Here is a 69,386-nt window from a genome sequence, read left to right as displayed (position 1 = left end):
AGAGAATTGGGGTGCTCTCACATCATATATATACTATATTGACCTCTGTCAGGGGTTAAGGAGCTTACTACTAGGCTTAGCGGGGCTCTCTTTTGTCACACAATTGGTATTCAATTTTTAGTAAACACAAGTAGTAACCAACGGACCTTATCAAGGTTGATGCACTTTTACAAGTAGATGGGCTATTATTTCATCTACTACTTGTTAGCACATCCATCTTACCGAGAGAGGGCTAGAAGAATGTAGAACCAAAGCACTGAGCCCATGGGGTATGGGGTTCACAACTTCATCATCCCCACGCCCTAAACCGCGTTAGGCAATCTCCGCAACGTAGTGACTTAAAACTTGTGGAGGCCATCGCCATTTTCCTGTTCAAGATTAAACCGATGGAGACAACGTTAGGTCTTTGTATGGGGGGCATGACGATCTTCTTGATTTTGATAGCAGTGCGTTGGTGCATTTATAACTGCTCTCCCCGGATTCGGCACCCCACAATCGGACTTCATCTGGTTATTCCCAACTTGTAGTGTTTTTAGCCAGTATTGCCTTAAGTTCTGAATCGTACAAAATGTTAAATTCTTTCAAATTTGATTGGAAATGCCATAAATGGGCTCTCTTCTATTGTTCAATCTCTGCAATCGGCGCACTCTGCTATGGCTACGATAATACCTATTACAATGGCGTCCTTGCCATGCAAGAGTTCAAGAATGACTACGGCAACCATGTCGAGAATGGAAAGAAGGCACTGGCTACATCCTTCCAAGCTCTGACAGCTTCATCAATTTATATTGGAGATCTTCTCGGTGCTATACTTGCGGCGCCGATTAATGACCGATGGGGACGCAAGGCTGTGTTCTGGGTCGCCTCTCTCTGCATTTTGGGAGGCGGCATTGCTCAGGTCGCTGACACGCACTATGAGGCGGTCATTGTTTTTGGGCGTATATTGATCGGTCTGGGTGTAGGCCAGTTCACTGTTACCTCTCTTCTATACATGGGAGAGGTGGCTCCTACATCCATTAGGGGACCAGCTCTGATGATGTTCCAATACCTCCAATCTTGGTCTCAGTTGATTGCATCGGGGCTCACACAAGGAACCGAAAGGATCAATAACTCTCTTTCATACAAGCTACCAATGGGCGGCCTCATCATCCTTCCGCTGATGATGTTCATCGGCTTACCCTTCATTCCGGAAAGTCCTGTTTGGTACATCCTCCATGGGAAGAGAGTCGAGGCCGAGAAGTCTTTGCGCAAGATTAACCGGAGTCAGTCAGCATATGATCCAGCCTCTGACATGGCAGTCCTTGAGGAAACAAAACAAGTCGAGGAGCAGCACGCCGAGTTTTCATCTTGGAAATCGTTGTATACCGACCCAGTTGAAAGAAGGAAGATTCTGTTTTCTGCTGGCGCCATGTTTGCACAACAAATTTGCGGTACACTGTTCTTCTACGTGTATGGGGTTGTGTTCGCTCAGGCCATTGGTATCGGGGACCCCTTTTTGATCCAGCTTATCACCAACATCCTACAAATCTTTGCAGTCGGTGCATCTGTAATAACCGGCAACAAAGTACGACGTCGAGTCAATCTCCTCATTACGAATTCTATGATGCTCTTTGCCTTTATCGTCATTGGTGGCATCGGTACACAAACAAGCCTGACGACAGCCTCCCAATACATCATTGTAGTCTTCTCATTCATCGTCATTATCGGCTTTAATTTTGGTCCTGGACCTTTAGCTTATACCATTGCTCGAGAAATGGCAGTCGGAACAAACCAGAACAAGATTATGTCCACCTCGATCGTCGTCTTCTATTTGACCACTTGGGTGGTCTCGTTCACCGCACCATACCTGTATCACGACGCAGGACTAGGCCCTATGCTTGGGTTCGTCTATGCAGGAACCACATGCATGGCTCTCACCTGGACCTGGTTTTGTGTCGGTGAAACTGCTGGCAGGAGCAACCTGGAAATTTCCTTGTTCTTCACGGAGCACATCCCAGCAAGAAAATGGAGAACACATAAATTCGCTCTGCAAACACCAGATAGTACCGACGAGAAGGACGGGTTTGCGATGGAAAGTCAATTGGACAAGCAAAGACCGAGCATAAAGAGGCGACAGAAGTGTAATTGCTGGATCATGGAACTTTCAAGATGTGTTGCATATGGTTAGTTAGTGGGTAGACAAACTATATTCATTCTTTTCCTATCCGTTATTCATGCAATCGCTCAATTAAATCAATTTTTGACGCCCACGAAATTTCCGATAAATGTTGACACAATTTAACGTAACATGAACTACACATGGTGGGCTCTTCTTCTTCTTCGAGAAGCTCGGGTAGGCCCGTTGTATTGCCTCCTTCTATCAGGTGTCGACCTTCCGTACAACGTATCGACAAGAGCGCCATGTTTGAATTCGATCGACTTTCGGATGTGGCGAGATGGTAAATTAAATCATGAGTACTCCCATAAAGTCCAGAGCAAACCCTGCAGAGGTCCGGATGCTCTGGGTTGTCTTGGTTTTCCTATTGTGTAAATGTGTACTCCTACTAATCCGTATTGGTCCAGTCTATTGGATGTCCTGGGCCGCCTAGACCTTGGGGCGCTTTCTGGACACGACGCCAAATGTACGCTACTGCTCGCCTTGCCCTGAGGTCAATTCAGCCTTCGCGCGCTACTGTGCGTACCTGCAGGGCCAGCGCCTCGTGGGCAGCCACATTATGTCTTTTTAGGACTGGTACTCGACGATAGCCGGCTGAGATTGCGCTCAAGAGCCCCATGAAGCCATGCGGCAGCGGCGCCACAAGCGAACATGAGACGACTTCCAGGAAGCTATTTTCGATAGTATCGTGGCTACTGTATCGGTACTTCTGAAGAAGCGGCCCAATTTCTTGTGTTCGTGTTGTTCACCCAAACGCGCTAGATATCACATAAGACTTAAAAATGTCATGGCCCAGTCGTTCTCCATGCTTTCCTGAGCTAGGAGAGTTTCTTCCGCAGGTGCTCGTCTTCACTGCACGGTTGCGGATCGCCGCAAGTCCATTCTTTTTGGCCTGAATTTGTGATTGCTGTTCAACGATAATGGCTATCTCGCAGGTGCGACTTTTCTGGGCCGTCGTTCTGGCTGTTCTGTGCCAGATCGGCTTGGCCGTTCCTTTCAATGGCCAAATCCGTGCTGTAACCGCGAATGCCATTGGTGATTATGTCTACCAGGGATGGTCAGTTGTGTTAGTGATACGAAATGAGCCCCTTGCTGATATTATCGCCTTAGCTACGTGGAACCCAGTGGGAGCCGAGCCCTTGAGACTGTCGCTACCAACGCTCAGATGACTCTCGAGATGTGCGCAACAATCTGCGCAGCGAGCACCAAGTCCAAGTACTTTGGAGTAGAATATGGGAAAGAGTGTTGGTGAGTCGAGGCTGTGACATCAGGTAAATCGGACATTTGCACTGACAGACGATTTTTCTTACAGGTGCGGAAGTGCTTTATCTGCACAAGCTACAGTCGCAAATGCCGAGTCCGAATGTTCATTCAAGTGTCCTGGTAACGCCACCGAGTACTGTGGAGCTGGTAATCGTCTGAGCCTTTTCAAGAACGCGAACGTTATTACAGCCTCTGGCCCGGCTGCCAAAGAGGTTGTCGGTGACTACACATACCAAGGATGCTACACCGATGCCGGTGCCAAGCGGGCTTTGTCAAAAGTCTACACAGACAGCGCCATGACCGTGGAGAAATGCGTTACTTATTGTGGAGGAAGTCCTTATTTGGGCGTAGAATATGGTTGGTGATAGTCTTCATCTGAGTTCAAGAACTCTACTAATGTCCTTGCAAAGCTGGAGAATGTTGGTGCGGGTCAAGTCTTGATGTTAGCAGTGTCCTTGCAACAGCTGAGACAGAGTGCAATATGGCTTGCAAGGGAGACTCGAGCACTCTTTGCGGAGGATCTAGCCGACTTAATCTCTACAAATCCAGCGTTTCGGCAACCTCGTCATCCAGTAGTGCAACAAGTAGTACCAGTGCTGCTACCCCGACAAATCGTGTAGGGGATTACCTCGCTCAAGGATGGTAAGTAACAGATATTCACCTGTGATTCCATGATCTGACAATACTTAGTTGGACGGATAACGACACCCATGGTCGAGCTTTACCAAGCCTCAATGCTTCAGATGCTATGACAATTGAGTATTGCGCTGCATATGCAAAGTCCAAAGGATACAAGTACTTCGGAGTTGAATACGGTAAGCTTCAAGTTGCTGAGAGCTGAAAGCTTAGCTCACACGATACAGGTCGGGAATGCTGGGCTGGAACCACCCTCAGTCAGTATTCTTCTGCTGCCACTGCGTCATCTTGCACGATGAAGTGCAAGGGTGACTCGAGCCAAATATGCGGCGGTAGTGGCCTCATGAACCTGTATATCTACAGCCCTGTCGCCTCAACTTCGTGAGTGCATATTTGTCCTTGGTAATAATATTGTCCTCCTAACCTCTGTGCAGGGGCTTTGTATCTACTTCTTTGTCGACAGTTAATCCAAGTTCGTCCGACTTGACGAGTTCACCATCTACGGTGTTCATCCAGACAAGCACCATATCGACCTCCAAGCCAGTCTTTACGGAACCAATCTCCGACGGAACTGGTATCGTGGACCTATCGGACGCCATCGTGACGAATGGTGAGATCGTACAAGAGGACGGTAGGACGGTCATGTAAGCATTGGGATTCTTGTCAGCCAATGAGATTAATTGACATTCTTGAACAGTATTTTGGAGCCGCCTGCTGATGGTGGCGAAGCCACGATTCAAGTTCCTGCAAGTCCTCCCGCAGATATCGAACCTGGAACTGAGATTGTTGTCCGCGCTGAAATCAAGGCTGCCGTTCTTCGAAAGCGAGCCGTATTGACTGAGTGCACGTTGACCATATATCTTGGTGGCGTAGTGATCTACAACAGCCAGATTTGGACCACAGATGGCAACTATACGACAGTCACAACGATGCCAACATCTTCTCAAGGACTGACAACGCTGATTATAGTTGAGTTTTGTTCAGGTGATACTACTTCTGTTACCGTTGGAGACGTCAGCGTCGGCTTGCCCTCGTCTGGATCAAGCACTTCAAGTCTATTGAGCACCACTGACCAATCGCTCTCCCCAACAACAATACCCTCGACCAGCAGTCTTTCACCCTCCACTTTCACGGGCGCTCCAGACATAACAAGCAGCAGCCCTCCACTCGAGCAGACAACGGCATACCCTCCTTCCACGGCTGCGCCTCCAACGGCGTCCATAACTCAGGCGCCTAGTAGCCAGTCTGCAGTTCCCAGTACAGTCACTCAGACACCTCTTCCAGTGCCGACATTCACCGTACCCAGCTATACCACAGATACCTGTAGGGTTCCCGACGACGACACAGAATGGTGGAACTACGGGTGTACATTCTCCGGTGCGGATCTAAAAACCACTGGTCTTTTAGCCATTGCCACAGGGGTACCGGTAGCTACTGCTGTTGTTCCCGGAAGCAAAAAGTACGAGGAACAGTATGAAATCTGTGCAGGCATGTGCGATCGGCAAATGGATTGCGAGACCTGGGCCCTCGACCGCAGTGGCTCTTCCGAGTGGGCTTGCTATCTCTATTCTGAAAACATTATGGATCTGATATACGCCCCAACATACGACACAGATGACATCGTCTATATGGCACGGCAATGTTTTGACTGTGCCACTCGCGAACCTACAGCTGTACCGTCTTCGACCAGCATCACCGGAGTCATTTCCACAAGCGTACCACTGACCACCACTACGGTACGACCGGGAATAACTGCTGCGCCGAGTGTGGTGACTTACTCGGCCCCATCCTACACGGAAGATGCCTGTAGTCAACCAACTTATGGTCCGGCAAGTTGTATCTTGTCAGGCGCTCCCGTAGCTACGTCAGGGTTGGTTGCTATCGCTACAGGTATACCGGTCCCCGATGGACCCCTGATCCAAGCTTTCCAACAATGCGCACGCGTCTGTGCCAGCATCGATACCTGCAACAGTTATGCGCTCGATCGTGGAAGCTGGCCTTCGGATATTACCTCAGACTGGACTTGTTACTTCTACTCGGGCTATGTTGATGAATATGCTGTTTCCTACGACTCTCTGTATTCCGCAGTGGTCTGGTTCGAAAGCGGGTGTTACGTTTGTGATGCTCTGGATGATAACGATAATGACTCGAGTTCTTCGACAAGTTTACAGCTCGAAACCTCCACAATAACATCAGCCTCGTCTATCGTTACAACAGTGCCGGCTGGTATCAACACTTATCTGGTTGCGCCCTATACTGCCAGCACATGCAGCAGACCCAATGGCTACTACTCGTGTACTCTCTCTGGTGCACCTGTCGCCACATCTGGGCTTGTAGGGGAAGCTACTGGAGTCCCTGTGGCAGCAGGAGGAAATATGGCACCAGCATATGAGCAGTGTGCTGGAATATGCGACAATCTACCAGACTGCAACGCGTGGGCTTTAGACCGTGGTGTTGGAGTTTATCCCAGCTCGCAACTTGATTCATGGACATGCTACTTCTATTCCGGTAGTGTATCGACATATGCCGTTTCATACATGAGTCAATATATGGCTGTGGTCTGGTTTGGTAATGGATGCTACGATTGCAACCCCCAAGATCTTGCAATTGCCGCGCCTTCTTCTAGCAGCCCTCCAACATCAAGCGTTCCTCAGTTTTCAAGTCTACAGACTTCGAGTATCCCGTCAACCTCATCAACTATGACGAGCAGCTCGCCAGTGATAACCAGCGCAGCAGTATTTACAACTTCGGCACCAGCTTACGCTCCTTTGTGTACGAACGCTGTTGGCGATGGCTGTGTCCTTTCTGGCGCCCCAGTCGCGACATCAGGTTTGCTGGCAGTAGCTACTGGCATCCCTGCAACACCCGTGGGGAGCAACGAAGGCTTCGAGAAACAATATACCATCTGCGCTCGAGTTTGCAATGAAGTGGAGGGATGTACGAGCTTTGCCTTGGACCGCGGCTCATGGCCGACAGTCCTGGATGACTGGAGCTGTTACTTCTACACAGGCGGTGTTCGGGAATATGCAGTGTCCTACAACTCCCAGTATGCGGCTGTAGTTTGGTTCGCCCATAACTGCTATCAATGTCTCCCGGAGTCCGTTTCGACCACATCTGCCGTTGTCGCTCCTGATTCCACGTCTACTGGAAGTATTACCAGTCTTCCTCAATCGAGTTCAAATTCAGTCCCCATAACTATCACCACGGCGCCAACGACAACCTCTGCACCAGCATATGCAATCTTATCGGCAGCTCCATACACTAGTGGCGTATGTACAACGAAGTCCGTCCCGGGTAATCAGGAGCCTTGTGCAATCTCGGGGTGGCCTACTCCAACGTCCGCGTCTGGTCTCCTGGCAATCGCCACAGGAATTGCTCCCGTGGCCTCCGGGGTGTACAACTTCGCCCAGCCATTTGAGGTCTGCGCTGGCATTTGCGCCGGTACAGTTAGATGCACGCTTTGGGCCGTTGACAGAGGCAACTGGCCGTCGGACATGTCAGATTGGTCTTGTCTTCTCTACGACTTTGACGGACGGAACTACCTTCTCAATACCTCACCTGGATCTGCTTATAGTAGATACGCCTGGTCAAGCGACATTTGCTACAACTGCACTTTTAGTGAGCCTGCAGCGTCTCCAAGCACCGCGGAAACAACGCCAGGGTCTACCACCGCTCCTTTGACGACATCAAGTCTTCCAATGACAACTCCGACACCAACCAGTACTGTTCCGACCATTTCAGCTCCACCTTTGGTAACAACTTGCAACAAGCCTACTACGGCCCAATGGTATACAAACAGTTGTACGATATCAGGAGTTCCAACAGCCACTTCCGGACTTGTCGCCGTGGCAACTGGAATTGTGCCTCCTGTAACCGGCAATTACAACTTTGAAGTGTGGTATCAACAATGCGCAAGCATTTGTGCAGGTATCGATGGATGTACAGGTTACGCGCTTGATCGCGGAAATTGGCCGACTGATACTTCGGACTGGACTTGTTATTTTTACGGCTTTGACATTGCCTCATACCTTCATGGGCAGACCTATTCGACTGATTACAGGAGCGTCGTCTGGATGAATGAGCTCTGTTTTGACTGCCCATTTCCAGGGCCTTGGTACCCTACTTCCTCTGTCACAGCCTCATCCGCAGGGCCACAGAGTACAAGCATTAGTCCCACGACAAGTACTCCTGCGACTTCGACCACCGCCGCAGCAGCAACATGCACTCGCGCTGCATCCCCTGATTCGTCCCTCTCTTGTGATATCAGGGGCTTCAAGGAACCAGACTCACCTGTTCAGTCTCTCTTCATCATTGCACAGGCAGATTGTGCGGCATATTGCTCTCAACTACGCGAGGCAGGCACAGAGAGCTGCGCCAGCTATATGTGGGATTCATCAACCTCGCTCTGTGCCGTGTGGGATGTAGATGCATGGACAGCAATTGGTGACGATGCAGTTGCTGGAAAGGCCTATAAGAACAATGTCATGGATGACTTCGGATGCTGGGAGTGTCCTATAGGAGCTCAGGTTCACGCGTATCCTGTCTAATCTTTATATGGATCTCTAATCACAGTGCATAATATGTAGATACCTTCAATTTAACATGTTAATATCTCATCCCGACAGTATATACGTGTAAACATTCGAGAACTGTGAGGCCTGTCTCATGCATAGAGTGTACTCTCAAGCCAGCATAGTAACGTTCATAGCTTTTATCCAAGGCTTCCAGTAATCATTAATTCCATCCTCATAGATCCAGCCGGACCAGTTGTAGTTTGTCAAACCCCATGTGTCTGTAAGACCCTGCACCCCTGAGCGAATTCGATAGCTACCCGCAAGACTCCACATTGCCCAAGAGACCCCATGCTTTGTCGTGTAATCTCTCAAGCAATTCTGCACTGTGTCATTGAGAAGTGTTGGATCTTGCGCATGTCCGAATTCAGAAAGAATCACGGGAGTCAGGCGCTGTGCGGGGGGACAGTCTCCTGTGATGTTACAAGCTTGTGGTGCAGCTATTCCAAGAGCATTGAACCCATTCTTGTATAGCCCGGCCTCAATGATGGGACACGTACCGGTGTCAACGTCCTCGCTCATCGGGTACAGATGGAGTTCCCAAACAACCTTGTCCGCCCAAGGGTGGCTGTCAAGATCGAAATAGACCGGCTCTCGCCTATACCTATCCTTGACAGCTGTACACTTATAACAGGGTGCCGTATTGAGGTTCATTTTCGCTGTCAAAGCAGAAAGATCTTCGTCGTATTGCATGCCAGACCAAGTAATGAGGATATCAGGGTTGACTTCATGTATAGCATCACAACCAGCGCTCATATTGCCGACGAGGGTCTGCCAGTTGTAATACAAGTTGGTGTTGTTCCATGATTCTCGGAGCTCGTTTCGAAGTGACATGGAAACCACGTTTGAGTGATTCTTGGCCCAATTGGCCACGAATGACAGCCCACGTCGCCAATTTGAAGCGTTGAAGCTGATATCATCAAACCAGGCATTGCCGTCAGTATGGGAGCAGCACCATTGCGCTTTACCTACGTGAACGTCTGGATGAACGAAGATGCCCTTCTTTGCAGCCGTATCAGCAATATCTGACCAGATTTCGAAGCGTGTGGTCTCCCGCGTCCACCCGGGGTTGTTGGTGATTATTTCGTTCGTCACTTTCGTGCCATTAACATAACCTAGTGCTTGAATCATAGCAATCTCGAGTGGTACGTCTACTCCTTCTCGATCATATATCTGATCAACCATTTCAATAGCGTATCCCCTTCGACAACCTTTAGCGAACACCAATCTGAGTATTTTTCCAGATAACTCACATCCTAACAAAATTCCACCCCACACTGGCAACATCATCTAGAATTTTGTCTACGGAGGCCCATTCTAGTCCCTCAGGGACCATTGTCTCCCCACTCATCGGCCAATTGACACCAGCCCATGTGATCACCTCGCCGTGAGTATTCACGATATCTCTGCCCTTTGTTTTGAAGGGTCCATAGGGCCACTCTACCGATTCATTCGCAGGCCGCTTAACATGCTGGTTGCTGGCAATCCAGCGGCGGTCTGATAGCAGCGTTGGCGTTTTGGAAAACTGAGCAAAGACAGAACCCGCAAGGTATGGGCAATTGCCAGAAGTAACTTCACCATCTCAGCAGGAATAGGAATTTCTTCGGCACGTAGTACGATGAACTCCCAGGAGAAATGGCACAAGATCATGAGCTGCCATGATTCGGGCCTTCATGTACGCGCAGCGGCTCCGTGAGCCCCGTACGCCTAACATCAATGAATGAGATTGGTGCGCAATATGCATGCTCTAGCCAAACCTAAGGCTCTCGGTGTCGGGGCAAGAAGCCCGAACAGGCTTCTGAGGCGGGGAACTTCCCCACAGGTGAAGGGGAGGGTCCTTGTCAGTGACGATCTTCTCTTAACAAAATTTTCACGGTCAAGTGACATCATTTTTGTTCGTGCAGATGGAAACTGTGCATCTTTCTATAACTCTATATCATCAGAAAGTAGCGCAGCCTATACAGGAAGCCATGCGCTATGTCTAACAGTATACAGGTCTGCAATATTGGCCCCGACTATCGCCTTGCGTTTTAAGAATTATTCTTTCAGAGTGGTCCTCCAATAGGTCGGGCCAAATTACAAAAATCATCACCTGAGGGATCGCCTCACTCGAAGACACATTGACTCTGGTCCCGGCGGTGGCCATCGAGCTTGACTTTAGGTTGTTGTAGGTCGGTTATCGTTGCTTTCGGAAGCATAATGCGCCTAGATGCCGAGATATAGATACCATCCATAACCTCCGATTACAGTCTCATTGCTCGCAGTAACCTTGCGCACCTTATGGTTTCTATCTTTCCTCCAACGAGTCAAGTAAACATTATACTTGATAAGCTGTGCGGAATGCTACCCGCTCGTTTTCTGATTCCGATGAGTAAAGCCGGCGATGCAGATCCTGGACTTGCATTCATTGGTTACGCATTTTCGGACGGCCATAAACAAGCTTGTATCTCGGCCGCGAAGGCGAAGAAGTCCATCCGTAAATACGAAATGCCGTCCAAGTTGCTGGCATTCACGGAAATAGTCCCGGGCTTGATCCAGGTGTCATGTTGGTGTTCATATTGCCCAAGTACGAGTCTCCATGCCAAGAAGCATATCGCTTATGCCCTCCCAGTGTAATTCATGCCAAGCTCGAGGGTCCGAAGAGTCTCCAGCAGTCTGTGGAAAATGTTGTTCATAGCTAGATTCTGGAGAAGTTAATAGGCCTGGCATGAACATATTCTGTCTGGAAGTAACCTCTCCTGCATCGAATGGTCTGATGCCCGTTATGAAGCCACTGTCTCTTTGATCCTCCAGACGCAGCGGCGGAGGGCCATCTAAGCGAGGATCTGGTCCCGCCGAAAGCAGGAATTGCATCGCTGCTCCCGCAAAGTCAGGAACGCAAGGTTCGACTACTTCAGTGACAGGAGACAGAGCTTGTTGCTCGGTGGGCTTGCCACCAGTGAACTCAATGATCATAGTGTTAAGCTCTCCCACCACCGTCAACCATCTATGCATGGTGCCCGGGACCATTGCATTACGTAAGTGCTTTGCAGCCAAGTTGGTGCATTGAATTAGAAGACTTCTTGCTTCGGCTGCAGATTCATGTTTGCTTTGTTTGATATCACATATTATACTCAAGACGAGGATCAATGTCGACGAATAAAGGTAATAGACATCTAACCAGGTAAGAGCGTTAAAATTGTTGGTAGAGTCTAATTTGAGGAGTAGTTGGCAAGAAAGTCGACCGGATTCGATGCAAATATCTGACATGGATATTAAAGGCTCTGGAAAGGCGTTGCTGCGGTCTGTCGACAATGTAGTGAATCTCGAGAGAAGGGCGTATCGCGATATGAGGGATACAATATAATGATGTTGAACATGTAATAAGATGAGTGGACGTTGAAATGATGGTGGCATGGCATCAATCGAATCCATAGAGAGGTGCTGTGGCAAGCCTGTTCGCCATTTGGTTAAATCTCTAACAAGACCAGCTGCAGGAGAGAGAGGACCCGAGTAGCCGTCTTTCGCGGCGTCTGGCAAGGCTCGACAGGCCGAACCTAGCATAACGACTAGTCGATTCGACCAGGTGATATATTCCGGTATGTTATGTGTGCCCATGCCCAGTATTGTTTCTCGTGGAGAGCCAGCTAGATGCTTTGCACTGTCAATAGCGCTAGGCCTGTCATGAGATGACACCTGAAGCTGCTCAAAGGAGTAAAGTGTCCACCAGATTCTCTTCCTCATTTCCCGAGCAAGTGGCGTGCCATTAGTCTCAAGACCATCACGATGTAAGCCGATCGCAAAACCTATTCGAACAGCAGCTCCGGTCAATGTCCAGCAAATATCTCGAGAGTTCGTGTTATGCAGGTGTAGTGCCGCTAGCATGAGAGCTTGGATCGATGTGAGGCTGGAGGTGAACATGACCTTGGACAGTAATGACTGGATTCGGCACCACCACTTCTCTTCCTGATAGTCTGAGATAGGCACATCACAAAGGCGACGGGCGAGTATCAGCACACAAAGGAAACTGCAGAGCCACACTTGGTCTGCATCCTTCGGGGCTCTGCACCACGCATCAAGAGCCTCCAGGAATGTAGCTTCGTGCAGAACAGGAAAGTCGACATTGATACGATCGAAAAAGATCCTAACAAGCATAAATACAATAGAATGATCTGCTTGAGTCGGTTCTGATGCTGGTGACGGTCCATTGCTTGGCGATGTTACGCTTGCAATAGAGTGAATGTCCAAAGTCTCCTCGGAGCCTGGCCCGTCAAGCGCTGACTCGGGATGTAGTCGGTTGCTTGCTGGATTTGGGCCGAATAGATACATCCGTCCCACAGTGCCCTTTTGGCTTCTGCCAACGAGGGCCCGGAGTTTCATCTGGAAAAAATACGAACTGGCTCGCCCAATATACTGTCCCTGGCCTTGAAGGTCATGAACCAGCTGCTCGTTTTCCTCTTCTTTTGAATCAGCGCCAGCACTGCTGCTTCGGGCGTCCGCTGTAGACGATGTATCAGGCATTGGAATGCCCAAAGCGTTTGCCATTTCTTGCATGCTCTCAAGATTAGAAAGATCTGCCTCCGGCATAAGGCCCTTAACGAGACTCTCCAGCATGGCCACCCGGGCACTGTGAGTTTCGATGCTTCCATATAGACGCTGCTTGCGTGGCTTAGTAATGACACAGTTGTATCCATATTTTAGGCAGTGATTGCACTTGTCCTGCCCTGGCCAGGTGCTACACTTCTGTTTCCTACTCTTGCAGCGGTCGCAGCTGTGCTCGGTCCGCTGCCGCAACTCCTGAGGAACTCGGCGGCTCTTAGGACCCATCTTCGGCAGACTGTAGACGAAACCCCAGCAGGAAGAATCGGATCAACCAGATACGACAAGGGAATCGAGTCGTTCATGCCAATCTCTTCATAGTGTTTGCGAAGGGACGTCGTCTGTAGCGTCCTCAAGAATCCGGGGGCGGCTTGCTTGCAGCCGCAAGGGTCTGGGCTGGGTGACTATAGATTATTATATTTCTCGGCGGCCAGACGCCACGCCTCGCCCCTCGATAAGCACTGGTTTTCAAGCGTCTTTTCAAACCTGGCGCCGTCTTGAAAGCTAGCGAGATGCGATCAGGACAAAGGCTGTGATGGGCTGGCGAGCATTTGTGCGGGGAATAGGAGGTGTAATAGCTCGGGGCTAAGCCAGACTGTTATAAGCGCAGCCTGAGCCGGTCCCAAATCTGTGGTATCTGCCCCGAGTCTTATCAGTGGGTCTGTCCCGGACATCGCGGCTTGCATACAAGCCGCATCTCCAACGGCAATGCAGCCGTAAAGCAGAGATTATCTCGAATTGTGATTGTTATGCAGCCCGGGCCAGGGTGGAGATGCACCTCCAAGGGTGGATGGCCGTGTGCAGGTGATAGCTCAGGTTGCCTTTCTCTCAATACGTGTTATCAGCATGGTTGCCGATGCTGCACCTGCGAGGGCGATGCAAGTATAAGACTCAATCCCCTCTTCGGATCGACAAGTCCACCTATATGACAGCCTTCAGACACTCTCAAAAACTCACAGGGCCTTAACTTTACCATTGTAATCACTGTTTCGTGTAGAACATCACAATGGTCTCAAAATCGAGAGAGGGCATAATCACAACTGTCGGTGACAACATGTCGGCCAATCTATCTGGTTCTGAGAAGAACGAGACCACTGTTTTGAAAACAACTAAGGACGGTATTCCTTTGGTCCCCCAGCCCAGTGATGACCCCGAAGATCCTCTGGTTGGTTCATACCGTCTCTCTTTGATCTCTTTCATGAACTGATCAAGCACTTTAGAATTGGAGTACCTTTCGCAAACATGCAGCACTGGTTGTGCTTGCAATGGAGTCACTCATGGTCAAGTTCTCTGCAACCCTTATTGTAAGTATTTGGCAGACGCGATGCAAATCCTTCACTAGGACCGTGCTGATCGCGTCAAGGCTCCCGGTGCACACACCCTCGCTGCCCAATTTCACACCGCAGCATCCAAAGCTACCTACATCGGCTCTGCGCCATCGATTCTTTACGCAGTAGCTCCATTGATCTGGATCCCTTTAAGTCATCGAGTCGGTCGACGGCCAATTCTACTTGTTGGACAGATCATCGCCCTCCTCGGTGCAATTGGAGTTGCTCAGTCTCAGTCGTACGCACAGGCCCTAGGATGTCGGATGATTATGGGTTTTGGCGGAAGTGCTGGTCTATGTATTGGTCCAGCATCGATTTCCGACATGTTTTTTCTTCATGAGAAGGGTACTCGTATGGGAGTGAACAGCATGCTCCTTGTGGTTGCTCCTTACATTGGTGAGTTACCTCGATCAAGTGTGTGAATAATTCAATGATCTAACTTAGCAATCAGGTGGCATTGCCGGCGGGTCGGTACAACAAAATCCTCATCTCGGCTGGCGATGGGCTATGTACGTGTCAGCCATTTGCTATGCCGCCCAACTCATTGCGCAATTCTTCTTCGGTAAGTCTCTTCAATCTACGCAAGTGATGATCTTTTGCTAAGAAAGACTAGTCCCCGAAACCATCTATGAGAGAGAAGTCGCCGCTACGGAGCCCCCAGAGAAGAAGAACACACTCGCAAGAAGACTCATGTTCCGCACCCCAACGAATCCTACAGGAGAGACTTGGTTCCAAACATTCAAGCGGCCATATAAGATGTTTGTTTACCCTGCTGTACTTCTGCCCTCCTTCTGGGTGTCCACTGGTGTCATGACTGAAGTGGCCAATACGGCTGGTTTCGCCTTAAACTTCGGTGTGACCAGCAAATTCCATTTTACTACGGCTCAAGTCGGATTTTGCTTCTTCTCTGGACTAATTGGTGCATTTTTCGGGGAGCTTTGCGCCGGCCCACTCTGTGATTTGGTCGCGAAGCGTACTCTGAAAAAAGAAGAGGAATGGCAGCCAGAAAAGATCCTGAAGCTTGTTTTTACTGGTCTTCTCACAATCTCGGTAGGATAAACACCATCGGACTCTCTAATCTTTCTCATTGCTGATTTCGGGTGTAGGTCGGCCTCATTCTGTACGGCTGCGAGCTAGAGTATGGCTCCGGTTGGGCTGCACCTCTCTTCGGCATGGTGCTATTCGTCTTCGGTCAAGAGATCTTGGTCACCGTAATCATGACATATATGACGGATGCCTATCCTGATGATGCTGCCGAGGTCGCAATTGTCTTCCAATTCTTCTTCAACGTTATGTGCTTCCACCCACCATTCTACACCCCCCAGTGGATCGCACAACCAGGTGGTGCAAAGGTCCCTTACATTGTCTATGCAATCTTACCGATCGTATTTTTTCCACCATGCATTGGAGTTCTAATGTGGAAAGGCAAGAGTATCCGAGGCAGAGGGACATGGTCTTCCCTGATCAAGAAGGAATGATGAGTCTAGCTATATACGCTAGAAAAATTAATAAAGATTAGCTCACGGTAGCGTAGGTCAATAGAAAGAACTTTATCGTAGTTACAAGTAGACATGATGGTACGCAAGAAATGCGTTGTTGTTAAACCCAAACAGCCTTATGACTCATGCCCCTTTCATCGAACATTATACGAAATGAGAGATGAATGAAATGAAGCTACCAACTAACCTTGAATCTAACTGCGTGGTAAATATGTTGAGATGTCTCATAAAATTGTCTCATTGACACTTGTTCAAACTGAAAGTCATTCGCATCTTGGTTTCTCCAAACTATGCTTAGAGGATCATATACAATGTCGCGTCTTATAAAGTTTCAATGCGATATATTTACAATCTTGTCCAAATTTGTCCAAATAATTTTGACACATCATGATATAGATTTGCTCGCTCGTTACGCCGTTGCAGTCAATTTTGCAAACATGTGATCTCCCTTCTTCAAATCGCCTTCCAAATCATGTTCCCAAATCCACAGAAAACGCTCGTTCAAATTTCTCACAATCTTGTCCATATCTTCTCCTGTTTCAGGATGCGTGAATGAATATACCTGCCCCGCCTCTTGGCTTGTTTTCACTACTTTTTGTGCTCGAGGTCGACGGATGGAATCATATACCTGGAAGGCAAGGGGCAATTGCTTTGCATTCTTCACTTTTCCTAGAAGGTTTGAAAGAACCAAAGCATCCTCAATGCATTGTCCTGCTCCAGAGGCCTGATGAGGTGTCGTGGCGTGGGCAGAGTCTCCTAAGAGACAAATCAAGCCGTTGTAGTACGTCGGGGTGTTCATATGATGATGGAGGGACCATTGCAATGGATCTGCCCACTATTGTTCCAAACTATTAGCGAATCTGAATGGCCTCAACAGATAGATCGGGAGCATTTTACGTCGAGAAGTTTCACAATTCTCTTGTCAACCCCTTTTGCGAAATCTGCCACCATTTCTTCTTTTGTCACCCGCTTCGTCCACTGATGGTGAGTCCAAGGCTCGTCGGTGAACTTGAAAGCAACTAGATTGCATTGTGTACCTCGTGAAATCGGGAATGTGATAAAGTTGACATTGTGGCCAATGAATGATTTGGCGTCGCCCGCGTGGTCTCCTAGGATCTCAAGAGCATCCTTCATGGGTATGATTGATCTGTAGACATATTTGCCGCTGTAGGTAGCTGAAACTTCTTCGGGCCATCGGTCTCCCAGGACATAACCTCTAGTCGGTCCCTTTGCACCATCACTGCCGATAACAGCCGAGGCTTCAGCGACCTCACCGTCCTCGAAAGTGATGATAACCTTGTCTTCCAGCTGTTCCATGCTCTTCACTCTCTTGCTGAACCGGACGGTCTCCCTAGGTATCATGCTGGTCAAGATATCCAGCAGGTCTTTGCGGTGTGCACTAGTTCTATCATAGCATTCTGCACCATAGGGTGCTGGGACCCAGCCGCGCTTCTCACCAAACCCGTCCTCAGCATAGAGAGCATCCATCATGACATGATCTTTGTTTGGAGTCAGGTTGCCCGAAGAAATATCATTGTACATCGCTCGCAACTTCGGGTCGATCATATCCATAGCCCGGAGGGCATTTGGACCAAGACCGACTCCAGCACCTACGATGCTGTATTCACGAGCAGATTCGTAAAGTGTGTAAGGAACATTGTGTTTGAGACAGCCGATTGCAAATGCTAAACCACCAATGCCTGCGCCAATGATGGCAATCTTGAAAGGCGGCTCGGCGACGTTTTCATCGGACGAGACTGAGTGTGGCATCTTGGGTTCGGTTGGTGTGGGCCGGTTCTTCGATTTCAAGGAGCGGAATGAGTTGAGGATCGACTCAAAGCAAGATAGGGACATGCTGGATATGAGGTCCAAGCCGACCGTCGATAATCAAAGAAGCTTCTTGAATGGGCTTTATTGAACATCGAGGTCGATCGGTATCGGTGATATAAAACATTTCATCTCAAGGTTAGATCACCGAATTCTAAGAAACATTCGATTGCATCGAACATACTAGGATCAGATCCGACGTGCGTCCGTACACGTTCCGCACCACTTGCGCCTGCAATTGCCGCTACGCCGCTGATCTCAGGGCCCCCGGTTGCTGACAAGCCGCCACGGGCTGCTTGCAGCCCGCAGCAAACCGTAAGTGGCAACCTCGAGGGATGCACGCATGCGCAGCGCTGAACGAGCTTGTCATGCTGAAGAATTAGAGATATACCATAGCTAATGTGATATCCTAGTGGCATTACATGTGAAAGCTTCGATCTCCCAACAACATTCAGGATTTCGGAGTTTCATTCGATTCTGACTTTAGATTTCCAGGTCGTGATCATTGTTTCGCACGAGGTCGACAACCTCATTGTCCTACAGTAGAAGCCTTCTTTCTTGTCTGATTTGAGAATGGCTGCGCCTGCTGCATCAGTATCACGGGCGGTCAGCCGAAAGCTAGTGGTTGATATACACACTCATCTATACCCGAACGCATACATTGAGCTCCTCAAGTCACGGAGCGAGATACCTTACGTGCGACCATTTCCTCCATCAAACCAACTATGCTTGTGCAATCGACCTCCCCAGAATAGCAACAGCACAGGAAGTAACGCTGGGTCATCCAAAATACCGCCTGGCCGAATATTGCATCCTCACTACTATGACATCGCAGAGAAAATCTCTTTCATGGATCATCACCAAATAGATATCTCAGTCATATCGCTCGGCAATCCCTGGCTAGACTTCCTTCCATCAGATACGGCCGGGGAAACTGCACAGGATATAAATGATGCGACAAATGACATTTGTAATCAACATCCAGGTCGTCTTTTCTTCTTCGGGGCCTTGCCTTTAAGTGCCCCTGAATCGGTTATCTTGGCGGAGATCACTCGGTTGCAGACGATAACTCAAGCACGAGGGATCGTGATGGGCACGGGCGGCCTAGGCGAGGGCCTCGATGATCCAAGGCTCATACCTATATATAAGGCGCTGGCTGAGAACTCTCTCCCAATATTCCTACATCCTAATTATGGACTACCGGGTCCTGTATGGGGAAGTCGTGGGTCAGATTATGGCCAGGTTCTCCCCCTTTCCCTCGGATTTCCAATGGAGACTACTATCGCTATGACACGCCTGTTCCTGTCTGGAGCATTTGATGCTGTTCCAGAACTCCAGGTAATTGTAGCGCATAGTGGTGGCTGCTTGCCATTCCTTGCTGGGCGTGTCGAGGCGTGTATCGAGCATGACAAGAAGTGGGAAGCTGATGAGAGGTTGACACCAGATCGGAGAACTCTATGGGATGCCATGCGGAACAACATATATCTTGACGGTGTCATCTTTGACAAAGTCGGCTTGAAGACGGCGATTGAAGCCAGTGGCGTTGATCGTGTCATGTTTGGGACAGACCATCCATTTTTCGCGCCTCTCGATGGAGGGAAGACGTTCCCAGCGATGACATTAAATAGAGATGCGGCACGAGACGTGTTTCCAGAGGAGGGAGACGAGAGTTATGATTTGGTCATGGGTGGTAATGCGGTCAGGGTTCTCAACCTTCGATAGAGAAATAAATTTAAGAATTCAATCCCCAATAATGTTCATTTGCCTCCTAACTGCAAGCAATCGAATGCATTACATCGTTGAATCTGGTATAAGAAAGAAGGATTTCAACTAGTCTTGACAAAATACAACGATGCTCAAATCAATGATTCATTTCAAGGTATGCATGTTTTCACTAATACTACTGCAATTATATGTAAATGTTTCCCGAAGACTTAGGTGTGCTTATAGACCAAATAAATCTCAGCAGTGATGGCCGCTCACGAGGATCACCTTTCACAGAATACCTGATAATGACTTGTTCCCACGAGCATCCGAGAGGCGTAACTAGGCAGGGTATCGTAGGCCAGGTGGCACAGGCTTCCGGGTCCTCTAGCTAGTAATTTAGCGTCCATGGCCACCAATATCCACGCCATCGACTGGCGGCCTTATTAGATAGAAAATTGATCTACAGGGCGCTACACTACACTAGAGAGGGGAGCTGTGCGGTTTGCTGGCTTGCTGCGCAACTGCCTCTGACAGGACAAATCCAGCGGATACCTGCATCCGCAAAGAATCATGTCTACCCCCGTTCATGGTCAGCCTGGCTCCTCACTGTGTGACAGTAGTGATTGACAGCTCCAGATCGGTCATCGAGTCCGACGGCGGGGCCTATGCCATGAGGATGTTTCTGGATGAGTTTCGCAATAGATGATCGACTTCGTTGCAATATAATTGAACTGAATTAGAATACACTGTTTTTGTTGTTCTTCTGCGAATTCCCTTTTTGTTCCGGTAGAATACCCCCTTCCCAATTTAACAAACAACAAACAATGGGAAGCTTAGATGCGCCGAGGACGGCGGGCATCCAGATTGCCATCGATCGCGGCGGCACATTCACAGACGTCCATGCCATTGTTCCTGGCAAGGAGGACGACATCGTCCTGAAGCTTCTCTCAGTCGATCCCCAGAACTATCCTGATGCGCCAACGGAAGGTATTCGTCGGGTGCTCGAGAGAGCACTTGACAAACCCGTTCCCCGCGGGCAGCCTATCGACGTGTCTGCCGTCTCTAGCATCCGTATGGGCACAACAGTTGCGACAAATGCACTTCTTGAAAGAAAGGGTGAAAGATCCGCCCTTCTTATAACAAAGGGCTTCAGGGATCTCCTCGTTATAGGCAATCAGGCCCGACCAGACATCTTCGATCTGACTGTCTCCAAACCGGGAGTCCTGTATGAGAAGGTCATTGAAATCGACGAACGAGTGACACTGGAGGGGTTTACAGAGGATCCGGAGAGGAAGGTTGTAGATGCCAGCTCAGATCCCAATCTCATTGTCGGCCTGTCGAAGGAGGTCGTGCGCATCATGCAGAAGCCAGACCTTGCAGATGTGCGCAAGAAAATCCAGAGCCTCTACGATGAGGGCTTCAGGAGTTTAAGTGTCTGTTTCATGCATAGCTACACTTATCCAGACCATGAACTCGCAGTTGCCAAAATTGCGGAAGAGATGGGTATGAGCGTCTCCATCAGCTCGCTCCTGCAACCAATGGTAGGGACAAATGACCCCAGTGACTCTCGAGCATCTACTGACTGAATTGAGTAGATCAAGATGGTGCCTCGAGGGCAGTCTGCAACTGCAGATGCTTATCTTACTCCTCTAATCCAGAAGTACCTTGCGGGCTTCCGGAAAGGTTTCATCGGCCAACTAGAAGACTCTTCAAGCACAAGGTGCGATTTCATGCAAAGTGACGGTGGTCTCGTCAATTTCCGCAAGTTTTCTGGTCTCCGTGCGATCCTGTCAGGTCCTGCTGGTGGTGTTGTAGGGTATGCACAGACTTCCTACGACAAGGAGTCAGCAAAGCCCATCATTGGTTTCGATATGGGTGGCACATCAACAGGTATGGTGTCAACTTCAAAAATGCCATATGTCTCAGCTGATATCTCCTCTAGATGTATCTAGATATGCTGGCTCCTATGAGCACATCTTCGAAACAACCACCGCAGGAATCGCCCTACAGACTCCGCAGCTTGACATCAACACAGTCGCAGCTGGCGGTGGTTCTCGACTTTTCTGGTCAAATGGACTCTTTAAGGTCGGCCCAGAGAGCGCAGGGGCTCACCCAGGTCCTGCCTGTTATCGCAAAGGTGGACCGCTTACTGTCACCGACGCAAATCTCTTCTTAGGTCGCCTGGTGCCTGAGTACTTTCCCCAGATTTTTGGCGAACATGAGAACGAGCCACTTGATGTCCTCGTTACTCGCAAGCACTTTGAAAAGCTCACAGCCGATGTTAACGCCGATCTTCCAACTGGAACTTCTAAGCTAACCTCGGAGGAGGTAGCTCTCGGTTTCCTCCGTGTGGCTAATGAGAGTATGTGCCGACCGATTCGAACGTTGACAGAAGCCCGTGGTCACGATGCCGCACACCACGACTTAGCTGTCTTCGGTGGTGCTGGCGGTCAGCACGCTTGCTCTATTGCATCTGCGTTGGGTATCAGCCGTGTCATCCTGCACCGCTTCAGCTCCATCTTGTCCGCCTATGGCATGGCCTTGGCCGATATTGTTGCCGATGTGCAAGCGCCTTTGGCCTGTGTATTTGATGATGAAAATCTGCCATCGATCAAGAGCACCGCCTCTGAGTTACGAGACAAGGCAGAAAGAGAATTGAAGAGCCAAGGTCTCGACGAGGATACAATCGTAGAGTACGAGCTGTATCTTCACATGCACTACGGTGGCTCCGACACTCTAATCATGATCTCTCAGCAGGGTGACGACTGGGACTTTGCAGCTAGATTTATTGAGCGTCATAAGCAAGAGTTTGGCTTCACCATGCCTCGTGAGGTCTATGTCGGTGACGTCCGCATCCGTGCTGTCGGTAAGAGCAGGGCTGGATCGAACGTGACCGTTCCTGCGCAGGAGATGAACACCACCGCCCTCTCTGCTGCTTCAGAGAAGGCTGTTCAGATGGTGAAGGATGTCTACTTCGAGGGTATGGGCTGGCAGAAGACGCCGGTATATCTTCTCAATTCGCTTCACTCCGGCAACCAAGTCATGGGTCCAGCGATGATCATCGATGATACCCAGACTATCCTCATTACCCCCAATGCCACTGCTACAGCCCTTAAGCAACACGTTGTCATTGACATGGACTCTTCAGCCTCGGGCAATGGCCTGGCTTCAGGACCGGTCCTTGATCCAGTCCAACTGTCTGTATTCGGGCATCGTTTCATGGGCATTGCAGAGCAAATGGGTAGGACCCTGCAAAAGACTAGTGTCAGCACCAATATCAAGGAGCGACTGGACTTTTCCTGTGCTCTGTTCTCAGAAGACGGAAGACTTGTTGCAAATGGTACTTTCTCCTGGAGAACTCTCTAATGTGATCGAAAAGGCTAAAACGTTTAGCTCCTCATGTCCCCGTACATCTCGGAAGCATGCAATATGCAGTGCTTTGGCAGCACGAGCATTGGAAAGGCAATCTCAAGGAGGGCGATGTCCTAGTGTCCAACCATCCTAGTATGTCAATCGTTCTGGCGTCGTCAACCTTTGCTAATACCCAGCAGTCTGTGGCGGTACTCATCTGCCCGACATTACGGTCATCACGCCGTTCTTCAGTAATGGCAAGATTGTCTTCTATGTCGCCTCCAGAGGCCATCACGCGGATATCGGAGGAATCTCTGCAGGCTCGTTGCCACCCAACTCCACTGAGCTGTGGCAAGAGGGTGCTACCATCCAAGCAGTCAAGCTTGTCGAGGAAGGCGTCTTCAATGAGGACGCGATGCGCCGTCATCTTCTTGAGAAGCCGGCCCAGTATCCGGGATGCAGTGGTGCCCGAAACTTATCGGACAACTTGGCTGATCTTCGTGCTCAGACTGGTGCTAATCAAAAGGGTATCAACTTAATCGGCCAGCTAGTTGGTGAATATGGCCTGGAAACTGTTTTGGTAAGCCTGGCACGATCTTCCTTTAGCATAAGTTGGTTAACATGTACCAGTTCTACATGAAAGCCATCCAACAGAACGCCGAACTTGCAGTGCGTCGCCTCCTGAAAGAAACGTACGTCAAGTTTGACGGCCAGCCCCTTGAGGCCACTGAGTATATGGATGATGGTAGCCCTATTCATTTGAAGATCACTATCAATGGCGAGAATGGCACCGCGGACTTTGACTTCACCGGAACCGGACCTGAAGTCTATGGTGAGCAGCGCTTTGCAACACCGTCCTCTCTTCAGTAATTAACAGCCATTTAGGAAGCACAAACGCCCCGACATCTGTCACCTACTCAGCAATCATCTACGTCCTACGCTGCCTCGTAAAGGAAGACATCCCCCTAAACCAAGGCTGCCTGACACCTATCAACGTCATCATGCCACCTCGTACCCTGCTCTCTCCCAGCGCCGAAGCAGCAGTTGTAGGCGGCAACTGTGTCACCTCACAGCGAGTCACCGATGTCATCCTCCGCTGCTTCGACTCCTGCGCCGCAAGTCAGGGGTGCCTGAACAACCTCACCTTCGGCAAGAGCTCCAAGCTCGACGCGGACGGCAAATACACTCCCGGGTACGGCTACTATGAGACGCTCGCTGGAGGCGCCGGGGCTGGACCCGGTTGGGACGGCACGGACGGCGTGCATGTCCACATGACCAACACCCGCATCACAGACGCCGAGATCTTCGAGAGGCGATATCCCTGCCTGGTCCGGGAGTTCAGCCTGCGCCACGGAAGCGGTGGTGACGGCCACTACAAGGGCGGCGAGGGCTGCATCCGCGACATTGAGTTCCGCGAGCACCTGTCCGCCGCCATCCTGTCGGACAGGAGAGTGCACGCGCCGTACGGTATGCATGGCGGCAAGCCTGGCGCGGTCGGTGTGAACTTGTTCATCAAGAAGCTGCCGAACGGAGAGGACCGAGTCATCAATCTGGGGCCGAAGAACTCCATAGTTGCCCGACCTGGAGATCGCATGGTCATCATGACGCCTGGTGGTGGCGGCTGGGGAGAAAGGGGAGCAAGAGAGGCGGCCAATCCCAGTGACGAGCTAGCTGCTGGTAAGGGTGTGCCTTATATCGTTGGCGGAGGCAGCGTTGCCTCCATTCAAGCCATGCAAAACAGCAACTAGGTCAATTGACATAGAATGCGGGTGGTTGTAGTCAGTTTGGGAGTTGGGTTGCTCACGTTGAGTAATCGCAAGTGTATTTGAGCTGTCATTATGACAAAAGATAAAGCCTAAACGGGCACATAGAAACAAGGATGAATGGGGTATCTATGTCAAAGTACCGTAACGGCTGTTGAATGAATCAAATAGTCCGTTGATACATATTCGATAGTATTGAGAAATCAGGCATTTGCCTTCCTCGTCCGTGTACTCTCATGAGGAACTGGCCAACACTGTTGCTGGTCACCGCGTCTCTCGCTACAAAGCCTTCCAGATCAAGGACAGTCGTTCCAATGTTCTGCGTGTCTCCGACCATATAGGTCATTGTCGTAATGATATTTCAGTTCGCTTGTATATTTGGTTATATTTCCGGCGTCGCAGTACTCCTCGTCCTTCTCCCTTGCGAGCTCCTTTGCAATTTTCCCTCGTCTGGGACAGCACGAGCGGCCAGTTTCTCCCTAACTCTTCTCAGATTTCCCTCGTCGATATCTCTTCTCCAGGTACAGCGTTCATTGAACTCGCAACTTCGACATTTGTTGGCCTCCTCGATGTCAACGCCCTTTGCCGGCCGCTGCCCTTGCCACCACTGCATGTTCTCCTGTAGATATAGTTCCAGCGCTTCTTGGTCGACTGGCATGACGTTTTTCCCAATAATCTTCCCCTGAGTGTCCTTGTCGGACTCATCACTTTCGTCGGAACTCCTCCGACGACGAGAGCGGTACTCGACCGTCACAAATGGACCAACGCTATCAGCTCCCTGGGGAAAGGTCAAGTGCAATTCTTCTTGCAGGAGAGTTGTGAGCTGTCGCAGAGTCCCGTAGCGTACGCTATCTGCCTCGGGTGCTTTCATCGATGAGTCAGAGTCTTGGCTGTGACTGGTTGCCGAAGATGCCGATTCCGTAAAGACCTCATCATGAAGGCTGCCGATTTGCGCAATGAACGAATCTGAGAACTCTCCGTCTGGATCAAGGCCGTACCGCCTGTATACATGAAGAAAGTCGAGCTGACCAGATGCCATATCAGACAGAAATCGGTGATAGAGAAAGAGCTGAACTTTGGTAGGGCGTAATTGGGGTCCTTCGGGGAGTGTTTGAGCGTATCGAGTCTTGACATCGACAAGATATATCTTGCGTGAGGGAATCTCGTCCGTCTTTGGATCTTGAGAGAAGAATGTGGTAATCTTTGTCTGATCCCGCTCTTCCTCATTGTTATTGCCACTCAATTGTCCTTCAGACTCCGGATTCGGATTCTGATAACTCAACCCATCAATGAGACCATTGACGACATTCCCCTCCACCAAACCCCATACTTCAAGCTCACGAGTGAGGCCTGTCGCTCTCAGGGTCCGCAACCCTTGTATGATATTCCATAATTTCAAGCCGAACACGTCCTCTTTCGATGCAACTTCAACTTGTACAGTCTCGTGCACTTCGTCTTCTAGAGCTTTGTGTATTTTCGTACCCTCTTTCATGGCTGCAGTCCTTGTTTTCTTCCCGCCCGGTAGGAAGGTCAAGGTGTATTCGTACTGCAATTCACACCATGCGCCAGCAGTGAGGTCAGACACGGAGAGCGGCTTCTTTGGATAGGTGCGGAAACGTAGAAGTGGCGAGCGCGTGTCAAGAGAAGATTCTGGCTCGGGAGGTAACGGTATCGTCACTTCAGGTGGGAGTTGCGATAAGGCTTTGCCCACTAAGCGCTTCAGGGTCAGTCAGAACAACTTCGTGGCAGAGACGGGGCAAATGGAGCTTACAATCCGGGTAACTGATGTCATCCACCGGATTGACAGTGGGTGTCGATCTCGGAGTAGTCTTCTCAGCAAATTCGCCAACACTGTCGGTTCTTGCAATGCCCATGATAGGGGCTTTGCCCTTGGGGGTGCTGAGAAGATCTGGGGCATGGCTGTGAATGGAGATTGCGCCAATGTCGTTGAACTTGGGCGATGCCCTTCTAGTGTAATCGGTTTCTAACGAGCGATCGAGCACAATGTCGAGATCATCTATGTGCTTTCGCTGTCCTAATGACAGGGAGAACAAGTTGTTGTTGTCGTTTGCTTCTTGGTTAACATGGCTGGAGGAAGTGCTGGCAACAGTGGCGAAAAGAAATTGTTCGTCTTCGGCAGATAGATCGTAGCCATAATCGCTGTCGCTGTCGCTGTCTCTGTCGCTATCGTGTGGTCGCATGGCAGTCGCCATTTCGGCATCTATGACGACGATGCATCCCGATCTCGAAAGGAGCGAAAAGGAGAGAGAGGGTGAGGTGAGATTTTTATTCGCGTTCTCGACTGCGTCACGACTCACACACTCACACTCACACACGACAACTGCCTAGACCAGCGATGCAACCGCCAGCAGACCCCGCGAAACGCGCTAAAAACTAGGAGAGTCACGGTTCCACGTGATAAGATCCAACCAGTCAGGAAGCCTGCCATTGTCATCATGTAGTCGGCTTAACCATAATCAGGTACACCTTTACAGTACGTACAGTACAGTATCAGACCCTAGGCGGCTACTCCCTACCTACTCCCCAGCCGGTAATAACTGTTGATGCGTCAAGAGTAGGTATCAACACCTCCTAGATGAGAGATTACTACCTTTACAGAAGTTGGTGGGACTATACCTAGGCAGTAATAAACAGAATCTTCAAGACCTCAATAAGTATCATCAAGTCTCGTCATTTAGCATCGTGGCCCTTGACAAATGAATTCACATGGTCCTGGCGGAGGAGTACAATGGTCCCTGACACAAGAGTCCGTCGAGCTCCCTTTGGCTCAAACAATCACTTGCTTCCCGGAAAGGGACTCAAATGAAGATAAATACACTTTGGGTCAGCTGTAGACACTGCCCTGGTTTTCTCGAGTTCTTTTGCTGATAAAGATAGACACAATTAGGTATCCAGTCGCTTGGTGATCTCTGCCTAAAACAAGAATACCGAGAAGCACAGATGGGTGGCGACTTGCGACCAAAGCCAAGAACTGAGCATTCGAGAGTGAGAAGTCCCCAAAAGCAGTAGCAGCTTGAGTCCTTGCTGTTGAATTCTGAAATGACACAGTTTCTTGATGGTTGTGACTATTCCAATCTTGTACCTAGGTATGTGATGTCAGGCATCTACACCTCCGCCGGGGTATTTATTGTTAGTTCGTCAAGGGTGAAGATACTGAAAAAACAAGGATCGCGTTACCTGATTAAGGCTTCGAAGCTTCTGTTTATTTCTATAGCCCCACTGGCCTTGACAAAAGTAGCAATCCCCTTGTTTGTAGAGTCGTGATCACTCGCCTAATTAACAATAAATACCCCGGCGGAGGTGTACATATTCAGCAGACCACCTGAATTCTGTTGCCTATGATGGGGCTTGTAGGCTGTCGTTTACAGAGGCGCCCACCGCTAATCGGGCGGCGTTCAGGTGAACAGCTCGAATGGGGCCCCTAATGCGCCACCACCGCCGCTGCCACCAGGGGTCTCTGTCCACTGGGAAGGCAACCAAGGAATACAAATCTACCGACCCTCCTTTGCAGTCTCTCGTGTCTGTGGTAGCCATCGTCGATGCGAATGCTTCAAGCTTCCTTCGAGTACTTAATATACCATATTCGGAGTAGTTCGCAGCCTTTATTGAAGTATATCTTCTTTGTGTTGGAGTGCTGTACAGCCATCCCCCATGCCCTCCGCCTTCCGGTCCCGTTTCGCCACTCCGGCGCCCGCCAAATTGGTGGCACTTGATCCGCTAGACTGCCCGTCAGACACCGGCTCCGGCTCCGGGAGGAAACGGCTGGCGACATTCGCTAGCCTGCCGACCGAAATCCATCTCCTCATCAGCAAGCGCCTCATCTACCCGGATGCACTCTCTCTCAAACACACAAGTCGCCATTTCTACAGCCTCGTCGACACCGGTGTCAGGCTCAAAGTAGAATGGCTCGTAGAGAGGAGAATGCTGCACCTCGAGTGTCCGAACAACATCCGCTGCGACCTGGGAAGCGACTTGCGCTTCTGTAGAGGCAGTGTAGCGTGCGTTGCCCCCTTTCTCATAGATACTACATCGACGTTCACAATACTGATATCAACCTGTAGTCTCCTTATGCAACGACGGCGGGAGCATGTCGAGTGCGAGTCAAGACCAGGTCTCGGCTGCTTGGTTTACGGAACCAGCGTGTGCACGCACCGACGAGACTTGAATACGATATGGAAACGTTGGGCTAGATCTCGCGTAACGATTGAGCTGTGGTGGGTGCTCCTGGCCACCATCCCTTGTCTATTTGGTTGGCTGTGGATAGCTGAGTTCTTCGACTGGAAGCTGAGATCATAACCTCAAAATTGGATGTCGCCAACATTTATTGTCACAACATCCTCAGTTTCGGTCAACTTATCAAGTACACTAATTCTAATTAATGCACTGATCGTTTAAAATAAGCAAGGACAGCTGCAGTTATTTTGCCATCTATGCTCAACATAATGCTTGTTTCTGGAAGAAGATAGGTAGCTGAACTTCGAAATTTATTTTGCTCAAGTTTCACCACTTCCTACATGTTTTTCTCAATGTTCGTGCCTCTGGAGAATTCATGTCGTTATTATACATCTTGGCAAGTAAAGCATGTGACTTGCGAAGTCGGACCTGGTGTCCGTATATCCCGAAGTTGTTTTGTAAACATCATGCATTGCTCGGTGAAGTAATCACAATGTGGAACAAAATTAGCAGCCGGCTATATTGTACCGTTCAACCCAACGGCGGTTGAGAGCCCGTGATTCGACAATGGTTTAGTTCTGCTTTTACCAGTTACGCGGGTCGGAGAATTAAACTAGATGCTAATATATAAAACCTGCCATTGCATCTTGATCTTGCATGCTGCCCTTGTCCACGACACTGGTCGCCAATCTTCCACCAGATTTTTCGAATTTTGACCAGCCATAAAGCTATAATGAACTTGATATAATCCAAGAACTGTGAGCTAATCGCTTTGTCAAATTGCCGCCAGCCCTTGTTCTGGCGGCATCCTATGGCTTATCGCCATGTCTCCCAGCCAGACTATTCAGCCTGATTCTGAGTTACGGGCGGATCTCCAGCCTTCAGGGGACGAGCCAGAAATCCTTGTATCCTAAAACGACTAGTTCAATAAGTCCGTAATCTGCTAAGCCAGTTCAGATTATCTATATTGCTTTGATATTCCGGACCGGTCGACAGCTCAGTCACCAGCCCGCACTAGTTGATGTAATTCAACCACGAGTACCCGAAATAGGATCACCACAGAAGTCGTCGGCTGTTCTGCTATGATAAACATGGGGGCCTCGTTGCCATATGTTTACCGATAATCCCGATAGAGGAAGAGATAGCAAGGATGAGCTTGGTAAATAAAGTGTGCCTGGACCAGGCCTCTGGACTCGTTCACAAGATCCTGGTTTCTCGAAGTCTGTGGCAGCACGTTTGGGCATATGCACATTGAGACAAAAAATCTATTTCTCAATATTTTATTCTTGGTCATCAAGACTTGTAGGTTCAGCATATCTATCAGAAACTTCAATTCATCTCATGGCGGGCGCTACTTTGACGCGGATTCTGCTGTTAGCAGCATCAGTTGCAGCTCAGAGAAGCCAGGTACAGACTTCTTGGGGTCAATGTGGGCAATAAATACCGTTCTGTTTCTCGTGAATTTGCTCTCACTGACCGATTTGCATAGGTGGCGGAGAGAACTACAAAGGGCCGACAGCTTGCCCGACAGCCATGGTCTGCACGTTTGGAAAGTGAGTTGCCTATCAAACAATACGTCGCTTTGATAGGCGTGATTAACAACCAACTAGTCCCTGGTATTCTCAATGCGTCCCAGGAAACCTCGACGAGCCTCTCCCTGGTGTCCCCGATGTACCCATCGTGACCGAAACTCAGCGCACCACCGTGACAGTAGGGGGTCCGCAACCGACAGTCGTAACCACATATATAACCTATCTTACGCCAGCACCTACCTCGCCTCCAACTGCGCCGCCGCCTCTCCAACCGACCGTGACGGTCATTGGTGGCGTGACGTACACATTCGTCCCCGATGCTCCTTACACCCCCCCTCCTCTGCCTCCCCAGAAGCATGTTCGTGAACCCACGGCCGTAGCGCCCCGGGCACCAACCCCGACGACGTTACAAAAGGGGCAGTACTGGATCCGGGCGGTCGCATCACCGAACTTCCACAAATATCTGCAGACCAAGCCCGCCAACGAGCCCGGGACGGCACTGATTGAGGACTATCGGACGGCGGGTCAGTTCAACATTGTAGACGGCCAGCTGGTGGAGAGCTCGGGCGGCAACCCCTTATACATGAACGTCGAGAAGCCAGACGACTTCACGCAGCGGGCACTGGCAACCTGGTTCAACACCACCAAGAACACATTCGGCACGTTTGCGTTCCAGGGCGACGCCGTGACGTGGAGCACACCGGAGGTGAAGCGCCAGAACCTGGCTGCTTGGCTTGTGTGCAAGGGGCAGGCTCTGTTCATCAACACGGGTGCGTATGCGTACCAAACACCGGCAGGATGTGCAGACCAGACGGTAAGAAACTAGTACCCCCTTCGCCTGAAAAGCTATTAAACATTGTATCATTGACTGATTGCCAGATTCACTACTATAACGGAGATACTGCCAACAACTAAGAAGCGAGTTGGGAACAGTGCTAGTGAGAGCGAGGCACTAGGGCTAATGGAGATCTAATTATCTCGAGTCGTATTAATCTGCTAATTATATGATTTCTGTGAGCAATACAAGTGACTTCCACTTGCTAATGGAACCAGATGCAGCAGTCTTGAGAAATTGCAATTATATGCCAAAAGCCTTCAGTGGAAACATTTGAGTGTCTATCAAATAAATTTACATTGTTTCTACACTATGACCGCACTCACACTGCACAGAAATGTGAGGTATCATTGCCCATTGATCATTCATTCATCTCATCATTATTTCCTCTTCCGCTGGAGTAGACAATGCCTGCCCCACTTGCGCCGGTACTTCTCCGGGATGATATCCCAATCCGGCAGCCAAAGTGCCCTTGGAAGGAAGCTCGTATTGGCGGCATCGAGGAATGGAACACACTTGACGATGTCCCAGTTTTCGGAATCCGCAATGTAGTCTGGCTCATTCGGTGGCAAAGACAAGCCTTTCTCTGCATTCAAGGGATACTGAGTGTCCACTAGGAAGGAACACATCCTTATGTCTACGTATTTGCCCAGGTCTTCTTCATTGCGGTCATTCATGCCGATTGCCGGCAGCCAGGTTCCGCTCCAGAATCCAAAGCCCGTCCTCGCTTCTGAGAATTCGCCAGGCAGTAGGCCCCGGAACTCGGATCGGATGAATTTGGCGTGCATATCCCGAGGCAGGAAATATGAAGTCGGAAATCGGTACCACTCCTTGCCAAAGCACACATTGTCCTCTCGGCCACCCACTGTGCCGATCTCTCCTGTGACGCCGGCGCCTAGGGGCTTATAGAGGGATAGAGGCGCGTGATAGGCCGAATAGATACCGACGATTCTGGCAATGCTCACATCAATGGCCAGGAGGCCGGTTGTTATCAAAACAAAGAGCTTCAGACGCGCAGGAATCTTGCTAGCAAGTGATCCAGGGTTGGGGTTGCCAATTGCACCAAGGAGGATGTGTGTTGCGATAGCGGCGTTCAAAGCGAGGAAAGGGTACGCAGGGTACATGAATCGCTCTTCCTTGTGTGGCTGCAAGGTGAAAACCCCAAGCCACATGTAGAATGGCGCAAGGAAAACGATGGTTCGTAGTCCGGACTGAAAACCCCGCCCAGACGGCGCGATCAGCTTCTGCAAGATGAAGAGTGGCAAGGAAGCCAGGGCCAAAATAAACCAGATATTGAAGTTCAGTGCCAAATTTTTGAAGTAGAATGTCCATGGCTCCGTTCCGTAGAGGTTAGGCCCACCGCTTGAAGAGAAGATATTGTACTTGATGATATTCCAGGGGATGACCTCAATCTTCTTGTAGAAGAATGTGTTGATGACCGTGTCGACCGCCTAGATTTTTAGTACTTGACTAGACAAGAGCGTAAAGATGTGCCACCTACAACAATGACGACTGCAGCAGTCACACCCCTTCCGACTCGGATAAAGGCCTCAATGAGTCGATCTTTGTCACTCAGAAGGGCGAAAATGCCCTCTTCGACTAGGAACGGCGCACACAAGGCCGCAGCGAATGGCCAACCGATGAGACCACCAACCGCGAACCAAAACATGCCTTGCGATGTCTTCAGTCCCCCTCTCCAATTCATGAAAGAAGCGGCACCCAACATAGACATATACATCGCAAAGCTAGAGGGAAGGAAGGCGGTGCTGGCATGGAAGTTGCCCGGGCTGGTAGCGAGAGCCAAGACAAAGAAGATCCCAACTCTCACATTGAGGGAAAGGCTGATGACTCTGAACAGTAAAGTTTGGCATAGGGCGCAGCCGAAGGCGAGTACATATCGGACAAAGTAGAATTCGTCGAGCTATTGGAGATATGGTTAGCTTTTGAAAAGGGCGAGCTTATACAGACCAGAGTTTCACCTTAGTCGTCTGTGGGAGAAGCCTGCGAATGTTTCCAACTATTGCGTGTAGGCCAATGTAGAGCCAGCTTCTGATTGAAAACTCTGGAGAGTACTCCCAGGTTTGAAGGCCGTAGCCATGGCTAAGATAGTGGGTGGGCTCCCAGTAGTTGAAGGTCTCGTCGCAGTCTTGAATCGGGGCGAAAAGAGCCGACAGCATGTTGACGGAAAGAAAAGCATAGAAGATCCATATTGGTTCGATACCATATGGACTTGGGGCTCTGCATACTCATGTCAATACTTGCAGTTTTAAGTCTTGGCTGGTATTTGGGTAGCCAATGTAGAATGCCGTACTTCTTCTTCTTAGCATGCCCAGCTGCCGGGTGGACAAAGTCAGTAGCCTCAGCTGCCTGAGCAGCTTGTGCTCTCTTTGGTGGCATCCTGGGACGATTGGGAGCGAGGCTTTGTCTTTGGTAGTCACGGGAATTATCTCTCCTTCATTGATGTCTGTCGAAAAGACCACCTCAACAAATTGAAAGTTTGGTGGAGTGGTGAGCTTCCAGCTGAATGGAGCTCCGATGCGCTGAAAACTGGAACGTGCGCCCACTCTTGAGCAACAACGTCATTAAGCCGACAATTAACCGCCGCTTCCCCAGACTTATCGATAAGCGATAAGAGACCAAAAAGTTTATCTGAAGAAAAAAATAACCCAACCTGGGTACAAGCCTCAGTTCACCTTTCCCAAACTTATGCACTGAACAGTTCTTCCCGGCCTCAAGATCTCTCTCCGTTGAGAAAAGAACAAACATGTCGCTTATATTTCTCTCAATTTAATAGTCTTATCTACAGCTGCCCAACTTCGGCCAGACTACTCGACAAGCCATCGTCTACGCTTCTTTGTGTGCACCCTCAACCTCGGTCTGACTCGAGTAGATCGCGATCGAACACTCTCACGATACCGACTGTATCTCTTGCATACTAGTGTTATCTTGGATACCGGACTGCGCCGGAAAGTACGATGTCGTCAAGTTTCACTATCCCTGGCCTCGGCCAGGCCAAGCCGAACGAGACTCTGCCAGCCTCGAGTTTCGCGCCCGATATCATGGCGGCTGCTGCAAGCATTGGTGGAGACATCGATGGAGAAACAAAAGAAAGCTCTTCGAAGGGAGTGGATCAAGATATGCGGAAAGAAGCTAGTGGAGAGGCACAGCAACACCCGAGTGCCAGCCCGGCAGGAGATGCTGCTGGTGTACAGCCAAGCACTGACGGCGATAGGATGGAGGTGGACCAGTTGGATGAAGACAGAATTGAACCTACAGCGGCAGTCGCTTCAGAGGAAGTCCAGTCGAGATCCGGCCCATCTGGCTCACCCAGTGTGACACACGCGCTTGAGGCTGTTTTAGATGGCCTATTGGGGGCCACTTCTGCGATAGAGCAGGAACCCGCAGAAGCTCGAGTTGAGGCAGCCGCAGCAGATGTTCAAAACGGCGACGAAGAGACTCACCCTGAGTGGGAAGCTGATTCGTCACCTTATGTGTCTTCGGACTCAGACAGCTCAGATGATAGTTCTTCGGAGGACGACTCTTCGGAAGATGAAAGTAAGCTTATGGGAATCGAAGAGACTGTGAGGATGTTGATGGAGGCCGATGCTGGGAGTGATGATGAGGCCGATGGCTCTAAGATAGCCAAGCAGGCCGCCGGAGTACGCACTAAGAACGAACTACCTGACGAACCTGACGAGAGGCCCAGCATTGTTATCCCAGCGGATGACGAGATCTTACCCTTAGGGACGGTAAAGCATATCGTTGAAGGAACACAGGTACTGGTGGAGGCCTTGACTGGTGTTGTAGCACCCACTATTCTTGACAGAGGATCCGTCCTTTGCAAGGAGGATCGCACGGTGCTTGGTGTCATTCATGATACTATTGCTACAGTCCACCGTCCAATGTACCTGATGAGTTTCAGGTCAGAAGAAGAGATCCAAGGGGCCGGTGTGCAGACAGATTTGCAAATTTGGTATCCTAAAAGCCATGCGAAATACGTCTTCCCCGCACAGTTGAGGCAAGAGAAGGGCTCCGATGCCAGCAACCTGCACGACGAAGAGGTCGGACCAGACGAGATGGAATACTCCGACGATGAGGCTGAGCAAGCCCATAAGCGGGAGAAGAAGGGTCGTAAACGAGGCAAGGGTGGACGAAATAAGGACGATTCGGAGAACACAAGAAGGAATGGATTCACAGACAATGCTGGCAATGCCGATCAGCCACTTAACTACGATGAGGATGAGGATGGACCGTATAAACCACTCGCGAGACCAGCCAACTTTGGACGGGGCCAGTCATTGGCAGCGCCCAGTCATGGGAATCCGCCCAACAACAACGCGAGAGGCGGTGGGTCATTCAGAGGGCAGCGAGGCGATTCCCGAGGACGTGGTGGACGCGGTCGAGGCTTTGGTGGTAGAGGCCGCGGTGGGAATCATCATGGTCATCCTCATTCGAACGGATCTTCAGATGGATACGCTCTGCCTCCCCGACCTTACATGCCGCAGTCTCCCTATAATGCAACTTCACCTCCTTCATACCCTCCAGTTCCGCCGCCGCCACCTCAGTATGCCGGACCGCAGACGGGAGTTCCTCCACCCCCCTTCCCGCCTTTGCCTGGCAGCTTCAATTTCCATGTGCCAGGCTGGAATCAAGGACAGGCTCAGCCATCGCCATATACTCCACAGATGCCACCAGCCCCATACCCATCTTATGCTCCGCCTCCAGCTGGAACTTATGGCACTCCAGCTCACGGTGCTCACGGTCAACCAGGGCAAACCTCGCCCCCTTCTGGATACTATGGGTCTCCAGCGTATGGCGGCCAGCCTCCGAACGGACAGCAGCGATGGAGTTAGGAACTCAATGCTACCGATCCACCCGAGGAGAACGAAGAACATACGCCTCAACTAACTGGTCATTCACCCCGGTCTCAATTGCGGTTACTCGTTTGCGAGGAGCTAGAACGACGAGGTATATTGCGTGCCGAGCATGCTATTGAAGAGCATGCTCTAGATGAGGCTACCTCGCTATCCCTATATGAGAGACGCGACCTGGAAGATGAATGAGACACAGTACGTAAGGCAAATAGGCAATGTATAGCCTTGCCTCAAGGCAGAGAATCACAATGCCTCATAATCGTATTCTCAAGCTTGCGAGAACTCCTACACTAGTCAAGAGACTCTTACATATGCAACTGCCATGTGAAGAGCAATAAGAGCTCGTTGATTGATCACGATGTAGTTGCAACCCGGGCTGAGTTTATATAGACACAGAATATGACAATATCATTCTGTCAACACATATAGGATTTATTTCGCCAAATACGATTTGGTTGGCTTTCATTTTTTTTTCTTGTGCAAATTGAATGAACCCAATGGGAAGGTCCTGTAACAAATATCCTGTCGTTGACTTCATCACTGTGCGCGTTTGTTAACGAAAATGTCTGTGGTTTAACATGGCTACAGATATTGTCTGTAGGCTGGATCTGTTCCCCCTGCATCCCGCATGCGCCTATTTTCCCGACTCAGGTCTGTGATGCCGACCCACGATACACTCAAGCACGAACGCCAGCCTTGCAGCTTTGATCCATGTAGCTGATCCACGGAAGTCAGATGCAACCAGCCCCACCTCCAGGCCTACCGACTGCCCAAATTTGTGAGCCTTGAGAGTATGCCGTCATATGCTTCTTTATCGCACCCTAACGCGCCTTCTTCTAATCATTCCGTAACATCAAATTTCCTCAATTAACTCAGCTTGACAGCCACTGGGAGCGCCGCCGTTCTGTCATCTCGGGATTTGTGGAGGCGATGGCCATGGACGTGCGCCCCATTGGACAGCCCGGACCTGGATGAGCTGCAACATATGACGATCATCGTGTGCGCATGGGCCAGAGGCGCCGGCGTTTCAGAGATGCAGGGACGCCTGGCGGTCAGTCGGCTCACCCCAGCTCATCACACGGCGTTCCATTTTCACGGCAAACGTTTACTGAGGAAAAGGAAACATAACATTAGCACACAAACACGACAGTGGGTCCATGTTAAGTGCTGAGGCTGAGGCCGGCGCGGGATTTTGGTGAGAAAGTCGTGCGGTTTCCTTGGTCTATAAGTCATGGCTCGTGATAGTGTTGTCTTCTCGAGCAGCCATCCTTGAGCGAATTTTGCATTGTTACAAGCCGCAACTGCCGATGGAGTTCATTAATTCTGCAAACAATTCTACTTATTCTTCTCTTGCGCATTAGAAAGAGATGCAACGCTCTTTCTTTGAGGCATGGCTAAGATCTCAGAAGCAAGTCTCTATTCATCCTTATTACAATGTAACCGGATTTCGGATCAGAATTGCATGAACGTCAACATCATGAGAACCACATTCGAAGAAACAATGGGCATTCGAGCCGGCAACGGTTTCGTTTCTACCTACCTGGTACAGTATGCATAACGGTAGAGAGTGGTCGAGGTAGGGAATAGGGGCTGGTGGGAGGTTGTCCAGAGAAGGAAGCAACGAGCCAATTGGACGCTCAGTGGGTGAAGGGCTGTACAAACGGGGAAGGCGGTCGCGCAGATCAGAGAGCTACCCTTTCGTTACCCCTGGTCTAGGTAATCTCGCTTGCTGGGTGACGGTGCATCCCTCGAGCAGCCCACCAATCAAGAACTTGTCGTACCTGAGAGGTGGGGTCGAAATGGCCCCTGCACGAGGCGCCAACGGCGGACGGCGCGACCTTATTGCAAAGAAGAAAGAGCGAGGGACGGTGGAGGAAAGAGCATTGGAGTTCAAACATTGGATGGGAAACCGCCATACAGAAGTGTAACCATCGTGGCCATCCTGCCCCCGTGCTACGCTCCCACGCTTCACTGTCATCCACTCCTTTCTTTTTTTGCTCCATGTAGGAAGGCTGCCGCTGAAGTTTCCCGCCATTCCTCACCGTTTATAGTATCGAGGAGCCTGTGTGGAGGCAGTTGGTGCCGCAGGAAAGAGAAGTGGAAGCCATTCACCTCCGTAAATGTGAAGTGATCAAAATTAGCCTGGGCTCAACACCTAGCAGGGGCTATTTCTTCCAAGGAAGCAGGCACAGCCCAGCTACGAGGATGCAGCATTGGGCATCATCTAAGCAAGTGCTTGATGAGTAGTAAGGTACCTTGAGTAGGCAGGCTTACCTAGGTAGTTCTAAGGTACTTACTGTAAAGTGATTAAACTGCAGGTACAGAGCAAGGTATCCTCCGGTCGCTCTCCTTCCTCTTTCCCGGGTTGTAGCTTACTTCCACACTTGAAGGTTCACCTCTTGTGTGGGGATCAAGTCACTTCACTTACACGGGGTCCGCTCCTGCCCTGCAGGTACACACTAGAAAGCACCACACCACCATCCCATCTGCAGCCACACTCTCTTCCCTCCCTTCAGCTCTGGCCGCCTTTTTCGCTCCCTTCCCTCTCTTCACCTTCGCGAAGAGAGACATCCCCTCACTTCCTGCAGGTCCTCTTCCTCCACCAAGCAGCATCTCACTCTTATGACTGCACAGAGGTTGTGGGACGTTTGACTGTCTTTCTCCTCCCTCCCTCTCTCTCCCTTCCCTTCGTTATACCACGCCAACTACCTTACGTTCTTTTTCCACCACACCCGACTGACCGGAGTCGTGCCCACAGCTGTCGCTGCTATCAAATCTCTATCTGCTTTTCCTTTTCGCAAACCTTCCATTCCTTTCACCAGACGCGCCACTCGAAGCATTCCAGTCTTCAACGTGCACCAAACAAACTCTGCGGGAGAACCCCGTCATTGCCGAATCGAGTAAATAAGACAAACGCGAGTCGAGAGTATCCTGTTGTGGCTGCTGGGTTCTGCTGGAATTTGACTTACAGTCTAGCCAATTTGTGACGTCGCTGGCCCTGACTTTTCCACAACTTGACGATTCGATACACCTAAACCCGCCTTTGCGCGCGGTCGAACGCCTCTTCGGTTTGTTATCAAAGACATCGTCAAGATGCCTCATCAGCACCACCGCTTCCACGGTATCGTGCGAGCGCGCGACGATGACTCGCCCTGGGCCCAATTCACCAAAGGCGCCGCCAGCGCATGGAACGAGGTCAACCCTTTTCAAAAAGAGCAGTCAACTATTTACAAGACCGTCTACACGACACAGACACCTGAGGGCTGGGACGGGAAAGGCGGCTTGACGACGTTGTCACCCGGTGCGGGTAGCCGGCAGGAGAACACTGCGGCCGTGCAGAACGCCGCGACGACGACTTCATCGTCCAGCACGCATACGACGAAGAAATCTACGACTGCGACTGCGGCGAGCACGAGCGCATCCGACATCCTGGTGCAGGATACATCGCTTCCAGCATCTATCATCCCCACGTCTGCCAGCAGTGTTGACTCGGCGATTGTTATTGCTACCAACACTCCTACGCCGGTTGGCCAAACCGCGCAGTCTACAACAGCGAGCGCAACTCCTACGACATCTGCAAAAGCACAGGAAAGCAGTGGAGACAATACTGCAGCCAAAGCTGGCATTGTTATCGGCGTTCTTGCTGGTGTCTTTGTAGTAGCGGCTATTGTCTATTTCTTGTTCAGCCGCCGGCGCAAGCAAATCGAGAAGCAACGTCTTGCGGATGATGAGAAAGTCAACGGACCATTCGGTGACCATGCTGCAATCCCGACAACGCCGTCTCGAGCGCCTCGCCTCAGTCTTCGTCCTGTCACTCAGTTCCTGCCCAATCTCAACCCACACCCTCACCCCGACAGGAGGGCAAGCAGGGGGGCTGCTATTGCCATGGTTGCCAGCCCGAACAGTAGTCGTGCGCCTGGTCAGAGTGCATGGGAGCGTCCTCTGCCGCCCGTCAATGCGAATCCTGCGAATCCCTTCAGTGATAATGCCGAGCGTCTGCACACTGCCATTCCCGAAGAGCCGTCTACGCCGCTAGATAGCCACTCGGCCGGTAATGTAGGTGTTGCGAACACAACTTACTCACCGCCAGGGGTCTCTCCTATCTCGGCCGTTGCTGGGGCAGGCGCTGTCGCTGGCGTCGTCGCCGGCGCTGGTGCAGTATCTGGTCTCACGCGAAAGCAATCTGTTCGGAAGGATGTTCCCAAGCCGCTTGATCTGACGCTGCCTCCTCCACTGTCTGCTGTTCCACCCAGTCCTGCTGGAACTGAGTTCAGCGTGAGTTCTCTGTCGCCTGGCCAGTCCCCAGGTCCTTCAGCAAGTGCAGCTGCCATTGCTGCAGCGGGTGGCCCTCAAACTTCCGCTGTTCACCGCGTACAGCTAGACTTCAAGCCGACACTGGAAGATGAAATGGGTCTCAGAGCTGGTCAGCTTGTTAGGCTGCTCCATGAATACGATGATGGCTGGGCCCTGTGCATCCGGCTAGATCGCTCCGAGCAGGGTGTTGTGCCCCGAACCTGCTTGTCAACACGACCGGTCAAGCCTAGGCCGGCCAACGGTGGTCCCCGCGGCCCCCCTGTTAACCCTCAGCGCGGCCCCAATTATCATCCTTCAGGAAGACCAATGACTCCCCAAGGTGGCCCGGGATATCCACGCCCTGAGTCACCCATCAGGCCGATGACTGCCGGACGCCCGCAGTCTCCAGCCGGTAGACCCATGAGCCCATATGGCGCTCGACCACAATCACCGGCCGGTGGCCGGCCTATGAGCCCGGGGCCACGCTCACAGTCGCCAGGTCCTAGATATCAACAAGGGCGGTCTGAGAGCCCGAACCGTATGAACCGGAGAATGAGTCCACCTGGCCCCAGCCAAATGAGCCAGGAGTACAAACCTGGCCCGCCGACTGGTCCTGTCGGCCGGAAACCAGTGCCTGGACAAGCATACTAAGTTCGACACCGTTCTTCTACGATAACTCGATACCCTAAAATTCTAGACATGTTACCGTGCTGATGGCGCGATGGAGGGGGTTTAATGGCGTTAATATGGTGATCAGGGGTGGTCACCCGAAGTTCAGCATGACGAAAGTCCCATGGGAGTCTTTGTCATTGGATATGAAACTGGTGTTTGTTTCTACATTTCACGTCACTCGCTCATGAACCACTTATTTGTACAATTTTCTAGCTTAACCTGCCGACCTAGATAGCCACCGTCGTTCCGAAGGAGGGGTGTCAGGCATCAGATGCGTGGACAATCTGTAATTTCTTGTCAATAATTCAGTACTTCTCCCGAGTCTTGGGCTTCTCCGTCAACGGGGATGTGTGCCTGAGGCCCGTCTGTACCAATACGAACTACTTGTCGATTATCTAGACTCATCATGCTCTCTTGTCTCTCGTAATCCAAATCTATATGAACAGCACGAAGGTATATCATTGCATTGGCCAATATTAGTACAGCATGTGCTTTTGGGCTTGGTTCTTGCCATTCCTGTAATCTATCTAGGGTATCTAAACTAAGTATCCAATGCCTTCCCGAGTGTCCTTTATCCGTCAATTGTTATTCACTTCATGACTGATCGCCTATTCATCAATTGGACCAGCCAGCACCGCGAAAGCGCCGCCGCAGCCGACCCAGTTGACAACCTTATCCTTCACAGCTTTGCCGATGCGCTTAGGTCTCTCGACAGTATCATCCGTGCCGAGTCCGGTCCTGAAGTCGGAGGAGAAACCCCACGAATACGCGTGTCCCTCGTCGGTGATGGCAAAGCAGCAGTCGATTCCAGCTGCGACAAGCTTGGCGCTGAGATCGGGCACGACTGTTGGAACGGAGAGCTCAGTCGGACGCCCTCTCGAGTCTCGGTGCACAACATCTCCTGACACAGTGCTGAGGTCAATGCCCATCTGCCCGTCGTCACATCGTCCCCAAGCCAGCACAGTGCCATCCTCCGCGCAAGCTATGCTGTGATGCAGACCGGCCGCAACACAGACGATCTTGTAGCCCTTCAATGCCTTCACCTTAGTCGGCGCAATGACGCTGATCGTACCCATGCCGCTTCGCTGGCCCCGGGTCACAGGTATGCCTGTCTGGCCGTAGTTGTTCAAGCCCCAAGCCCACACCTCGCCGTCGCCGTTGATCGCAAAGCTGTGGTGGTAGCCCGCGAAGACCTTTACGATTTTGTTCTTGGGCGTTGCGAGATGCTGCGGCTCGAGACTGTTGAAGCGTGCCTCGGTCTTGAGACTGCCGAAGCGGCGGCCCAGTTCATTCTGCGTGCCGGCGCCCCAGCCGTACACATCTCCGGAATGAGTCAATACGAGGATGTGATTGGAGGCGCCGACGAGCGCCTTAATCTTTGGCGGGAGCCCGGGGATGCGCACCGGCCGCACGGCCACAAGCTCCTCCGTTGAGGGGTCTTCGGGATCAGACACGTCGCGGATCATGGACTTCAAGAAGCCAAACGCGCCGTTATTGCCGCGGAACGTGCCCCAGCCCCAGACCTCGCCATGCTCGGTGAGGGCGAACGTTGCATTGTCGGTGGCGACCACCTGGACGAAACGGATATCTGCAGGTGCGTCCACGAAGTTCTCGTGGGGAACCATTGCAGGTGTGGCTTCAAGTGGGTTGAGCTCTGGCTCGTCATCGTCCTCTGCATTCTCGTCTGGTGACCATACGGAGCTTCGCCCGAGCGTGTTGGAATCGTTGGCTCCCCATGTTATGATTTGGCCGTCGGCGGTCAGCGCGGCGCAGTGGATACCGCCGACACTGACTTGGACAATCCTGCTCTGAGAAAGAAGCTGGTTGAATACCGGTCGTACAACGAGAGTTGGGTCTTTGACGGCGTCGGTAGCAACAGGACCGAGGCCAAGCTCGCCGCTGCTGCCTCCACCAAAGACATAGATATTCAAGATCTCCTGGGGGATCTGGTTCAATGGAGTATCTTGGGCGAGAGCGACCGTCTTCGCCCGCTTCTGGGGTTTCTTCCCCTTGCCATCGTCTGTTGCTCGTTTCTTCGACTGTCCGGCCGCCCGTGTAGATCTTGCTCTCGTCGTTTGCCCAACGCCTAGGCCCTTCATCTTCGCCACGAGCCCAGAGCGTTCCATATTGTCTTGATTGTCTGTCTCTTTCCCCGGCTGTTGTTTCGTCATGGTGAAAGTCAGTCTGCTGTTGTCTCGAGAAGACCGATAGGAGGGAAGTTGTTTGAGTTGATCAGATCGGAAACCCAGTTCTAACGCACCACCTCTTTATGGCCGTTGGCCTGCACTTCTTTGTGCTTCGCCGCCGCCGCAGCAGCAGTTCTCGCCCGTGACGCCATTGTTTGCTCTTTGTTTAGCGCTTATGCGGATAATTAGTCGTTGCTCTCATTGTTCAGCCCAAGGCTAATTGCAAATTCAGGCCGATAGTTGAAGAGCTCGTAGGTCAAATGTTGTAAGAGCTGAGGTTGGGCTGTATGTGACAGGCAGACAACACCAATCCTATTTATGACTAAGCGGCTATTGGACCCTCCAGCAGGGTCAAGATCGGAGAGCAAGTAACCTGATATCTACAACAATTCTAGAGTGAAATGGAGTCTCCTCCCATAAAACACTCCTCAAATCCACTACGCTGACTATATTATAATGGATGTCAGCCGTAGACGAGTTTGTCTAGGTCATGGCTTATTTTATTCGCATCTATGATGGCCAATGTGAACGAAATACCCCACCCAGATCAAGCATGAGACATTACGTTCGTTTAACGTGAAGAGGAGAAATATGTTGGATTCGCTGCGCAATGGCGGCTCAGCACCAACTGTTTTCACCGCCTTATGGGAGCAATTGCCTTCATCTTGGGTGCTTGCTTACCTGCAGAATGACTGGCCCTCGTTTGGCGGCATTTGCGATGCGTAATCAACGCCGGCCCAGGCTAGCATCACGTCAAGGATCCCCAAGGATTTGCCTAGTTGGGTAATCTTGGGAAGCAACATCTAAGCACATAAGCCCCCACGAACCCAGGGTTGGTGGCTTCGAGGATCCGTATTCTGTATTATTAATCAGTAAACCGACTATTAGACGGGAGAATTACATCAGACCGTGCTCTGCCGAAACTTAAGTCGAAGTAATACACAAATCTCACCCGAGCATGATGGCGGCCCACTTCGAAGCGTTGAAGGAGGCGATTCCTCCCAGCCAAGTCCTTCTCCCTGGAGAAAACGGATACGATGATAATATCAAACGTTGGAGTAGCACTTGTGTGCTTCCAGCAGTAAGTGCGACGCAGGAGGATTGAAGCCATGGTTGACCATTCGGACCTAGGGAGTCGTAGTGTTGCCCAAAACAACAGAGGAGGTCAGCAAAGTGGTCAAGTTCGCAACATCCAACCAGATTCGGTTCACTGTGTGCGGTGGTGGACACTCGACATCCGGTCAATCTTCCTCAGATGGTGGCATGGTCATCGATCTTCGATTGATGAACAACGTTGAAGTTGATAAAGCAAACAGCACCATTGCGTATGGCGGAGGGGCTAAGTGGTCTGACGTTGACACGGCTGCATGGGAACATGGACTTGCTACTCCAGGTGGAACGGTGAGCCATACTGGCGTCGGAGGTCTCGTCCTTGGAGGTGGGTTTGGCTGGCTCTCTCCGCGCTACGGTCTCACAATTGATGTTCTCCTTTCGGTGGAGATGGTGCTCGCTGATGGTTCCATTGTTACGGCATCCGAGTCTGAGAACCCGGACCTGTTCTGGGCTGTTCGGGGTGCCGGTACGAGCTTTGGAGTTGCAACTCGATTTACCAGCCGTGCATTCCCTCAGGGCAATGTCTTTGCTGGGCTACTGATCTTCCCACGAGACCGTCTAACAGATGTTATTGCCGGTGTGAACGAGTTCCTTACCAAGCAGAACGGCGACCAAGCAATCCTGATGATCATCGGTTACAGTCCGCCCCCCGATCGCGCCCATGTTGTTATCACTCAAATCTTCCACAACGGAACACAGGCGGAGGCTGAAAAGTTCTACGAGCCTCTCCTCAAGCTTGGGCCCCTGGCCAACTTGACGAGTGAGATACCCTACGTCGAGCTGAATAGCATGAGCAATGCAGCTTTCCCGCATAACCAGAGGTGGCAATTCGGCGCAGCCAACATCACTGCGCCCCTCAATGCTTCACTCATCACAGAGGTCGCCGATGCGTTCTACAAGGACATTGATAAGTTCAGTGAGGACCCGGCTAAGGAGGACATGCGGAGCAGCGCTGTAGGCTTCGAGATCTTCCCCAACGAGAAGACCCGCGAGGTCGACCCCGAGAGCATGTCATTCATGAACCGAGGTGAATATTTCAACGCACCAGTGGTGATGAACTGGAAGGATCCTGCACGGGATAAGGAAGTGCGCCAGTGGAAGCAGAATCTTGCAAACAAGCTTCGTTCGGGGGGCTTTGCTGGAGATCATGCGGGCAGCAAGGGAGTTGGGCAGTATAATAACTATGAGGAGCAGCCAAGCAGTGCAGAGCGAGGTTTCGGTGTCAATGCCAAGAGGCTGAAGGAGTTGAAGCAGAAGTTTGATCCCGAGAATCACTTTGACAAGTTATGGAAGCTGACTTAGGTGCTTATGGTGGACCTACTCTTGAACAAGATCAAGATGAATGTTCATATTGAATACAATCAATGACAAGCACCTGTTTAATTGAAATCTGAACAATCTCGAGATCTCCTCTATAGCTGAATCGGCCCTCTTCAAGTTTCCGCTCACTCAGAAAGGAGCGACATTGGCCATTGTCGCTGCTCCGAGAGCTGGCGGTGCCGCAAGAAATCTGCTCGCTGATCCCCTGCGACCTCGTTGTCCTAGATTCATCAGGTGTGTCCGCCAATTGTTTGGACGCGGCCCACGGTGTACAGTAAAAGGTGCACCTTGCGTATTTTCTGAAGTGAGATATGTATCAGCGAGTTCGGGATTGCGACGTTCCCAGCGTCGCGCAAATGGCCGAGGTACAGGCTGATCCGACGGCTGTGTGCGTATTAGTGGATGGCTCATGATCCAGTGAGAGGAACCAAGTTTCATACCTCTTCATCGGGCAGCTCAGGCAGCTCCAAGAGAAAGCTCTTCGCCTTGACTCCCTTTAGCCGATTGAGAAACTTCGTCTCTGCAACACGGCTATGCCATGGTCGAAGATCTTCACTTTCGAGGTAAATACGTAAGCTGCGAAGGTTGGTTAGACTACATAGGGTGCGGCAAAGATTCTCCCACGGATTGTTGCCCGCTGTGACCGGAAACCCCGCGATCTGGGGCTGTAGACCATCTTGAGGGCCGGGAAAGTAGAGTTCCGTTATGATAGGCTTGACACGGATAGAGAGCTCAACGAATTGGACTCGGTTAGCCGGTTGCGAGGAGAGGAAATCCCTGGCGGTCATTGTATCAAAGAAACAGAATGTGATAGTTTCAAACAATGACTCTGTGATCTCGAGGTATCTATACAAACATAAGTACGAGGTTGAGTATGTATGACGACGCTCACGAAACTTACAATCGTTTACACCCCTGCGAGACGGGTACTAATGCTAGAGGAGTCGTGTTTCTGGTATGCTCAAAGTCCCGATATACCGGTTGATCGTCTTCAGTCTCCTCAATTTCACCACATCTCCAGTGGGTGTTCCATTCAGATTTTAGTCTTGCATTCCAAATTACTCTCTCGTCGCTGAGCATATCCATGAATTTGTCGAAGCGCACATCCTCAGCATCTGGATCTGTGATGCAGCGGCACGTTGAAAACTTTCTGTCACTTTTGAAACGAAATATGTGCTGCCGAAATCCGGATGACCTCCAGAGTTCCTCATATATCATCTTCCGGATCTCTAGCGGCAGCATAGACAGGAAAGGCGACGCCTGTTGAGGATCGGCTGTTTTCGCGAAGTCATCCCTCTTGATGATATCGGATGGAGACCCATGCTGGCCAGACATGTTGCGGTTGCTACAGATCAAATGATCGAATTATCTTAGTGATGAATATATGGAGCCAGGAAGCCGATAATTAGTATGCTCGCGATGTGCTAAGAGAGTTGTATGTTGTTGAAGGCGTTTATGAAGGAGATGCGGTGATAGCGGGGTTAGTGTAGAGTGCGAGGAATGGAGGGGCTCTTCAAATCCTCAGTGGTGAGCGCGGTAGCATAGGATCCGATGCACTGGTAACACAGCGCCTTTGGTGCCCAGACAAAATGCTGATGCCTTGCAGGCGACGACGCGTCGTCCAGGCACGCAAATAGCGTACTCAAGACTCTTGCCCTCTTCGGTTCAGACGGTCGTGTGCTTCACATGAATGAGGGCAAGCTCCTGGATTCCATGTGTTCAATGCACCACCTACTTGGCTAGTAGATAGTGTCGGTGCCAATCACCCGCAATCAACAGCCTCGGATCACGTCTCTGGCGCAGCAGGCAGTAGCACTACAACGACCCATTTTGTGGTGCCGTTGCCATCCTTCAATGGCGTCCAGTAACTAGTCAGCTTTGTGCTTTCGCCATCGTCTCTGCAGCTGGCAGTCTCCTGCGAATGAGACGCTTCCGTGGTGAAGATATTCCAATTGCTAAGCGATGTCATGCCAGGCTTTCGGTGCCTTCCGCTTGGACCGCTGTCACTTGTCAGATGTCTGATTGTGACATCAAAATTGGCCGATTTCCCGTCTATTAGCTGGTCCCGCACGATTGTTCTGATTGATTTAGCACCAGAGCAAGGGCTGGCAACATCCTGCAGGAGTTCAAAGACGTCACGGTGAAGCACCTCGTGCTGTCCTAGGCCAAACTGCTTCAGAGTCTCGCTGGAGCAGAAAGCCACCGGAAACCTGCAGCTTGCGTCTTTTCTCGCCGTGGAAGTTCTCGGCTTCCCCGAGAGGAACTGAAGGACCATGTATTGCGAGTAAGGTGAAGGAACGCTGTCCTGTGCTGGTAGCATGCCTGATGTTTTTGTTGTTGACCAGGAGCCGCCTGAAACCCCGGTCACTAAGAGGTCGGGCTCACTCCGTGACATATTTGTCGTCATGGATACTGGGCTCAACAGAGCTTCATTGGCTGGCTGTTTTCGGAAGGTCTGGAGGAATTTGGTGCGGGATGATTTCTTTCGAAGCCGCTCCGGGCTGGCTGACCGGCGTGTGGAGCGTCGCTTTCCATCGCTCTCCGACTGCACAACGCACGACGCCTGAATACTGCCATCTCGAGATGCAGATGCAGAATCACGGCTTATTTTTGACGAAGTTAAGAGCTTTACAAGGTCGTCTCTAGTCTTGAACATCTCTGAAATATCGATCTGGCCACCCAAGTGATACTGTAAAACCCCGTCCGAGTCCACCAGGGGTGCGATGAAAAGCAAATTCCAGAAGCCATGCCCATCTTTACGATAGTTAAGCACCAGCTCAGAACTTGCCTCGCCTTTCAACAAGCCACCCCGAATACGAGTGATTGCCGCATATCTGGTATTGGAGCCCTGCAGAAATCGACAGTTCTGCGATAGAACTTCGCTCTGAGAGTAGCCGCTAAGATCCAAGAAACCATCAGAAACACAGACAATGTCATTGTCTGCACTATATGGGTTGGTAAGGCAGAAAGATTGACCTAAGCTACCAATCGTCAACATTCGAGCAGTCCGTTGATCCAATAAAGCGTGAGAGACCTGAGCTGTCAAGAATTTCGGATACAAGTCCTCTAGCAGGCATTGTTCGACGTATCTCCCAGCACTTCGAAAAACGCCATCAAGACAAGGCACTATTGAGCCTGATATTTGCTTCATGTCTGTGTTCAAGTCTTTCCAAGTCTCTGTTGGGAGATCTATCGGCGTGCTGGCTGCTATACCAACGAATGATGCCGATATTGCTGACAAGGTTGACGCCAGCATTCTAGTAGCCTGTGCGTATTCATGGACCTAGATCTGTTAGAAAGCATAAGCAAAATGAGCTCAGATGACTCACCTTCTGCAAAAATTCGATATCTCTAGCACTGCCATGGGGTTCGGCAAACACGCACAACCGGGACACCACAGCTGGATCTTGGAGCAATGCCTTGAACACATCTTTCCCAAGGATATTGAGAGAGGGAATCCTGTTTGAGATTTCGTCTTCCCGCGCAAACATATTTCCATTTCGCCTGGAAGAGTCGCTACCAATACTGTTCGGGGTGTTGGATCTCCACAAGATCGGTCTTGACTCGATAGAGATGGGGGATATCGGAGCTGTCGTGAAATCATAATCCGTGTATGAGCTTGAAAACGCCCCACTAGAATGATCTCTGAGGCAAGGATCGCTCTTGAGCCGTAGAAGCAACTTCTTTGGCCGATTTCGCGAACTGTGCAGGGCGCTCGGCGGCGGAAACAGCCCTGTAGTGAAATCCCCAGCTGCAATGCATGCATCAGAGCTGCTTACAGTAGGATATTCTGGCGGATGTCGGTTGCGACCCCAATCTTCCGCTGGGGGCAGTTTAGGATTGAAGGAACTTGCTGTCTTTGCTGGCATTTTGACCGCTCATTCCGCGTTACAAGATAGAGGACTGTCCAACATCATTTGAATGAAACACGACGGAGGGCAAGCGAGCATTGGAATGTCAACGATATATCCGCTTTATAGTATGAATCAGTTCTTAAGATCCAGTAGTCTAACAGGACTCAATTTGACAGGAACTGGCTCCAGCTCTTGAGGTGTTCAGTTCGTTGCCTGGTGTGCGATGTCATGGTCAAGGTCGTCTTGCACGCTAGGGATAGGCTAGCTGAACAAAACGAATGCGGGTGGGGAGAGCATGCACATCAAGTTAACATCGTGATGGAAAGACGAGGTTCCGCCGGGACATAAAAGCAAAGGTCTGCCTCTGCAAGCCACCAGAGAAGCAGGCAAGGTAACCTAGCAGGGCATTGAGTGGCTCGATCAGGGGTTTTACGACCCGAAATGCAGATGACCGAGACAAGCAAGACATCCCAGCCGTGCGAATGGTTCCCACATCTCAGCACTATTTTTAAGCCACCATCTCAGATTGCTTCTGCCAACCCTTTCGGCTGGGATGATGGCCTGGAGAGACAGCTGTCGCTAGATCTACGACTCACTTATCGTGCATGAGGTGACAGGGTGTGGAGCGTAGGTCGGCAAGTTCCAAGTGAAATGCTACGCTAATCGCCAGACTAACTAGGAACCCAGGGCGAGACATGCGTCACCCAAGGCTGAATCGCTCCACTGTTAAGGACACTCAGCTGAAACTAGTCACGGCCCGTCACGCAAATCCACGGCTAGCTGGCCTCCTAGCGCTGCTTCTGGAGGCAAAATCAACATTACGGGTGCTTGAATTACGATAATTTCCGAGTGCCTGGGATGAGGCTCGATGTCCGTGAGCCTGCTGAACATAAGCAAGCTCTTCCGCGTCAGCCAAGTGTCGGACGAAACTAACAAAAGAAAAATAGATCCTTGTAATGCAGAAGAAGATGAATTTGTCCTGAGTTGATCGCGTTCGAACAGTGCGAATCAACACCTCTCATTTCATCATTAAAAGGCAACCCTAGTGAATCGAGGATACTGTCACCTGGGGTCGATTATAGAAACGGCATTCAAAACTGTTCCCGTCCACCAATATCGTGTGTCTATCAAGGGACTGACTACTTTCAATACACTATTCCAGGCTGCGGAGCTGGTCAAATTTAGCCGACATGGCTGACTTGAATGTCATGTGGAGAAGCCTGTAAATAATTGCCCCGGATAATCCCAATTGAAGGCGAGCATCATGTCCGGTTGGATAGATTTCATGGAATCTACCACCAATGTAACTAGCCAAGACACTCATGATATGAATGTTCTATCAGCCGTCTGAAGGATGGAAATACTGAAGTCGGGGTCTTAAGGATATTCTTGAAAGCTCAACTTCCACATAAGTGATCACAATCGGCCAGATCTTTTCATCACGTTGAAGCTGGTGTTAGAACTATTCCAAGAAATGCAAGCTCTAAGCGTCTTACTTCCTTTGGTATGGGTGGTAACCAAAGCAGCCTTGGGAGCGTCTGTCGATGGGTTATCTGAGGTGATGGCGCGCCAATCAGGTGCTACTATCACCGTGGACTCGGCAAAGACATACCAGACAATGGATGGATTTGGCATGTCTGAGGCGTTTCAGCGCGCAGTACAAATGAGTAAGCTACCTGAGACAGAACAACGTAGGGCGCTAGACTTGCTTTTCTCTACCACCAATGGCGCCGGCTTGACCATTCTCCGTAACGGCATTGGCTCATCTCCAGACATGAGCTCTGATCACATGGTCTCTATCGCCCCAAAAAGCCCTGGTACCCCAAGTAAGCCATTAACGTTTGCATGGGATGGATCGGACAACAAACAACTATGGGTTTCCCAAGAGGCTGTTCACACGTACGGTGTGAAGACTATCTATGCCGACGCCTGGAGTGCACCTGGTTACATGAAGACAAATGGCAATGACGCGAATGGCGGGAGCCTCTGCGGTGTGAGCGGTGCAAGTTGCTCCAGTGGAGATTGGAAGCAAGCCTACGCCGATTATTTGGTCCGGTGGGAAATGCCAAACATGCTGCTCGAGATACAAGACTAATTCGAGGACAGATACGTCCAGTACTACCTTGAATCGAATGTGACGATCACTCATCTTGGATTCCTCAACGAGCCTGAGTTAACGTGAGTAAACAGACATGGCTCTGGAGACAAGGCGCTGATGACTCGCCATAGCACGTCCTACGCTTCGATGCGATCAAACGGGCAACAAGCAGCGGATTTCATCAAGGTACTTGGCCCGACTTTAGAGAAGGCAAACTTGAGTTATGTACAAATTGCCTGCTGTGACGCTGAAGGGTGGAGCTCACAATCCGGAATGTTAAGCTCTTTGCGGTCGGTAGACAATTACCTTCGCATTATTACCTCACATTCCTACACGTCTTCGCCTGGCTCGCCTATGAATACACCTCATCATGTCTGGCAGACAGAAGCCGCGGATTTGAATGGCAACTGGCAACCCGCATGGTATAGTAGCGGAGGAGCTGGCGAAGGGATGACATGGGCCAATAACATCTACCAGGCAATTGTCAATGCTAATTGCTCGGCTTATCTTTATTGGGTCGGGATTCAAGGCGGAAATACAAATTCAAAACTGATCCGAATCAATGGAGACAAAGTGGAGCCTTCGAAGAGACTGTGGGCGTTTGGAAATTGGAGTCGAGGTGTAAGACCTGGAGCAGTAAGATTGGGAACATCCGGAAGCACCTCCAACCTGAGAACCAGTGCCTTCAAAAATGTCGATGGGTCGGTGGCCGTTCAATTCATCAACAGCGGGAGTAGTGCTTCAGCTGTCAACGTGAAAGTTAACGGCGGCACTGTTACTTCAGCAAAGGCTTGGGTGACAGATAACACAAGGGATATTGTTGCCCTAGATGCTTCGGTTAGCAGCGGTGTGGGATCTGTCAATGTGCCGAGTCGGTCAATGGTAACAGTATTGTTGTCAGGAGATTCGGCAGCCCCAGCATTGTTGTAATACTTAATGATGATGAAATAAGACACAGCTTCTCGTTTCTACCGAGCAAGCAAGTGATCGGTTAAAAGAGTGTTCTGATTAAGACCTTTACTAGGACAAAATAAATTTGACATAACGCGATCAAATTATTTACTTAGCTGTCCATTATGAACCTTTTTCTTTTTCTTTTGGCGGTATTTCTCTTCCATCTTTTCAGTAGCTTTTCTTGCTAGTTTTCTAACCGATTTGGCAGCCTCAATCAATTTGAATGGTGACATTACCACAGTTACGAGGAATATTCTCGTAGATCTCCAATCGCCCATTTTATACATATTCTCCCGTGGTAAGCACGATTGCCTATCATGGACCCAGCATCAAACTACGGCCTTGATCATGATTGTTACATAAATCATGGCAGTGGTCAGGCATGTGATAGGTAGAGGATGTCCTTGGAATATGCAGAGCTAACCGAAACAAGATTCTCGGCGTTCGGGATGGAAGGTACGCTCAACATACTACTTCGTATGCCCCAGCAAATCATCATCAAGAACATGACATAATCTAGTTCAGAAGTAGACAATTTGACTCGTCACGTCTAAATACCCAGAGTTAAGTCCGGGACTGTCAATCACTTCGACGAAAGGCGCCCAATCCTTTGACGATATTATTCGATGTCTTATGTTGGTATGACTAAGTGCACTCACGGGACGGTGGGTGATCGGCTTTTGTTCACTAAGCTGAGACGATGCATATAAAACCGATCCCTACTTCATTGAACATGAACTCTGCTGGATAATCCTGCATTTAAATTCTCTGCTTAACAATGATTGATTTTCTGCTCAATGAAAGGCAGAGGGGTTTGCGCAAGTCTGCACAGGCTTTTGCGCGAACTGTTCTAGCTGGTGGCCCTGAGATCTACACCTCTTATTCCAACCAATTTTCACGATTTCAAGCTACCAAGCCCCTTTATCAAGCGGCAGTGACCGGCGGTCTCATCAAAGGTCAAATACCTACTGCATTAGGTGGATCTTCTGAGCATTTAGTTGATGCAGCAATCGTGGTCGAGGAACTGTATGCCGTTGAGCCAGCGGCATCGTTGACCATTCTCGGGACAGGACTAGGTTTGACACCTCTCATCCTAGCCGGGAGCGCAGAGCAGCAGGAAAGACTACTGAAACCATTTCTGAGCGGAACTGGGGAGCCCTTGGCCAGTTTTGTACACTCTGAGCCTACTGGTACGGCAAATTGGCTGGAAAAGCGGGCAGCCGGATTGCAAACAACGGCACGAAGGGTTGGGGATGAGTGGTTGATTAATGGAGAAAAGGTACACAACATACTACAACACATTGTTGCGAAAAGAAGAAACTAATTATAAGAGCCAGTTGTGGTCGACTAATAGCGGAGGTTGGGATGACAAAGGAGCGGATTTGCAATGCGTTGTGTGCCGGCTGGTTGAAAGACCTGGCGCACCGCAGGACCCTTCAATGGATCCAGCATCATTGATACTAATTCTTTTAGTGACAAGGGATGACATTGCTGCGAATGATTCCAAAGCCTTCGAAGTCATTGGCCACCCAGAGCTTCCGGGCCATATCGCAGCTACCAGCCCACATTCTCGCTTTACTGACCTTCGAGTCCCGCACCGCAACTTACTTGCTGCTCCAGGGAAAGGCGCGCATATTGTTGAAATTACTTTCGGATCTTCCGCAGCCTTGGTCGGGGCAATGTCAGTTGGAATTATGCGCGCAACATTTGAGGCAGCTCTTGCATTCTCTAAGCAGGAGTCTCGTGGTGGGACTATTCCCATCATTGAACGACAAAGTGTCGCCAACTTACTTGTCAACATCAAGATGCGCATCGAAGCTTCTCGGCTACTCAGTTGGAAAGGACTGCACGTTATCGAAAATGGTCCTGGAAACTGGGAAGCGCGCTTGGAATTAGCTCTAGAAGCAAAGGTTTTTGCTTCAGAAGCTGCAGCCCTAAGCGTTATGGATGCAATGAACGCTGTTGGAATAAAGGCATACGATAAGGCCCAGCCGTTTTCAAGGCTGCTCAATGATGCAATCTGTTTACCTTTGTTTGATGGTGGAAATATCGGTGTCCGCAGACAGCAACTTAGCCGCATCTTTACGAATACTGACTATAAGCCATGGGATGCGACTTACGGATCGGCACTGGATTGAACAAATATATATCGGACTGCTAGTTTAAACGTCTCCGCTTCTACATTGGAAAATGAGGGCAGGAGGTCGGAATGTGCTGCAAAGAAATAGATGTTTCATTTCAGCCAATTCAAATTAAACGATATAGATTTCTTTAATTTTTTGATCAGATTTGGCTTAGATTACTCTGTCTAGTGTACCATAAGATATATAATGAGGTACGATACTACCATCTCTCTTCACGGTAACTAATTTAATAGAGTAAAATAGTCTTAATCAATAGTCCTCTTTTTGATGTATAGTAATTGTAGGCTTTTCTGACAGGACTAACTGATAGCAGTGAAGAGGCTTCCACAACAATCAGTCTCAGGTCCCTGATGGCTATGAAGAGAACGTGACTACGAGCTGCAGACAGGTGGTACTGGTATGTAAGTCCTGTTAGTTAAGCCATACACCACACTTCAGTTTCACAATCCACAACGCAAAAAGGCTCCTTTAAGGCCATGCCCAGGGCCACACGGATTTCTTCAAATTATAGAACCCCGCCCTCTCAGCACCGAAAAGATCCTTACAAAAAGGTCGCTTCTTGCAGCCCGAAGCTCTCACTCCCTCTCCACTATCTTGATCTTACTTGATTTTTGTACAACGTGAAATGTAAGAAAGTACAGCTTGGTAGAGCGATGCCTACCTCATTCAACGTGGTATGAACAGAGTTAGCAGAATGAAAGCACAATGACAGCTCCAGTTCCGGCGAGGCTTGTAAGTTATGGTGCGCATTGATTGAAGACAAGTCTATATATATATTGTACTTTAGTTTATATCAGTTGCCTTTGCAAAGGAGTATTATGAACCAGAACAGCCTCGTCTCATCACGTCGGAGAGGTCTCTTCTTACCAGCCAGACAACCAGTTCGGCTCCGAGTTGAGCATGAATTCGCCTTGTGCGAGTGTGAGGAGCCAGTAAAAGTCACCAAGACACAACTCGCTATCGAGAATTTATAGGGAAAGGAAGACGCACTTGCGAGCACCAACACACTCAAAGCACATACCGGCATTTCCCATATATATGATCTGATCGTCAAGGAAGTTTCGAATCGGAGAAAGCATCAAAAGGGTGGGCCCTCGGAAGCAGGGCCAAGTCGCAAAGTCCGAGATTCCCAGAAGTGGAAAGCGGGTGTGGTGTATTTGAGAACTAGGTGCATTTGGGTAACGTAAACGGAGCGTTGTGATTGGCCAGCCTGCGGAAGGTGGCTGATGCCAACGGCTCAACGCCCAGCCCTGCAAAGATGATCCTCCCACTGGTACGATCCAGTAGAGCGATTGAGTTATTAAAGTACCGGCAACGTGCCTATCAAATCAGGCATTTCTAGATGGATTTGCATGATGTGGCCTGGATGCTTTTCGCAGAATCTGCCGTAGTACCTGAGTACCTCTCCTATGAGTGCCAACTTAGTATGATGATTGGACAAAACATGAGGCGCATTCACGACACATAGGGGGCTAATTATGTCGGGCGCTCGCTCCTCCTGAGGCTTAAAACACGGTTTGCCACCTTGGAGTTAATGGTCTCAGATGGATCTAAGTGCCAGACGTCCGCCTCAACCCAAGTGATTTCACACAACATACACTCTTTCCAACAATTGTTCGTCATTGCACGCTCCGACTCGCCTGCTGGCCTGCCCTGCATCCACGATGAGATTGTGGAAGGTTCAACCAATCTCCAAAGTATCGCTGGTAGTGTTGGGAATCTGCATTCAGCATTGCCATTGTCTACCTGATGCTCCGTCAGCTCAGAACTTTCGTCGGCGATCGTTGCAGTCAGGTGCGACATCTATTAGTCTGTAGATCACGTTCATGGCTAATGGGAATAAATATGCAGTAGCTACATTAGGCAACTACCTATATATCGACGGCGGAGAAGTCGCTCAATACGTGGATGGCGTAGCCGATGGCGCTCGGCAAAGTTCGTATTACCATTCCAATTTCTGAAGATTCAGACTGCCAACATTAAAAAAGTAGAATCTCAAGCCACTTCTGCTAACTATTTGCAATGATCAGACAACAGCACACTATCCCTTGCTCTGGACATTCCATGGACCCCCTCAAATATCTCCATCAACGCCATCCCTAAAGGGTCCACGCCAATAACCAAAAACCCAGCCTTGTGGCCAGACACGAACTCGGGGGTGATGTATGCATGGGGTGGCGAGGGCTTCGGCAGTGCACCATCGAGTGTTCACCTTTGGAGATTCACGCCAGACGGAAGAGGAAATGGCTCGTGGATAGCAAACCGTGAACCTGGCGACGGTATTCATCCCGCAACCTCTGGCACCTCAGTTGTTTGCGCCGGGCGGGGATTTAACCTAGGTGGCTTTAGAACGGGTTGGACGGAGCAGGCGTTCAGCAACGGCATCGCGCTACCTGGGATGCTCATTTATGACATCGAGTCTGGTACGTGGGAGAATGTGACTGCGCCTGCGCCCTACTCCCCACATAAGCAAGGTCAAGCTGTATGCCTGCCCTTCGGGGCTCAAGGATTGGTAAGTTTTCTTGGGGGTGCTCGGACGGAATTCGCATATAAGAACGAATCAGAATATCCATCTTTTGACAATATCACGTTCTACGATCCAAGTACAAAGGAGTGGTTTTGGCAAACGGCGAGAGGCGATATTCCTGAGCCGAGAAAGAGATTCTGCGCAGTCGGAGCCTCTGGAACGAACGGTACTTATGAAGTGTGAGTTCTGTGTCTGGTGCTAGACTTCGGCATATATGGCAATCCCTTTCTGACAAGTACTATTCACAGCTTCGTATATGGCGGGATGACCCAATCCAAGAAGGTCTTGAGCGATGTTCATGTTCTATCTATTCCAGCGTTCCAATGGTTCCTTCCATCTACCGACAACACCCCTCGCCTTGACCAAAGGTGTGCCGTAGCCGGTAATAGACACATGATCTCCGTCGGTGGTCACCAGAAGACCGATGATCCAGGGCCAGGGGATCTTAATGACGCTAATCAGGATCCATGGCCGCAAGGTTTAGGCGTGTTCGACATGTCGGCGCTCATTTGGACAAACGAATATGATCCAGCCGCACCAGTATATGACTCGGCAACTGATATAAAGAGTTGGTACAGCAACAATGACCTTAGCTCTGTTCCCTGGAGTAATGAACAGGTGAAGAGCATGTTTTACAATGGTGAGCATCCCCGCTTTTGCGTGCTCTACTGCCGTACTTAGTGATATTAATAAACCTTCAGCTGCTTCCACTGAATCAGCAACGCCACAAGAAACAAAGCCGCCTTCAAAATCTACCCCTGTTGGCCCGATAGTCGGTGGCGTGGTTGGCGGTGTTGCTCTGGCGGCTCTGGCTGGCGGAATTTATTTATTGCGTCGGCGCCGTGCCAAACGGCGTATGCTATCGGAGCTGGAGACGCATCCATCTGGACATGATGTACAGAAGGGACCATCAGAGCTCAACTCGGAAAATCAATTGGCTATACCTGCTCAGGAAATGCCGGTGCTGATGGAAGAGCCGAATGCAAAATATTTGTCGGTGGAGCATCGTTCAGAGCTGGCGACGGTGAACGGCTACCATGAGTTACCGCAGTCATAGGAGGATATTTAGACAGAACATATGATACCTACAATATACTAATTAGAGGATTATCACGATCTAGGCAATAGAATTTATATGATAGCTGAGATTTCTGTTCACCCAAAGTGGCTCCACCTGAAAAGTGTGCCAAGGTGCCTTGGGCGAGCCCGCTCCGTAAGTTTGTCATAATGTAATGCCATCATACCAGTGTCCTACAAAAAATAGAATGGGATGGTCGCTCACATGGTTTTGATATGCAGCTATCACACCAATTTCTAGATCATTTTCCGTAGGTATGAATCCCATTGGCGCTCTGACTGGTTGGTGTACCGGAATATTTTCTCCTTTTTGTACGATGGTCACGAATCTTATGGTAACTTTTGCATCTCATCGGCATTGGGCTTGGTGAGAGTTTATATGCCTGGGAATTTGTGTTAAGTTTTAAGTTCAATTCGAGGCTGTAGCAAAGGTCAAATTAACTGGTCATCAGACCACCGATGGCATCAAGACAATAACCGAGAACTAGGTAGTCCAGTAACTCATGCCAGGCATTATATGAACAGGAGACTTCGCTGTACAAATGAAATTTGAGTTCTGGCTTGCTTTGAGAACCAACCGCCCCGTTGGCTAAACGCGCTGGGGGAAACGGTTCTGATTAGGGTTTGTTCATAATTTGGCTCCAAAGCATGCATTTCAGGAATGTCAAAAAGGTGACTTCAAGGGAGTCGTGACTTCATTCTCTCAAAGTTATATGAACACCAGGCTATGAATAACGTAATTATGGTCTTCAAAAGATTGTCAGCTTGGTGTGGCGTTGAAGTTAGATGGCGAGGCTTCACCGTTATCTCGGACACCTAACTCAATGAATGCATGCTTTAGATTCACATGGACGAAAAAGTAGAAGCTTCCACAATGCCTCCTAAAACTGGGTAAATGATAGCCACATTTGATACTTACATCAAAGTCTAAACGGTCGCCAATCGCAACGAAATATGCAACTTGGTAGTCTAATGTATAAGACATTGTCTTCTTCTTAGCACTCCATCCTGGCCACGCGAGCTTTTCGGTCTTTTCCTTTCTGTTGGAGTGTTCTGCATTCGATAAACATGTACTCATATGGCCTTTTGGCACTACTAGGGACGGTTTGCAGTGTCACTGCCGCAAATTTCGCGCCAAATTCCATCGACGGTGATAACAGGATTCCGTCAACGGGGGATGCTGCAAGCTCACCTTGTTTATCCGCTACAGCTACTACACCTAGCAAATTTGTGACGGTCATCGAACCTAATCACCTGTGAGCAAGTCGACCTTAGCCCGACTCATAACCCTGCTTATAGTTCTGTAGTCTCAAACATGGTATCCAACCTCGAGCAGCAGTACAAGCTGCTACCGCAACAGTCACCGTCACGATCGGTGCTCGTCCGACCACGGTGGGATCTTTAGGATGCTGGTTCGAAGGAGTGAATGGCAGTGCTCTATCGGTGCCGCACATCGACAGGCGTCTAACCATCGACAGATGTCAATTTCGCTGTTTTGGATACTCATATTTTGGGGTCGAAAATGGCCGTCAATGTTATTGTGGCAACGCGATCCAAAACGGAGCTATCCCGGCAGACATGACTGGTTGTGATGTCCAGTGTGCCGGCAATAGGAACCAGGTTTGTGGCGGTGATGGCATGATTAATATTTACCAGGTGCAACAAGCCGCTTCTCCAGGACAACCGAGAATAGTCACGTATACATATGACGGTTGCTATACGGAGCCAGAGGGAGGAAGAGCCTTGACCAAGATATACACGTCTCTACAGCAGACACAGGACAAGTGCCTCAGGGATTGTGCTTATGGCGGGTATACCTATGCCGCCGTAGAGGATGGCACGGATTGCTGGTGTGGCAACAACCTTGCCGACGGCACGCAACGGGCTCGTGAAAGCGATTGTACGAGCCCCTGTAGCGGCGACTCATTCCAAAGCTGTGGCGGAACGCGCCGTTTCGCTTTATTCAAGTTCCTAGGGAGTAAGTTGATGCGAATTCTCTCTTACTCTCTCTCGTTTGACAGTTGTTGTTTGAAGCTCCGCCCCCAGAATCAACCCTGCTGCTCTCGTCAACGACATCGGAAACTAGCACAAGTGAGTTAGCTCCGTATCTCCCAGACTCTACGCCGTTTAACAAAGCGTGAACAGCGAGCACCAGCACGAGCTCTAGTTTGAGTTCAAGCACAATTACCACCTCAAGCACAAGCACCTCAAGCACAAGCACCTCAAGCTCGAGTACATCTAGCACAGAAACTAGTACTTCAAGTACCAGCACAACCACAGAGACTAGTACTAGCAGTTCGAGTACGAGCACAACCACCAGCAGCAGCACTTCAAGTACAAGCACGGAGACAAGTACAAGTACAAGTACAAGCACATCAAGTACTAGCACATCGAGCACATCAACCACTAGTACTACCAGTTCCTCAAGCACTTCAAGCTCTTCAAGTACTAGCACTAGCACAAGCACAAGCACCAGTACCTCTTCAAGTACTTCTACTTCTTCCAGCACTTCTACTTCTTCAAGTTCTTCAAGCACAAGTACGAGTACTAGTACAACAAGCACCAGCACCAGTACTAGTTCTGGTCAGTGGGCTTTTCTCACATTTTAAACTATTCTGCTTATTTGCTTTCTGTGGTTTCTCTTTGGCAGTTTATTTGAATTTCGCTAATTGGCTCTTAGTGTCTACTACTTCAACTTCAACATCAAGCTCGAGTTCAAGTTCAAGTGAGTATGCGGCTCGAGTAAACTTTACCCTTGACTAATTAAGGTATTAGGCTCAACAACCACAACTACCAGCACAAGTGAGTATCGCGCTGTCTCTTGCAATTTCTTTCATTGACAATAGATAGGCACAACCTCAACCTCAAGCTCAACGTCCACATCAACGACATCTACCACTACCAGCAGTACCACCACGGCTGCCAATCCTGTCGCTTTCAATTTGGCGCACGCGCCTACCCCAGAGCCGATGCTTAAATCTCAAGGATCTGGCTCTGATGCTAGCCGAGTCTTCTTAGATACACATCCTGTCGTGATTGCTGACATTCATGAGGGAACGTGGCCGCTGCCTGGATACAATGCCATTGTTTACGAGAGCTTGTCAGACGCAGACAAAGTGGCGGAGTTCTCTTCGCCCGGCCATGGCGGACATCAGTATGCTCGTAAGATTGACTTTAGTGGATCGGAAGGCCCTCAAAGCAGCTATTCCCTGATCATGGGGAGCCTTGCACTAAAGTCGTATGACGCGCAATGGGTCGCGAAGTTTCACGTCAAGTCAATTAAGAGCGATGGCTGTGCCCTGGAGCTAACAGCGCCGGACTACAACGAAAAGAAGATGCAAGCGGGACAGGAGGGCAGCTGGGAAGAGGTAGTGACGGACCCTTTCAGGCTGACAGCTACATCAAAATTGGAAGTCGCAATCTCGTGCCCAACTACAAACCAAGAAACGGGCGGTACGTTTTGGCTGGATGATGTGAGGCTCTATCAAGTAATGTAGTTCAAGGGTCTGTTTAGTGTGGAGTATAATTCCACCAGCTTCAATCCAAACCATCAATCGTATTACCACGCAGAGGCTATGCTAGCCAACATATTCTTCTGAAATACAAACTCCACTTCCTACTTATTCCCAAATGCGCCTTTGCTTAGTCGGCATGTCTGTTTTCTGTCCATGAGTACGAAGAAGTCACTTGGGGTCTTGATCAGATAACATATCAGTATGCTTGGCCTAGGGTGTACAAGATGACAGAACACGCAGGGCCGCTAGTATTAACAACCATCACGAGGTATACTGCTCTGTTTGGAGATGGAATTTGAACGAGTTTGTGTGACACGCAATGATTCACACGTATTTAGGCTGTCAAAGAATGCTGATTATGACCCAACTTTGAGTCCTAATAATGTCCTTGTTCAGTGTCAAACCGTGTGACGAACTGTTACAAATTGTAATGATTGCGTGTTTAGCACTTCTGTGACGATATCTTGTTGAAGCAATCAAGTACAAATATGAGGCTTAGATCCCGCTAATTTCTGAAGGCAAAGTCGTTGTTAATCACAGCAGACAGGCAGAAGGACCGTGACATATTGACTCAAAAATCATCATGTGTACAGCAAAAAAGTATGTGTTTCGTTGTCGATGTGAAAAAACTACTTGCCCACAACGGATTGCGAAAGACAAGATGGCTGGTCATTTCCTTGAAGCAGAAAGATGGTACAATTCGACGATGCCATGTGCTGAGTTTCTTGCAAGCGCCGACCTCAGTGATTTCATCAACCCTGACAAGAATGGAGCTCGAATCATGTTCGATTCGATGGGTGGTGAGCAAGGAGAAGCATACACGACGGTCATCACTAAGCTCAATTGTCCAAAGGGTCTGAAGTACGAGCAACAGGTTATTTTCCGAGCTCAGTTATGTGTTGACTGTCAACAAACTTGCAGAGGTCAGACTTGAAAACCCAAAAGAGATTGTGCCGAACCAACTAAAGAATATTATGAAGTAAGATTGTGACATGAGTCATTGTTGAGCGAATTCATTGTTGCTAAGTTGCAGTTCGTCATTGTTCTAAACGAGCGAAAATATATTTGAGTTTTGTACAAAGTGCAACTCTGATGAGTGATGATATTCTTTAGAGATCTGGTGACTCTAAAGATCCTCGGTTTGCCGGCATGAGAGACGCGACTTGACAAGGTCTCGAAATATCTTTACTTACATCTTGAAACACCACGAACATGGTACAGTACATGTCGAAAAACAGATTACCGACGTGAGTGGGAAGGGAGCTGCAAAAACGAGATCTGATCATTTTGCAGTACCGTCGCGCAAATGTTTATTCAACAGCCCATTAAATATCCTTGTAAAAACTCTACCCAGTAGAAAATTAAGCTACTTGGAGCTGAAACTGATGGACCAAACATACGAGTGTGGAAACTAGATCAAGCAGTAATAATGTAGGGTTGATAACCTAAAGTATTGTGACTAGAATCATTTTCAAGGCAGGCACCATTGTTCGCTGTTGAGAAGTGACATCATTGCCTAGCAAGCTTAGCAGGTCAAGAGAACAGGGAGAGAATTGAGAGAATTATTAGTCATTATTCGTGTCATAGCTTGTCAACAGACCATCGAATGCTGCCTAGGATTCGTGGATTCGTGAAGTCCTCCTTAGTCGTACATAATCCAATCTGATTCCACTGTCCGCCCATTGACAGGCAAGTGTCACTGTCCTTGCCCTCTAGTTTTGCCCTGAATCTGCTATCCCACAGTCGTAGCAATGCACTTTACTCAGCTGAATCTCTCCTCGAAGACATGCTGGTAAAGCGGGGAGCCAAGTCCTTTCTTGCGTCGTCATTTCGGCATTTATATCGTACAATAACGTAACCATCCACATTCCCTAAACAAATCAAGCCGATGCGGAACATCTATCATGTGGATTCGTTGGCGACGAAGGCTTGTCGAGCTTTCTCACCACGTGACGTCGTCTCGTAAGGTCAAGTGAACAATAATCTGGTAGCAACCCCACAAATTGCCAGGGCTCCCTAGGTAGGTCAATGGTTGTATGTTGAAGGGTCCGGCAAGACAACCGCCGCTTCGTTTATAAGCCCGCGTTGATGCCAAACGGCCCAAGCCTTAGGGTCCCATGTTACTGTGAGATAGTGGGAGCTCATCTGTCGACTTCACAAGATATCTCACAAGCTCGTATCGGAGATCATCCTCTGCAGGATCAGACCGGGGACCGGAGAGGGACCAGTATTCGGGAACTCCATGGTACAGCTCTGAGCCACCGAATATCTCGTCCACCATGGCTTCCTCAAGATCCAAGTTGTTGCGGAGGTCGGGTAGAAGCTTGAGCCACGAGGTATTCTTGAGTGAGATGCTGTTCAAACTCAGTGTTCGAAGAGTGTCTTTGTGCAAGGTGAGGGTAGCCATCAATTCTTGTCTCGTGCACTCGATGTTCTGAAGGTTCAGCTCTTTCAAGTCCACCCATTTGTGGCCGGGGTCCAGAACATCTTCGAGGCCAGCAGGATAGAGATCGAACTTCTCATTGCGGAAGGTGAACAAGATAGAGAGCACTTGAAGACGAGGCAAGGCGGCTAAGAAGTAACGCAGCAATCCCTTCTTCATGACGACGCGGCAGTCGGGAACCTCGGACCCCAGGATCCTGTCGTCATCGTGGCCTGTGTCGATTAAGCCTGTGTCGATCTCAAGTTTGAGGCTTGAAAGGTTGCAGCAAACATTCAGGAGTTGTTTGAACTCGATTGGGTTTCTGTCGAAAAACTCCCAACTGATAACGCCTGCATTCAGACGCTGCAGCTTATGGTCGAGACCCTGTAAGCCGTGGATCAGAGCCTCTAAGTGTCTACAACCATCAGGTTTGAGATGCTTTGAGAGTTCAACAAGACAGTTGGCAAAGGGAGTTTTTGTATCGCGGCCTGCACAATAAGTTATACCACCTGACATTGTGACCTCCTCCAGACTCTTGAAGCTGGGTAGTGCTTTTGCCAGACATTCGAAGTCTAGGAACTTGGCCAGTGCCTCTTCCTGTTGGTTCACTGTCGGAATGTAGTTTTTGTAGTAGCAGACGGCGAGCTCTGATTTTGTGAGACGCTTCGAGACATACAGTGTCTTCCGCATCATCGCATATTCCTTGTCCATCTTCTCGGCCTGCCTGCGTGCCTGAACAAAGTCGTCTAGAATCATATCGGTGTTCATGAGGTTTGAGATGTATGTAAGCTGCTTGACATTCCTGGCCAAAATGGGAGAGTTGGCAATCTTCTGCAAAAAGGCAAGGTCTTCCTGGTGGAGATAGAAGGTTATCTTGGGAAAGGAGTGGCAGAGTGCGATCTTGTTGATCAAGCGACAGACCAGACGCACCTGGCGGGCCTCATGCGCGGTGAGATGGGAGCATACGCAATGCCACACCTCGGGAGGGAAGTCCACCATCGTGAAGCTGTCGTCGTTGTCGTCGTCGTTGTCGTCGTCAGTAGTCAGTCAGTCAACCGGTTTATTGTGATTTTCTTATGCGAAGTGCCCTTTTTTTCACGATGATCGACTACAAAAGACGCGTCTGCTTGTTGGTGGACGGGCGAGTGAGTGAGTGAGTAGGTCGCTACAGTAGACGAAAACAGGGCTCTTAGTGCGGGTGGTTTTTGTTGGCCCCCATTGTCCTGCGGAACTTGTGTGCTGGCTTTCGAAATAGGCAGGTACGATACCTAGGTAGGTATTGGCTATCTCAAGGCATCACTCAACTAAATCTCAGCCTTTAGACGACGAGGGCACCATGCTTGCTTTCATATCGCATTTTAATTTAGATGTAGCAATACTAATATCTTGACAGATCCCTTGACCATTGCTTGAAGCTTATAGCACAGCTCCTGTTTGTTGAACGTGAACCTTAGGGGCTCAGCCCATCCCCTATCACAGCAGCCCATGAAATCTCAAATCCCCAGCCGGCCGTCCCAAGCTTGAAATTTGTGTAAGTTGTTTTCAAAGGTATTAAGTCTGAGAGCTGGCAAACATCAACTGTGTGATTGCCTTAACCTTCTTAATATTTTCATTTCCCGAACTTTGAGCTGCATCATGGGCCATCCGGTAGACATGGAGTGCCTCAGTGAATAAGGGCCGGCGGTCGCTCCAGCCCGTGACCTTGCGTATCTTCTCAGAACTCGTCCACTGTGGAAAGTCTATGAAGTGTCTTGGCCACGGCGATGGACCGTTCAAGTCTGTCTCGCTGATATACTTTATGCCCCCCATAATATTAAACTCGGCTACTAGGGACTTGGCGAGTTCGTCCAAGGTCTCATAACGTCGCGAAGACATGTTAAAAACCCCGCCCTCTATTTCTTCTCGTCTTGCATGTTCTGCAAGAGCAACGTAAGCGTCAGCGCAATCGTCGACATGTAAGGCATGAGTGATGGTATTGCCTGGTGAGGTAACGAGTAGTGGCTGCTTTGCCGCCGCAGTTGCTGCTGCCACGTCGAAGAAGACCCGATAGTAGCTCGATGAACGCCCATAAACGTTGGTCGGACGCACCAACACAGGCGCGAATGCGTCTTTGTGATCCAGTATCTTGATAGCGAGCCTGGCACGGTCGGCAACAAAGCCCGGCGCGTTGACAGGACTCTCTTCTGTATGAGGAGCTAGACCTGCGGCTCCGTCATAATGCGGACCGATCCCGTAGTCTTTGCAACCAGAAGTGAATATCAGCAATGTGCGAATACCGTTCGCCGCACTTGTTAATGATAATGCACGGATTAGCTTGACCGTGTTCTCATAATGAGGGATGTAATTTATAAAATCTTCTGTCGTTGAGATGATTGCGTCAAGTGTTTGCGGAAGTTGACTCTTGATTTCTTTATGAGAGTCGATATCATCGATGCTGCCGACGACTGGTGTAATTTCTTCTTGTTCTAGCACGCCAGCGGCTGAAGTAGATCGAATCAAGCCGTATGTAAGCCAACCAGCTCGAACGAATGCTCGAGCAACTGCGTTGCCTATGTAGCCATTCGCGCCGGTAACAAGAACCTTTTTGAATTTAGGGGGTGCCATTGCTTCGAACGTTTCTAATAATTCAGCGCATGAAATGGTAAGTGGATTCTCTTGAGAGAAACAGATCTACTAGAACTTTTATATCTATTGTAGACTGCTCCAAGCCATCCACGCACGTTCGAGATTCGGCCGAATGGTTAATTTCAGGCCGGCATCCCGGCTTCGATTGTGGGGCCGACCAACAGCTCCGCTCCGTGAGTTGCTCCGATTGGTATGGAGTTCTGGACTTAACCAGCTGGTCCTGTCCATGGAAAGCTATGGCAGCTCACAATTGGAGGAGACAGATGCTTTGAAATAACGCAAAATGCTCAAACGCCCTTATCCCAATCTTGGGGGGCTTTTGTCGCCTTTAAATGGTTGCGTCACGATCCGAAACTCCCTAAAGGTAAGGAGTTCTCCCATGACGCCAGTTCCGATATTCAGATTAGAAATCCAATCTTGCCATATGACTCACCAATTAGAGAATTCCAGACGGGGCTCGCAGAGTGTCATGCTAGTTCGTATACCCAACAGAATAATAATGCAGCTTTCTACTTTAGTATAGGACAAATCTTTGCGGGCATGGAAACATATGTTGAGCACATGCCACGCATTTGAGTCCAGACTCTGCTCGACACGCTGACAGACATCTATGCCGCTAGATATATCAGTCATGGCATGCTTCTGATAAAACCGCACGAACGATTCAAGTAGATTTCAACAACAAATAGCGAAGGCTACTAGTACAGCTAGAATGTAATTGGATAGCCACGTTCATCCCAAAAACACCCTCACCAAGGATCCCTGCGATTATACCAGAGTTCCCAACTAACACCCCACAACTTGGTATTAAATGCCTGAATCGCTCTTAGGATATGGATCTAGGCTGGGGAAATAAGCTCTCCATGCAGCACAATTGCTGTTGAAAGCTGCCTTGTCAGCCGCCGACATGCTGCCGCGATAGTCAGTCACTCGTTCGAGAAAGTCCACACTAAGTCCACCCGACACATGCCAAGCAATGTGGCAATGCATAAGCCACGCGCCCGGATTATCTGTTTTGAAGGCAAGGAGAAGCCAGCCCTTGGCGGGAAGCATGGTAACATCCCGCCGGACAGGATTGGTGCCCTTCAAGCGTGGAATGTCGGTGGCAGGGTCAAAAATGTAGCGCACTTGAGCTACCGGATCAGTGTCCGGAGAACGTCCGAGTACCAGGAAGTCGTGCCCCTATTAGAAACATTAGATGAAACTGCAACTAATTGAAAGGGAATCCTCTTACATGAAGATGGATTGGATGAGGCAGGCTGAAGGCACCATTCGGATCATTTTCGATCAGCCAGTAAACCCACTAATTTTACTTCTTAGTTTTGGCATTAGCCCTTAACGATGCATTTTTTCTTACCTGATTTGCAGTATTCACGCTGATGAGGTTCTCGCTGGTTGGATATGAATTGTTACCTTCCATGACATACTCAGCAACAGGTTTGTTCCAGTCGACATTGATCGCGGAGCCGTTGACCTTCCAAACAAAGACGGCATTAGTGCCAACTGTTTCGAGGGTAACTGGCAATGTATCATCTGAATTAGGAGTGAACCCTGAGGTAGAGGCACTTCTTGTGACGACCGGGGTGAAGTTTAGGTTGTCCAAGCATTGTTTATCAGTTGGCGCGATGCCACGATCTGTTGGGTTACTGTTGGGTGCACCTGCGTAGCGGAAGATGGCTGCTGGGGTGGGGTTCACCGAGTTTCCACAGAGATTACTACCACCAAAGGTGACATTGAACCAGTAATTGCCAACTGCTTTGCTGGCATCGATTGTCACATCGAAGCGCTGGCCAACCCCGACAAAGAGGCTATCGGTAGTGAAGGCATTTACCGGAACAAGATCATTGGCAATGACGGTCATTGAATGATTCACCAGCGACCTTGATATTCACAGTTAGCGAAGGGAAGATGAACAGGCACTTCGAGTATGACATACACTTGGAAGTGATTCTCCACAGACGTGTTGATAATTCGGAGGCGATGACGTTTGCCTGGAGTCAGATTCACAACTGCGTACTTTCCAGCTCCTGTCACAGGATGGACATTTGTCCCATTGAACAGGACGTTGTCACTTGCTGGAGGACCATTGATCTTGGTGAACTCGACGAGTTCATCAGCAGTTTTATAATAGTAATCAGTGATAGGAAATGGCCCTAGGTCAATATCATATGGCAAGGATGCTGGGCCATTGATGACGATGGGGCCAACTACACCATTTCCATATTGCGCTGAGAAGTGGCTATGATACCAGGTGGTGCCGTACTGTTCTGCGATGAAAGAATACGTCTTGCGTCCGCCCTTGGGTGGAATTGGACATTCTGTCACTCCGTTGACTCCATCGTGAAGGTTGCTATTATGCTGACGAATGCCATCTATTAAGCAGTTAATAATTAGCTATGCTCGGAAAAGGATGAACGCTTAGTGTGGTCTATGCTGGCTTCCTCGCTTATGATGAAGGGCATGAGAACTAGTA

The 69,386-nt window shown here is 49.8% G+C and overlaps 11 protein-coding genes across 11 annotated transcripts; 7 read left to right on the top strand and 4 right to left on the bottom strand.

Moving 5' to 3' along the window:
• Positions 1-2,619: 2,619 nt before the first annotated feature.
• Positions 2,620-3,994, top strand: UCRPA7_7007 (putative wsc domain-containing protein; the record flags this gene model as incomplete). The annotated part of the gene is made up of 5 exons (XM_007919542.1): positions 2,620-2,673; positions 3,091-3,212; positions 3,266-3,403; positions 3,468-3,732; positions 3,968-3,994. 5 exons carry the CDS (start codon positions 2,620-2,622, stop codon positions 3,992-3,994), a joined length of 606 nt encoding a protein of 201 aa, XP_007917733.1.
• A 10,215-nt stretch (positions 3,995-14,209) lies between these two features.
• UCRPA7_7006 (putative mfs general substrate transporter protein) lies at positions 14,210-16,009 on the top strand (the record flags this gene model as incomplete). The annotated part of the gene is made up of 6 exons (XM_007919541.1): positions 14,210-14,368; positions 14,424-14,507; positions 14,726-14,927; positions 14,983-15,093; positions 15,145-15,581; positions 15,638-16,009. 6 exons carry the CDS (start codon positions 14,210-14,212, stop codon positions 16,007-16,009), a joined length of 1,365 nt encoding a protein of 454 aa, XP_007917732.1.
• Positions 16,010-16,900: 891 nt separating this feature from the next.
• On the bottom strand, positions 16,901-17,800 carry UCRPA7_7005 (putative mannitol 1-phosphate dehydrogenase protein; the record flags this gene model as incomplete). Its single annotated transcript, XM_007919540.1, has 1 exon — positions 16,901-17,800. One exon carries the CDS (start codon positions 17,798-17,800, stop codon positions 16,901-16,903), a length of 900 nt encoding a protein of 299 aa, XP_007917731.1.
• Positions 17,801-20,388: 2,588 nt separating this feature from the next.
• Positions 20,389-24,663, top strand: UCRPA7_7004 (putative 5-oxoprolinase protein; the record flags this gene model as incomplete). The annotated part of the gene is made up of 7 exons (XM_007919539.1): positions 20,389-21,105; positions 21,160-21,454; positions 21,507-22,904; positions 22,958-23,068; positions 23,116-23,495; positions 23,546-23,747; positions 23,801-24,663. The coding sequence occupies 7 exons, from the start codon at positions 20,389-20,391 to the stop codon at positions 24,661-24,663; spliced, it is 3,966 nt and encodes a 1,321-aa protein (XP_007917730.1).
• A 5,742-nt stretch (positions 24,664-30,405) lies between these two features.
• UCRPA7_7003 (putative carbohydrate-binding module family 1 protein) lies at positions 30,406-31,319 on the top strand (the record flags this gene model as incomplete). The annotated part of the gene is made up of 3 exons (XM_007919538.1): positions 30,406-30,425; positions 30,483-31,218; positions 31,284-31,319. The coding sequence occupies 3 exons, from the start codon at positions 30,406-30,408 to the stop codon at positions 31,317-31,319; spliced, it is 792 nt and encodes a 263-aa protein (XP_007917729.1).
• Positions 31,320-31,619: 300 nt separating this feature from the next.
• On the bottom strand, positions 31,620-33,416 carry UCRPA7_7002 (putative glycosyltransferase family 22 protein; the record flags this gene model as incomplete). The annotated part of the gene is made up of 3 exons (XM_007919537.1): positions 31,620-32,690; positions 32,741-33,160; positions 33,219-33,416. The coding sequence occupies 3 exons, from the start codon at positions 33,414-33,416 to the stop codon at positions 31,620-31,622; spliced, it is 1,689 nt and encodes a 562-aa protein (XP_007917728.1).
• A 5,790-nt stretch (positions 33,417-39,206) lies between these two features.
• UCRPA7_7001 (putative variant sh3 domain-containing protein) lies at positions 39,207-40,494 on the top strand (the record flags this gene model as incomplete). Its single annotated transcript, XM_007919536.1, has 2 exons — positions 39,207-40,388; positions 40,453-40,494. The coding sequence occupies 2 exons, from the start codon at positions 39,207-39,209 to the stop codon at positions 40,492-40,494; spliced, it is 1,224 nt and encodes a 407-aa protein (XP_007917727.1).
• Positions 40,495-41,686: 1,192 nt separating this feature from the next.
• On the bottom strand, positions 41,687-43,204 carry UCRPA7_7000 (putative rcc1 domain-containing protein; the record flags this gene model as incomplete). Its single annotated transcript, XM_007919535.1, has 1 exon — positions 41,687-43,204. The coding sequence occupies one exon, from the start codon at positions 43,202-43,204 to the stop codon at positions 41,687-41,689; it is 1,518 nt and encodes a 505-aa protein (XP_007917726.1).
• Positions 43,205-44,222: 1,018 nt separating this feature from the next.
• UCRPA7_6999 (putative fad linked oxidase domain protein) lies at positions 44,223-45,679 on the top strand (the record flags this gene model as incomplete). The annotated part of the gene is made up of 2 exons (XM_007919534.1): positions 44,223-44,345; positions 44,396-45,679. 2 exons carry the CDS (start codon positions 44,223-44,225, stop codon positions 45,677-45,679), a joined length of 1,407 nt encoding a protein of 468 aa, XP_007917725.1.
• A 14,377-nt stretch (positions 45,680-60,056) lies between these two features.
• Positions 60,057-61,328, top strand: UCRPA7_6998 (hypothetical protein; the record flags this gene model as incomplete). Its single annotated transcript, XM_007919533.1, has 5 exons — positions 60,057-60,062; positions 60,648-60,730; positions 61,032-61,076; positions 61,127-61,153; positions 61,202-61,328. 5 exons carry the CDS (start codon positions 60,057-60,059, stop codon positions 61,326-61,328), a joined length of 288 nt encoding a protein of 95 aa, XP_007917724.1.
• A 2,645-nt stretch (positions 61,329-63,973) lies between these two features.
• On the bottom strand, positions 63,974-65,287 carry UCRPA7_6997 (hypothetical protein; the record flags this gene model as incomplete). The annotated part of the gene is made up of 1 exon (XM_007919532.1): positions 63,974-65,287. One exon carries the CDS (start codon positions 65,285-65,287, stop codon positions 63,974-63,976), a length of 1,314 nt encoding a protein of 437 aa, XP_007917723.1.
• Positions 65,288-69,386: the final 4,099 nt, after the last annotated feature.

This window comes from Phaeoacremonium minimum (genome assembly GCF_000392275.1).
Source record: "Phaeoacremonium minimum UCRPA7 unplaced genomic scaffold PA7_03_scaffold_496, whole genome shotgun sequence".
In the NCBI taxonomy this organism is placed as follows: domain Eukaryota; kingdom Fungi; phylum Ascomycota; class Sordariomycetes; order Togniniales; family Togniniaceae; genus Phaeoacremonium; species Phaeoacremonium minimum.
This window is presented reverse-complemented; position numbering and strand designations above follow the sequence as displayed.